Source organism: Salvia hispanica, chromosome 1 (genome assembly GCF_023119035.1).
Source record: "Salvia hispanica cultivar TCC Black 2014 chromosome 1, UniMelb_Shisp_WGS_1.0, whole genome shotgun sequence".
NCBI lineage: Eukaryota > Viridiplantae > Streptophyta > Magnoliopsida > Lamiales > Lamiaceae > Salvia > Salvia hispanica.
In genome coordinates this window covers 47,563,121-47,634,064 of record NC_062965.1, presented here as the reverse complement: position 1 = coordinate 47,634,064, position 70,944 = coordinate 47,563,121, and the positions used below count along the sequence as shown (strand labels likewise).

The 70,944-nt window shown below is 34.9% G+C and overlaps 9 protein-coding genes and 1 long non-coding RNA gene across 11 annotated transcripts in view; 2 read left to right on the top strand and 8 right to left on the bottom strand.

Moving 5' to 3' along the window:
- Positions 1-1,742, bottom strand: part of LOC125219893 (carnosic acid synthase-like) — a 1,943-nt gene extending 201 nt beyond the window's left edge. The window contains exons 1-2 of the mRNA XM_048121988.1: positions 849-1,742; positions 1-535 (exon numbers count right to left, since the gene is read on the bottom strand). The exon at positions 1-535 is cut by the window's left edge and continues 201 nt beyond it. Of these exons, the coding sequence (XP_047977945.1) occupies positions 1-535; positions 849-1,742 (1,429 nt within the window). The remainder of the gene's footprint in view (positions 536-848) is intronic.
- Positions 1,743-13,623: 11,881 nt separating this feature from the next.
- LOC125202661 (carnosic acid synthase-like) lies at positions 13,624-15,513 on the bottom strand. Its single transcript, XM_048101106.1, has 3 exons — positions 15,106-15,513; positions 14,538-15,005; positions 13,624-14,364 (listed from the first exon to the last, which is right to left on the bottom strand). Exons 1-3 carry the CDS (start codon positions 15,511-15,513, stop codon positions 13,759-13,761), a joined length of 1,482 nt encoding a protein of 493 aa, XP_047957063.1. The 3' UTR covers positions 13,624-13,758.
- A 2,598-nt stretch (positions 15,514-18,111) lies between these two features.
- LOC125188718 (carnosic acid synthase-like) lies at positions 18,112-19,691 on the bottom strand. The gene is made up of 2 exons (XM_048085771.1): positions 18,816-19,691; positions 18,112-18,723 (listed from the first exon to the last, which is right to left on the bottom strand). The coding sequence occupies exons 1-2, from the start codon at positions 19,689-19,691 to the stop codon at positions 18,112-18,114; spliced, it is 1,488 nt and encodes a 495-aa protein (XP_047941728.1).
- A 2,916-nt stretch (positions 19,692-22,607) lies between these two features.
- LOC125205393 lies at positions 22,608-23,897 on the top strand. The gene is made up of 4 exons (XR_007173752.1): positions 22,608-22,716; positions 23,006-23,110; positions 23,302-23,389; positions 23,719-23,897. It is a non-coding gene; the product is annotated as an uncharacterized LOC125205393 (long non-coding RNA).
- A 4,090-nt stretch (positions 23,898-27,987) lies between these two features.
- Positions 27,988-29,983, bottom strand: LOC125199011 (carnosic acid synthase-like). Its single transcript, XM_048097209.1, has 3 exons — positions 29,567-29,983; positions 28,882-29,361; positions 27,988-28,725 (listed from the first exon to the last, which is right to left on the bottom strand). Exons 1-3 carry the CDS (start codon positions 29,981-29,983, stop codon positions 28,114-28,116), a joined length of 1,509 nt encoding a protein of 502 aa, XP_047953166.1. The 3' UTR covers positions 27,988-28,113.
- Positions 29,984-44,409: 14,426 nt separating this feature from the next.
- On the bottom strand, positions 44,410-45,105 carry LOC125198993 (secreted RxLR effector protein 161-like). The gene has a single exon (XM_048097193.1). The coding sequence runs from the start codon at positions 45,103-45,105 to the stop codon at positions 44,410-44,412; it is 696 nt and encodes a 231-aa protein (XP_047953150.1).
- A 7,897-nt stretch (positions 45,106-53,002) lies between these two features.
- LOC125201904 (tubulin-folding cofactor A) lies at positions 53,003-55,375 on the bottom strand. 2 transcript variants are annotated; one of them, XM_048100191.1, is made up of 4 exons: positions 55,229-55,375; positions 54,976-55,130; positions 53,924-54,010; positions 53,003-53,243 (listed from the first exon to the last, which is right to left on the bottom strand). In XM_048100191.1, exons 2-4 carry the CDS (start codon positions 55,126-55,128, stop codon positions 53,142-53,144), a joined length of 342 nt encoding a protein of 113 aa, XP_047956148.1. In that variant the 5' UTR covers positions 55,129-55,130; positions 55,229-55,375; the 3' UTR covers positions 53,003-53,141. The 2 variants fall into 2 exon arrangements, with proteins under 2 accessions (XP_047956148.1, XP_047956149.1); XM_048100192.1 differs by lacking the exon at positions 55,229-55,375 and having other exon boundaries at positions 54,976-55,222.
- A 1,845-nt stretch (positions 55,376-57,220) lies between these two features.
- On the bottom strand, positions 57,221-59,743 carry LOC125201903 (rac-like GTP-binding protein 5). The gene is made up of 7 exons (XM_048100190.1): positions 59,346-59,743; positions 59,122-59,209; positions 58,656-58,765; positions 58,480-58,543; positions 57,975-58,039; positions 57,742-57,807; positions 57,221-57,556 (listed from the first exon to the last, which is right to left on the bottom strand). The coding sequence occupies exons 1-7, from the start codon at positions 59,496-59,498 to the stop codon at positions 57,458-57,460; spliced, it is 645 nt and encodes a 214-aa protein (XP_047956147.1). The 5' UTR covers positions 59,499-59,743; the 3' UTR covers positions 57,221-57,457.
- A 1,604-nt stretch (positions 59,744-61,347) lies between these two features.
- On the top strand, positions 61,348-64,934 carry LOC125221173 (casein kinase II subunit beta-1-like). Its single transcript, XM_048123300.1, has 5 exons — positions 61,348-61,807; positions 62,911-63,132; positions 63,574-63,683; positions 63,771-63,936; positions 64,480-64,934. Exons 1-5 carry the CDS (start codon positions 61,573-61,575, stop codon positions 64,608-64,610), a joined length of 864 nt encoding a protein of 287 aa, XP_047979257.1. The 5' UTR covers positions 61,348-61,572; the 3' UTR covers positions 64,611-64,934.
- Positions 64,935-65,512: 578 nt separating this feature from the next.
- Positions 65,513-67,109, bottom strand: LOC125221181 (60S ribosomal protein L37a-1). The gene is made up of 5 exons (XM_048123310.1): positions 67,019-67,109; positions 66,457-66,496; positions 65,955-66,043; positions 65,790-65,872; positions 65,513-65,710 (listed from the first exon to the last, which is right to left on the bottom strand). Exons 1-5 carry the CDS (start codon positions 67,019-67,021, stop codon positions 65,647-65,649), a joined length of 279 nt encoding a protein of 92 aa, XP_047979267.1. The 5' UTR covers positions 67,022-67,109; the 3' UTR covers positions 65,513-65,646.
- Between the last annotated feature and the right edge of the window lie 3,835 nt (positions 67,110-70,944).

Sequence of the window (70,944 nt, the reverse complement as noted above, 5' to 3'; positions counted from 1 at the left end):
GGAGTTGTTTCGATTCGGCCCCCTTTTCAAGTTTCCAGTCGAAGTTATGACACATTGTTGCGATCATGCATGGAAGCATGCGACTAGCTAGCGGCATGCCAGGGCAATTTCTCCGCCCCGAACTGAAGGGGATCAACTCATAATGTTGCCCTCGAAAATCTATTTCACTATCCAAAAATCGCTCAGGCTCAAAACTATCTGGATTCTTCCATATGTTTGGATCTCTGGAAATTGCCCAAAAGTTGACAAATACCTTAGTGTCTTTAGGGATTGTATATCCACTCACTTGCATTTCCCATTCCACGACATGTGGAGATAATAGTGGCGCGACAGGGTGGTATCGGAGCAATTCTTTGATGGTGGCTTGTAAGTATGGAAGTCGCGAGATGTCGGTCTCTTCCACTATTTTCTTCCCTTCAAGAACTCTCTTGAGTTCTGCTTTCAGCTTCGCCATTTTTTCCGGGTGGAGTAGTAATTCCACCATTGCCCATTCCGATGTGGCTGCACTTGTGTCTGATCCAGCAATAATTAAATCCTGATGTGTATAGAAGATGAGTTAGAACTAACTCATCACTAAATATAGAAAAAACAAAGGCCAAAGTGTTGGACAAATCTTGGCACTAAATTTAGAATTTTTGTCAAATTCAGGCTCATCCCACGCATTTAAAAAACAACCTGAAAAATCATGAAATTCAGATTGTTCACAAATACCATGTCGCGAAAAAATCCGTGTGAACTAATTCAAACGTTACAATTTTTTTAGCCGATTTTCAAAGTTGCAGGTCATACCATAATTTTTCAACAATTTCCCAATAATATAACAAATTAAAAAGTAGTAAGTTACGTACCACCAACAGATGCTTAATCTCTCTAACACTTAAATCATACTCATTTCCTTGAGAGATGTCAAGTAAGGTTTCGAGGAAATCCGTCTTCTTCCGGTAAGACGACGCCGTTCGTGCCTGCAACCGCTCATCAATGAAACCCTGCACCAACTCGAGCAGACTACCGAGGTGATAAGTGAGCTTTCGCCTCAATCCTTGTGGATCCAAAGGAGCAAAGATGGGGAAGAAATCGGCGACATTCAGAACGCCTATGTACCTCGTGATAGCGTTAACATGCTCCCTGAATTCCGATTTAGGAGCAGCAGCATCGGTGGAGGCGTACTCGACGAGTTCGATGGAGAAAATGGTAGCAAACATGAGATTTGTCATGGTGGTGAAGGTGGCTTCTCCGACGTTCATTGCTCGGCCCTCTCCGCTGCACTTAGTGATGTATTCGACGAGCTTTCGCAGCCTCTCCTGCCGGATTTCTTGGCTGGCTTGGAGAGCTGGATTGGAGAAGAGCTTCTCTCTTGCTATTCTTCGCAGTTTCTTCCATTGATCGGAGCTGGCGGGGATCATGGGCATCGAGACCTCGTCGTGGCCGAGCACGCACACCGCGATCGGCGTGAAGGCCTTCGCGAACACGAGGCCTTGTTTATGGAGCACTTCTTTTGCTAGTTCGGGCGACGAGACGACTGTGGCGAGCTGGTTGCCGAGCTTGAGGGACATCAAGGGGCCGTAGGTTTTGGAGAGGCGGGCGAGGGACTTGTGGGGGTTTCGGCCGAGTTGGAGCATGTTTCCGATTATCGGAAGACGAGGGGGGCCCGGAGGGGACTTGCCGTTGCTACGCGGTTGCCACCTTAAGTAGACGAGGCATGCTGCTAGGAACCCAAGGGATAGAACAATCAAGAGTTGCATTTTTGGTTGGTTTGTTTTCTTTTTGGATGCCTCTTGTTTATTTATATATAGAAAGTCATGAGTTCATAGACTTGTTTGAATAGCATAGTTTCAATTTATTTTTCTTATATGATTTCAGTAATATTTTATTTTAGTTGACTTAGGGAATTGAATTGACTTGGTTTGTCCTGCTTAATACTTCTCTATTATTCTCTCTTTTACTTAACATTTTTCCATTAATAGAAGTCACATTTCTTTTTGGCACGGGTTTTAAGAAATGTTAAAAAAAGTTGGTGGAAGAATGTTTGAAATAGGGGTCTCACTTGTGTATATATTAGTTTTAAATGATATGTGAGTGGAATGTGAGATTTTTTACCGTTTATGATAATTATGAACCGGGACACCTATTCGTGGAAGGAACAAAATGGAAAAACGAGACTCCTATTCGCAAAAAGAGGGAATATCATTTTTATAAAACGAGCGCAGAAAAGTCAATGAAACTCCTAACGTGGGACGAAGAGAGTAGTCTAGGTTGTTTAATAGTGTTTTTTTGTGTTTATAATCTTAAAACATAAATTTATTAGCAGTTTGAAGGTTGGCAATGGATTAGAAAAACCCCTTAATTATGCTGCTAGCATTTCTGCATAGACTAACATAGTTTGACTAGCATTTTAAATTGTTTTATTACAACACAGTTTTGACGTGGTGAGATGCAAATGATAGATTATTATAACCCGCATAACCCAGCTGTAACAATTTTCGGGCTCAAAATATTATGTAGTTGTATAATCCAGTGAATTTACTATATATGTCTTATGTAAATCATATGTTTGAATATAGTATTTACTATGAGTGTATATATCTAATACTAATTGAATTATCACAGTTGGCTTTTCTATTCTGAGGAATTAACTATACTTTGGTGGGTTTGATTATTAACTAACAATGACATATTGCACTTTTTTAGCAATTCTTGACTAAGTGATAGATAACCGTGTACTAAACAATGTTGTTTTTAATTCGTGAAATTTAAAAACAAATAAAAAGAATCTTTCAACTCTATGTAAACATTTTCTCTATCTCCCTAGCCCTTGATCAGATCATATAAGGAGTAGGTGATAAAAGATTGATATATAAAATAATAATATTAGTAAACGGTAGATAGATTATCTGAATAATACTCCTTCCGTAAAAATAAATATCTCATTTTGCTATTTTGAGATGTTTGTGATTTAAAGTGTCATTTGTATTTTTCTATTTTAGGTGAGAGGACCCACCTTCATCTATATCATTATACTTACAGTTTATTATAAAATCAATATAAAAAAGTGAGATCCACTTTTCATTAACTTATTTTTTTTCATTTTTCTTCACAAAGTTAAACAATTTCTTAAAGCTAAGTGGCGAGTCAAGATATGACTATAATAAATGGCGGATGGATGGAGTACCAATCTCCAATGTGAATATTTATATTTTTTTAATTAGTCGACCAAATTTCACGTTCCTTTGCATATTTTCTATTTTTCCCGGATAGGAGTATTATTATATTTTTAGATTACCAAAATAATCATTATCTACTAGTCTACATGACTACATGTCTACTATACTATACTTAATATTATCTTAGTATTTTAATTGAATAAACAACCAAATCAAAGATAAAATTAGCCTCTGTTTTATCATAAAATTACCATGTTCTAGATAAATTAAAATTGCATATCATAATATAAACCATTAGGGCATGGAAAATGTGATAGAAATAGTGTTAGTGAATTGTGGAATTCATATTATTAGTAGTAAGTGTCTAATTTATTTTTTACGGACGAAGATAGTATAATATATCTAGAAATGATATGTTCATTTGAGAATGAACCTAAACTTGTAAGTCCCATAATATTAAAATAAAATCATTGTATAAAACTGAAAAATGAAAATAAAATATCGTAACATAGTACGTAGATCGTAAATATTTTTTTCGTTCCACTACAAGTGATGGATTTCTTTGAACAAGGAATTTAAGAAAATGATATGTATATTGAGTTCAAGTGGAGATGGTAAAGTATAAGAAAGGAAAAAGTAAGATATTATTTTTAAATGAATATATTCATTTTTAACGGAGACAGTATTATTTTTGACACGGCACATGTCATTTTAAATGTTAACATATTTATTGTTTATTCGCATAGTAGACCTATTAAGTAAATACTATAGAAAAATACTATCAACATATTCCCGAAAAATAAATTCTATTTTCTTTTTCTTTCACATTTTATTTATAAAAATATTTTAGCCATTTTTTCATATCATCTCTTTTATTTTATGAATTTTTCTCTTTGTTTTTCATACCTTATCAATTGCGCATTATCACGAGAATGAGACTATATTTCTCTTTTTCATCCACAAATGAGAATGTTTTTTTTGAATAATAGCCCTAAAAAATAACTAATCCTAAAGTCATAACGTACTTTGAACCTCATCCAGCCATGTGGCACGTATAACGCAAAATTATAAATGCTATAATGATAAAAAAAAATATTAGCGGACAATGTAGATAGACTTCCGCATATTACATTATAAAATATGGACGAATTGCATTATAGACATTATTTTTTACATTATAGACATAGAATGTTTAATTTGCATTATTGATATAGAAGGGTTGCGGTATTTATAAAGTATTAGTTTGCCATTATACTACATTTGCCCCTTAAAATAGAAACTATTTCTATTATGGTATGTCCATTAAAAAAAAAACTTTCTAAATTTTCTATCTTATAACACTATTTTTCCTATTTTTTCTCTTTCTCTCTCTCTTAGTTTATCAATTTTTCTCTTCATCTCTCTCATTTACCAATTGTGCATTAAAACTCATATTGCATTATACGTGTCACATGTCACGTCACATATAGTATAGAACCAAGATTGCACGGTGGATTCACATATCAACAAACCTATGATCCGTAAAAAAAATATTTCATTTTGCCATTTCGAGATGTTTGAGATTTAAAGTCTCATTTGCGCCTTTTCTTTTTGGTATTGGACCCAACCATTCAACTAGTATAGTGACTGAAATAGGTAGACTTGTAATTATCGAATGAAAAGCAATTTCTTTATTTTGTGACTCTTATTTAATACTTATAATAGTGACTTAATTATTTTTGAAATGGCTCTATTTGATAGACTAAGTGACTTAATTATTTATGAAATGGCTCTATTTGAAAAAAATACCCTCCATTGACTAAGAGCAAGCTCATCAAGTTAAAAAATTAATACATGAAAATGACACAACACGTGTGATAAGGTGGTTCACATTCAAACTTGACGTTCATTATTTAAAGTATGCGTCTGTAATACATAGTTGAAAAGAACCGGTTAGGTTGGTTAACACGCTATGTGCACAGAAAGAATATAACAGGTTTTCTTGGTCTAGTAAATCCACTAGATCACGCGGTCTAGGAACTCGTTGGTCGTCGGAAAATCCAGGTCGTCGGACACACAGAGCACTCTTTCAAAGAAAAATCCTCAACCACTTTACTAAATCTAGCATAGGGAAGTAGGGATCGATCCCACAGAGATGGATGCGTAACAATCATGTTCAAGGATTTGGGCTTGTTTTTGGGGTTGGCTGCTGCCACGCATTTTTTTGGGTTGAGGAAAATAAACTTAACTTGGGAATTTAAACTGCTACGCTAACAGCTAGACCTAGGCGAAACAGTAAAAGCACGCACGAAAATTAAACCGAACAATCACTGGATCTAAGAAACTGCTCTAATTACCTAGATTTGGGTAACAAACTGATCTGTGGGGACCATAACTGAAAAAGCAGAGTACGGATGAAAAGCTAGAAAAACAACTAACTCAATGGTACTAACTAACAGCGACATTATCTTCTTCAACCAAATTGCGTAAAAACTCAGAAGAAAAACAGCATGAGCGAAATCGGAACAGAGCAGACTGAATTAAAATCATTTTGATGAAGAACAATAAGAAAAACTAACAGATCTAAGGATGCTAGACGAGGTAAAACAGAAAGTAAGCGGAAAACTCAAAATCATGCACAACTCGACCTCCCCTGTTCAGATCCAACCTCGGACACTAAATCCACTCCGGATCCAAGCGTCCGACACAAACTCCAGCCAAAAGAAACATTTCATAACTTCAGATTTAAACAACAAACTCCAATCAATCAACAAACCACAGATCTATCACCAAATTCCCAGATCGAGCACCACAGCAACCAAAACAGAGATCGACATATAACTTGTGAAAATAAACTCTCAACAGCAGGATCTATGTAAATCAACTTGAAAAATCACAGATAAACGCAAACTAACAGAAGTGAATAGATAATCAGTAGCATCAACAACCAAATCGACTCCCAAAAGTGAAGTTCGACCGTAAAAGTGCAACACAAACTGAAATTTAAAGAGATTGTATCTTCGCCCTCACGCGGACGGTGTTACGACTGAAATTTCTGAAGAATAAACCCCTCGGAACCGAAACTACCCCAAATCTCCCATTCCCAAGTGTAATAAAATAATCTTTTTCTATGCAATAATTCGCGCTAATCAATTTTATTTGCCTATTTAGATTGTATTCCGCTGGAATAATGATAAACAAAACGGAAGCGAAATTTTTTTTTTTCAAAAAATGGGATTCCTGAAAAAACGGATTGATTCCAAAATCCGATTGAATCTAATGGTTTACGTTATGGAAGAAAGACATGTATATGTGATATTAGATATTGCTAGTTGTATATGAACTAAAGAAATATTTCATTTGCCCCACCACTGTGTGTGGGGTTCCAATAGAAGTCCTTTCATATCGTTCGGGCTGTAAATTGGTTGAAAAAAAGAGATGAAATCAAGAAAAGACGTAAGAATTGAAATAACAGTTCGGAACCAAGAAATGGAAGAACTAAAGGTCTATGGATTCACAAAAACTTTGTGAATAGAAATCAAAAAAGAGATATCGAAGTAGTTCTGATTTAATTCATTGGTTGATTGTATCATTAACAATTTATTTTTGTTAGTACGAGGAATTTATCATGAATCCACTGATTTTTGTTGCTTCCGTTATTGCTGCTGGATTGGCTGTAGGGCTTGCTTCTATTGGACCTGGGGTTGGTCAAGGGACTGCTGCGGGTCAAGCCGTAGAGAGTATCGCGAGACAGCCCGAGGCAGAGGGAAAAATACAAGGTACTCTATTGCTTAGTTTAGCTTTTATGGAAGCTTTAACTATTTATGGATTGGTTCTAGCACTAGCAATTGAGAAACCAATCCAATAAATCGATTATGATTTCGAGTTTTTTGGTGATTTAGGCAACACCCGGATTTGAACTGGGGAAAAAGGATTTGCAGCCCCCGCCTTACCGCTCGGCCATGCCGCCAAAATGATACAAAATAGGAGTAACAATATGGAGTTTTGCTTTTAATCAGAAAAAAATAGGAGTAACAATATTATCTTCATCAATAATTATAGAAATCGGTAGAAAGGGTGGTTCATTCTTATTCACTGAACGGTATAAGCATAGTTACATATTTATAGGCTAGCTATTTTCTATACAAGGTAAACCTAATTTACAATGTATTCTTGGTACGATATTCTCCAATCAGTTACACAATATTTCCCTTGATTCTATGTGATCTCATTCTGATTCTATGGGATTTTTTTTCAACACTCTCCCTCAAGCTAAGTGACTGAGTTCCCGATACTTAGCTTGCACAGTACTCCTCTGAAAGACTTTGAATCCACCGCCTTTGTCAAGATGTCGGCCAGTTGATCTTCATATTTAACATATGGCATTTCTACCACTTTCGCTTCAAGATTCTCTTTTATGAAGTGCCGATCTACTTCCACATGCTTCGTTCTATCGTGTTGAACTGGATTTTCAGAGATACTTATGGCTGCCTTGTTATTACAGAACAATTTGCAAGTAAGGACTGACCGAAGGTCCAATTCCGTCATAAGTCGCCAAAGCCATAAAATCTTCGTTAGTCCTTTCTTGATTCCTCTGAACTCTGCTTCTGCACTCGAAAGCGCTACTACCTTCTGCTTTTTGCTTCTCCATGTCACAAGGTTACCTCCTACAAAGGTAAAATACCCGGCAGTAGACTTCCTATCATTCGGATTCCCTGCCCAATCTGCATCAGTGGAGAACAGTATAGCTTCAAAAGCACCGGTCATTTTAGTCAGATTTACTTGCACAAAGTTTGCCACGCCATAGCGACTTTTCTTTCCAATCTTTTCAGGAGAATATCGCTTCGGGGAAATTCCTCATGTACTTCGGTAGGGAAGTGCATATCTTCCGGTGTCTCCATCCACAGTGTTATCTTCTCCTTGGAGTTCTGTATCCACCGGATTAGTAATAATTGAATCTTCATCAGTATTTGGTTCGGGAGTTACCTCGGATATCGTCGGAGAAGGATTGCTAGGGGGCGGATTAGATGACTCTGGTGGCGAGACAGCTGGCCAACAGTGACTATCACTAGATCTGTTGGACCCTCGATCGAGGAGCTTGGCAGTGGCACAACCCAACTTAGATAGTCCTTGGTATTATCTGGACCTTTCTCCCCCTGACTACTAAGGTGGGTGTCATAGAAAAATTCGGTTTCAAGGAAATTGCAGTTCATAGTGGTGGTAATTTTTCGAGTGTGGGGATCGAAGCATCTGTACCCGTTTTGATTTACCCCATAGCGCACGAAGACACATTTGGTTGAACACGGTGACAATTTGGTTCTCTCATGTTTTGGAATATGGGTGTAAACAGAACAACCAAAAACTTTGGACTAGAGGTTCAAGTGTTCAGGTATCTTGGCTTGTTTGGATAGTGTATCACGAGGGGTTTTCATGTTTAAGGTCTTGGTGGGTAGGCGATTTATGAGGTAAATGGATGTAGCAATAGCTTCCGGCCAGAAATATTTGGGAACTTTGGAATCGATCATTATAGCTCGGGTCATTTCTAGGATTGTCCTATTTTTCCATTCTGCTACCCCATTTTGTTCAGGTGTATAAACACAAGAGGTTTGGTGGATTACACCTTTTTCTTTACAAAAACGAGTCATTTCACTGTTGACAAACTCCCTCCCATTATCTGACCTAAGGGTTTTGATAGTGGTGTGGAATTGTGTTTGGATCATCTTAAAGAAGGAAATAAATCTATCAAACACGCCAGATTTGTTTTTCAAAAAATATATACACGTCATTCCAGTGCAATCATCAACAAAAATCACATAATATCGAAAACCATTCCCACCAATAATCGGGGCATGACCCCAAACATCAGAATGTACTAACGAAAACATGGATTTCATACGAGTGTTTGTAGGTTTAAATGACTGTCTATGGCTCTTGGCCAAAACACAAGTTTCACATGAAAAATCAAAAGGAATTGAAAGGTTCGGATAAAGCAATTTAAAGTAACCAGGAGAAGGGTGTCCTAGTCTTCGGTGCCAGAGCCAAGTTTCCTGTTTCGTGGATCCGTGAGCCAACATTACACTGCTAGTTTGAGCTATCTCGTCCACATAATAGAGTCCTTGTTTCTCAGTGTCACGCCCAAGAATCCTCCTCGTCAGAATATCCTGCAGAATACAAAAGTCGGGATACATCAGAAGTGTGCAATTCAGCTCTTTAGTCACATGACTAATAGACATTAATCTCTGGGGTAAAGTGGGAACATATTAAAAATTCGTGAGCCGGAAAGTGGGTGATATTTTAATTGTACCCGACCCCACAACAGTGATAAACTCCCCATTCGCAGTCTTAATATATGATCTAGTAATATCATCATGTAAATCAATAAAATCATTCCTATAGGGTGTCATTGTTAGAGTTTGTATACTAGAAATCACCTTTCGAGTGATTGAATACGTTAAAACTCTTATTTTATTTTCCAAAGGAATAAACAGATTATTTTTTTCATAATGTTGTTATGTTTTACATTTAATGGATGTTTATTACATGTTTAAATGTATAAGTAACTTAACAAAATCTAAGTCTTTGTTTTAGTAGACCGGTTGTGGGCGTCGTTCACTTTAAGGTAACACGGTCAGTTCTAAACAAAGAAAAAGAAGAATTTCACAACCTAGATAGGCTTAGACTACCTATCGTGAAAGGTTGCAATGCCAGTCCGATTATTTATAAGCCTTACTGAAATAAAGATGACGTTGGTGTGGTATAGCACTGAATGGATCTAACAGCGACACAGTCTTTATGCTATCTACTAGAAGACGAGGTCTTGTAAATTGTTATTTCTTAATCAATGTACGTTAGCATTGAGCATACGGTATTGATTATGCACTACTTTGACTTACCAAATGGTGCGGGTTTTTTCGCAACCCAATAATCCTGGTATATTGGGTAGTGGTGATTAATATCTAGCGGTGCTAGGATTGCTATTATGTTGAATCGTGCGCGAGGTGAGTCTCGTTTGATAACATCCTCAAGAGGAGCTTGAAATAAGGTTTTATTATTCGGAACCTAGCTAGTTGGAGTTTGATTACTCTATGAATAATAAATGAGATTTTCTTGTTGAGTCCTCTCTTGGAATAAATAAGATATTAATTAATTAAGTCCATAGCAGACAATAATTAAATAATGGATGTTTCTATCTTAAGCGCGGAAAATAAATATCAAATAATGGAAACCCGAAGTACTTATAATTTCGGATTTGGATGGGGAGTGCAATATTACTTCTGTAGTGGCTGCTCGTAATATTCCAATTATAAGCTTATATTAAATTGGGTTTAATTTAATTAGTAAAAAGCAAATTGGAAGAGCTCATATCCAAAGCCTTCCATAGATCCCTGTCTGGGCCCAATATGTGACTTATTATAAATAGGAGAATAAAGGAGACAGAAAATATAACTTATTTTTCTCTAAAATTTTCGCCCCCCTCTCTACATAGACAAGGGGCGATTTTCTCTCCTCCGAGGGAAAGGATTTTCGTATTCTTTATTTAAGTCCTAGTATACTGGTGAGATCAGCCCATTCGATATCAGTTTATAGTCCGGGAACCAGACAGAAGATCGTGGTTTTGTACTAAAGATCTTCACGTGGAGAAGGCGCTAGCTATCTTCGATTCTTTGGAGAATCATCAAGGTATGATGGCTAAACCGTAGAAAAGCATGTTTTAGGTTTCAATTAAATTTAAAGCATGTTTTATTTGAGTTATGAGCATGATACATGTGATTATTACGCGAATAGAATTTGTCTAAATAATCAGCTAAATAGATCAAAATTATTATGTAATTGATTTATATGAGCGCTTCCGCTGCCAGTTCCTTCAGTCATGGTATCAGTCGCCCCACAATCAAATATACATCCTTTAGTGTTTTCATTACTAGAAACATGAAACGCAGCGGAAATCTCACGTAAGGGTGTAAATCAGTTAACAGACACAAAATTGGGGCAGTTATGCAATTTATGGACACATGGGGGTCTATTCTTCGTTTTTAGGAAGTCAGGGGGGTCGAATTTAATAGAGTGGGGTTCTCTTTTATAATTTTCATTTTCTGGGGATCTAATGTCAAAGTAATAAGAAGATAAGCACTTAGGGTTTTGTTGAGCACCAAACCCTTTACCGCCGCCTCCAGTCGGCTCCGTTCGCACTGCATAATTTTCGGCGCCCCGCACGTTGCCGCCGGTCGGCTGACTCTCCGATAGGACTCCGGTCCCCTGCCCAGTGGTTTCCTCATCGTTCTTCCGCGAATTCCCTTCACCGCCTGCCCCGATGGCTAATTTTGCCTGGGCCGGCGCCGATCGTGCCCTTTGGCGTTCCTCCCACCACTCTGGGTAGCCTAATCGCTTGAAGCACGTTTCCCATGTGTGTTTCTGCTTCCCACAGTGAGAGCACCAAAGTTTGGAGGTGTCCGGCCGATTTCCCGATCGGCCGATGGCGGCAGGGCATGGCGGTGTGCGGTTTTATGGGCATTGACTTTGAGCAGCGAGTCTGTGTCCGATCTCCCCCCCAAGTGATGAATCGGTTATTCCAAGAGCTCCTCCAGTTGATGTAGAAGATGCCGGTGGCATGATATTGAGTCGAGCCGCCTCCTTCTTCACCATTCCGTAGGCAGCCTCAACTGATGGGGTGGGCTCCTCCTTCATCTCTCGCTGAATTGAATCATATTCCTGATTCAATCCCGTCAGGAACTTAATCAGCCTTTTCTCACTGGAGTGTACTCGGAATTGGTCGATTCCTTTGTCACAACAGCTGGTTGGCTGTTTTTGGCATCGATCGATGTTGAACCACAGCCCATGGATCTTTCGGTAGTACGTTTCTAGGTCCGCATTCCCCTGTTAGATATATATTGTTTGTTCTTCCAGGTTGTAGATGAGATATCGGTCTGTCTTGTTCTCGAACGTCACCGCCAGGCTGTCCCACAGCGCTTTGGATGTTTGGTGATGTGCAAAATCGGCGATAATGTCGTCTTCGATGTTGTCGACGATCCATGAGAATACCACTAGTCATTTTCCTCCCATTCGTCGAACCCCTTGCTCCCTGGGTTCGGTGGTTCATTCTTGATGTATGAGTAGGCTCATCAGCCTCCAATCTTCACTTTGATCAGCCGTGACCAAAGGGGATAGTTCTTGCCATTCAGTTTAAAGGCAACGGTAATGCTCTTGCTATTCCTCAAGCTTATCGTTTTATCTGGGTTGATTTTGGTATCTTCTTCTGTGTCTGACATTTTTTGGTTGTAGGGTTCTATTTATCTGGATTTGGTTTTGGTTAAAAAAGGTTGAGAATTGGTATTGGCTATGATGAGATTTCTCTGAGCCTAGGATCGTTTTTCTGCTCCGATACCATGTAGAAATCGGTAGAAAGGGTTCATTCTTATTCACTGAACGGTATAAACATAGTTACATATTTATAGGCTAGCTATTTTCTATACAAGGTAAACCTAATTTACAATGTATTCTTGGTATGATATTCTCCAATCAATTACACAATATTTCTCGTGATTCTATGCGATCTCATTCTGATTCTATGGGATTTTCTTCCAACAATAATGATTTGTAACAAATTGAAAATAATGTTACCATTCATGACAATATTATATTGCCATCACAGTAAATATTATTTTTCATTATTAATAAAAAAATTCGCCTGTGAAAATTATACTATAAATCTAGATATAATCTGGAATCTGGATCCTCCATTTCACGAATAATGGTTACTACGCTAAAATTATTATTGACGAAGATCAACATTTTTTTTCAAAGTATCTAAGTTAATCGGGAGTACTTGTTATCATTATATATGTGGTAGGGTGTATTCTACTTGATAGGTCCAGGTTTAAGATGCGCGCTAGTGCAAATATATAAGTTGTGTGTGTAGTGCTTCAACTTGGCCAGGAGGATATTTAGATCTAGTTTTGTCGTTGGTCTATGCCTAAACCTTGTATAAAAAACATCAACTCACTTCTACTAGCTATTATAGAGGAGTAAGGATCGATCTCATAGAGATGGAGGAGACGTGTGTAATTGCAATGACATCTTGACTGGGTTGGTTTGCTATCATGTTTTATGGGCTTGAGACTAACATAGGTTGACTGAAATATAAACAATAAACTGACTGAGAGATTGGGTGTGACTCAAATTGAACAATACTGGAAATGATGTGCGAAAATATGCAAACATTAACTACTTGTGCACCTGGAATGAAAAACAGCAGACTGAAACTTACTAAATTTGGACTAGACCAAAGGGAAAAGCAACAAAGGACCACTAATCCTAACCAACTACCTAGCGCGGAAAAGCTAAAAAACGACAAATTAAAAAGGAAAGTGTGTTATCTTAAGTGGGACGGAGGGAGTATATTTTTTGTGGCAAATTTCTTGGTTCGAACACATACAATTGAGATTTATCCTCATAAAGTTACCTTTCATGAGGAGCAATTTGAGAATTTATGATAAACATGTTTAATTTGCTAAATTTAATAAGGTTCGGAAACCCTTATTACAATGGTATTTTACGTTATATTTTTATATTTATTAAGCAGCACATAGAAAACTAATTGAGACAATTCTTAAAAAAACCATCAAACATTGATAGGTTTGGCTCTAAGGGGGAATCTTTTTTGCAGTACTAGTCCAAACACATCTTCTCTTTGTCGTAGTTTGGATTCAACTCCTCCTTCAAGTTCCCAAGTAAAGTTATGACACAACGTTGCCACCATGCAGAATAGCATGCGACTAGCCAGTGGCATGCCGGGGCAAATCCTTCTCCCTGATCCAAATGGAATCAACTCGAAATATTGGCCCTCGAAATTTGTATCTTTACCCAGAAACCTTTCCGGCTCAAATGATTCAGGATTCTTCCATATGTTTGGATCTCTAGTAATTGCCCAAAAATTGACAATTACCTTTGCATTCTTGGGTATTGTGTAGCCATTTACAAGCGTGTCCTCCCCGGCCTCACGGGGACCTAATAGGGGCGCAACCGGATGACAACGGAACACTTCATTGATTGTGGCTTGCAAATATGGGAGTTTCGAGATGTCGGATCCTTCCACAGAGTTTTTATCTCCAAGAACACTCTTAAGTTCAGCTTTGAGCTTTGCCATTTTATCAGGGTGGAGTAGTAATTCCGCCATTGCCCATTCTGTTGTGGCTGCACTTGTGTCAGCCCCAGCAATAATTAGGTCCTAATATAAAGTAAATGAGTTAGAATGACATGACACCAAAATTATGATAACGATCTGAGCATGACTAAAAGACGTTGTTTTACATACGAACGAGCAATTAAGTAAATAAATTGAAGTGTGTGATTTTATATTCCAATTAACCATAATTTGACCAAACTTGGCCGGATACTCACCACACAAAAATGCCTGATTTCTTTGATAGTCAAATCATACTCTGTTCCTTCCGCAATGTCCAAGAGTGTATCAAGAAAATCATTCTTGTTTTGGTAATCAGATTCCTTTCGTTCACGGATTCGCTTCTCGATTATGCCATCCACAAAATCCAGCAAGCTTCCAAGATGATACCCGATCTTCCGTCGGATCCCTTGCAGATCCAACGGTGCAAGGACCGGAAAGAAATCCGAAGCATTCGGAACCCCAGCATACCTCGTGAAGGAATTAATATGCTCCCTGAACTCCTTTTTCGCGTCGCCGTAGTCAGTGAGATCGATAGAGAAGAGAGTCGAGAACACCAGATCCATCATGGTGGTGAACGTCGCCTCCCCGACGTTCATCACCTGGCCCCGCTCGCTGAACCCACGCACGTGTTCAGCGAGCTTCCGCAGCCTCTCTTGACGCTGCCCCTCAGTTTGTTGAAGCGCCTGATCATAAATATAATTTTATATTTTCAATATTTATAATACGCGGGGATACAAATATTTATTAGTTCAATTTAAACATAAAATAAACAAATATTATAACCTGATGAGAGAAGAGCTTCTCTCTTCCCAATTTCCGTATTCTTTTCCACCCGGCCGAGTCCGCGGGCATCACGTTCCACGAGACCTTCTCGTGGCCGTGGTTGTTGGCTGCGTCCGGGATGGATCGGTTCGCGAAGGATTGGCCGTGCTTCTGAAGTACCTCCATTGCAATCTCGGGGGATGAGATGACGACGGCGTTTTGTGTCCCGAGGCGGAGGGACATCAAAGGGCCGTAGGTTTTGGCCAGCTCCGCGAAGGACTTGTGTGGGTCCCCGCGGATTTGGAAGGCGTTTCCGAATATCGGCAGGGGAACGGGCCCCGGAGGGAACTTGCCTCGCCTCCGCCGTGAGAGTACAACTACGGCCCATGCTGCTATCAAGGCAGCGATGTAAAGAAGAAAAGTCCCCATTTTTTGGTTTCTTATGTTTGGTGAATTATGCGTTTCTTCGGTATTTATTGTATGAAAAAAAATTAGAAAACGTTAATATAATTCAACTTAATTATTTATTTGGAGTGCCGGGTTTTTTAATTCTTCTCATGCTTAAAGATTTACTACTTTAGAAATTCTGTGTTACAAATCGTTTTTATCTCATCGCATTAGCGTTTCAAAGTCCAGACTTTCTTCCTTTTTCGGCGGACTTTAATTATTTGCGAAATGATAATTAACTCTTACAAAATTGATCGTATGAAAATGACAACCAACAGATCGCAGCACATTTTGATCTTGTTTAGAGATTCGCTATTCGGCTATTGTCTTTCACTGAATTGCAAAGCCAGTCAACTTACTTGAAATGTTCCACTTCATTACATGGACTCTGCCATTATTTAAAGTAAAATAGGGGGAGACAAGAAAAAGGATGATTAGATTTAGACACGTAAACATATTGTTTATATTAAACAATTATTAAGAAAAATCTTTTCGAGAATGAATGGAAAACATAATTTCTTTCTTTGGTAAATTAAAGGAAAACTGGCACTGAAACTAACATAACTAAAGCATGTAAGAAATCTATTTTATCATTGATCAACTAATTAATAGTTAACCTCAAAGGTGTAACCTCTGAAATATAAACTCATCTAGAAAAGCTATAAGCCCCGATCTTTTGACACCCAACAAAATTACCTCAACAAAACTCTTTACCTGTAGCATTCAAAAGCCCTGAGCCTCGGCCAACTCTAACTCATAGAAATTTCCACCATCAAGATGGAGCAGCTCCCAATGTTAACAACAAACTCATTATTCCACCCTCCTAGAGCATCTGAAAAAAGCCTCTGCCAAAAGCACATTCCGAGCCTCCTTAAATGGAAGTGTGCATGTGTAACTTGTAGGGATGTCAATGTAGCCCGCAATTCGTGGGCCGGCCCGAATAGCCCGCCAAATTTACATGGTTAGAGCTGAAAATTTATAGTCCGATAAAATTACGGCCCGATTAGCCCGCAACCCGTTAGGCCAGACCCGAAAACTCGATCGGCTGATCCGATTGACATCCCTAGTAACTTGATTGTATCCACCAGTGGAGGTTGTCGTCCAATCGGCATAGACGTACATGTAGCTCCTATGCAAATACCATTAGTCAAGCTGAGATCCCAAATAGTCTTGGCCATGTTGTTAATTTGGGTCATAATTCCTTCCGGACTCACCCTTTCCCCTTTAAAAATAAACTGTCCTCCTCTTCCAAATGAACCAACAAATTACCCCAAAAATCGTGCTCCATCTAAAGTCACACAACCCAACAAACTCTAGGGATGATGTTCTGGATCAGTCAAATTCAAAGAGCAATAAAAAAATAATTTTGTGGCACAGAGTAAATATAATTAAAATATAAGGTAAATGGTAGTGGACATTATCATGGGCTCGCTTGGATATCATGGGTTTAAAATAGACTTAATTGGAGACTGTTTAAATCCATGTGCCCATTCAAGCCTGGTTCCATTTTCGGGTGAGCCAGCCCCAATTTGACTTGACAAATCTAGTCTTTATGTGGAATATGGAGTACTAAATTTGTAAAGATGATGATGCCAAAGAATTTCTTTTCAAAATTGCCAAAACCCAAATTAAGAACTGGAATAATCTCCAAATGTAAAATACACTCTAGTATTGATAATAAAAAGTATTCATATTTTTATGGAAGGGAAGGAGTACTCCAAATTCCATGATCATTGTCTAACTTTTACTTTTTTAGTTAGTCGAGAATTGAGTTTATATTTTATGCCTACTACCTAGTCACGAAATGCATCACTTGCATGCACACAGATTATATTTTAAAACTTGCAACGTCCATTATCAATTTAATAAGCTAGGGTATCATTCGGTTATCATGACTTATTATTAAATGATTATTCATTTAGAATTGAGTTGTGTGATTATTACTAATTATTACTACTATAAAATTATCCATTTAAAATAAGATTATAAGATTAAATCTTATGAATCAAATAAAACACATATTCAATCGAGATATAATATGGAGCTGTAAATGTCAAAGATTTTAATTAACAATCCACCAGTCAGTTTTGGCGACCGTAATACTCAATAATGCTCTTATAAATAGGTAGTAGGTACTTTGTGAAAGGGAGTAGAAAATAAAATAATTATCTGCCAATCGGAAGAAAATTTTAAAAAATGTGAATAGTTGAGACCATCAATTCATTTCAATACTTGTAATAATTAGAAATACCAATTAATAGTCATTAGATTTATTGATCTAATAGTCTTTAATAATGTAATGTGAGATTTCTTTAAAAATATTGAATGATAAAAGTAATAGTTGATCATGAAATGTTGAAAAATTAGGTTAGTGTTACTTTCACAAATGTCAGGAACTAATAGTATATTTCACTCTAATATAAATACAGAGCTATAATAAGAACTTGATCCATTAAAAAGAAAATAGATTTGATTGATTATATTTTTGTTTAGAATACATATTAAAGATGTTTCTCTTTCTATTCTCATATTTATTCACCACACAACGAGAATTGAACTCATTCAAATATTACAAAACCATCAAACCTTGATGGGTTTTGCCCTAAGTGGGAATTTCTTTTGTAACGGTAGTCCAAATACATCTTCTCTTTGATGTAGTTTGGCTTTAGTATCGGTCCCTCCCTCGAATTCCCAATCAAAGTTATGACACAACGTTGCCACCATGCAGAACAACATGCGACTACCTAGTGGCATGCCAGGGCAAATTCTTCTTCCCGAACTAAATGGAATCAACTCGAAATGTTGGCCCTCAAAATTTATATCCTTCCCGAGAAACCTTTCAGGCTCAAATGACTCGGGATTCTCCCATATGTTTGGATCTCTAGTAATTGCCCAAAAGTTCACAATTATCCTTACATCCTTGGGTATTGTGTAGCCATTCACTTGCGTGTCCTCCCCAGCCTCACGTGGACCCAACATAGGTGCAACCGGATGAAACCGGAACACTTCATTGATTGTGGCTTGCAAGTACGGGAGTTTGGAGATGTCGGATCCTTCCATGATGCTTTTATCTCCAAGAACACTCTTGAGTTCTGCTTTAAGCTTCGCCATTTTGTCAGGATTGAGCAGTAATTCTACTATTACCCATTCTGTCGTGGCTGCACCTGTATCTGCTCCAGCAATAGTTATATCCTAGGGTAGAAGTAGATAAGGTAGTAATTAGAAGTGAATATAAATATATTAACGTGAAAGAGAACTTTCGTATTATAAATATATATGCTCACCACACACAGATTTATCATTTCTTTGATGGTGAACTCATAGTGAGTTTGTTCAAGAAGCGTATCAAGAAAATCATTCATTTTCTTGTAATCCGAGTCCATCCTTTGACGCATTCGCTTCTCGATCAAGCCATTCACTAACCCCATCAAGCTCCCAAGATGATACCCGATCTTCCTTCGGATCCCTTGCAGATCCAACGGCGCTAAAATCGGGTAAAAATCCGAAATATTCGGAGTCCCAATATACCTCGTGATACCATTAACATGCTCCTTGAGCTCCTTATTCCCGATGGAATCGGTGGAGAGGTTGATCGAGAAGAGAGTCGAAAACACCAGGTCCGTCATGGTGGTGAACGTCGCCTCCCCGACGTTCATCACATGGCCCCTCTCACTGAACCCGCGCACGTGTTCAGTGAGCTTCCTTAGCGTCTCGTGGCGCTGCCCCTCGGTTTTCTGAAGCGCCTGATGGGAGAAGAGCTGCTCTCGCCCGACCCGGCGGAATTTTTTCCACCCGGCCGAGTCGGTGGGCATGGTGTTCCACGAGGCCTTGTCGAAGTTGTGGATGCGGACGGCGTCCGGGATGGACCGGTTCGAGAAGGCGTGGCCGCGCTTGTGGAGTATCTCGGCCGCGATCTCCGGGGACGAGGCGACGACGGCGAGCTGGGTGCCGAGGCGGAGGGACATGAGCGGGCCGTGGGTTTTGGCGAGCTCGGTCAGGGACTTGTGGGGCTCGCCGCTGAGTTGGAAGATGTTGCCGACTATCGGAAGGGGGCGAGGCCCCGGGGGAAGGTTTGCACCGGGGCCTCGTCGCCGCCGGGAGAGAACAACGCTAGCCCATGCTGCTATCAAGGCAACGATGAGGAGAACAAAATCGTTCATATTTGTTTTTTTTTTTTTTTAAATGTCGTTGTTTATCTTCGCTATTTATTGTTACAATTCACAATTTGGTCATGTTGATAGTAAAATACAACATTCCCAACTAGCTACGCTGCTTGGGAACGAAGTCTTTTCACATAAAAAAGTAAATTTTGTATAAATTGTCCTAGTTAAAATGGTGTTTCAAATTCAGATTTTTTTTTTTTATAAAAATTCAGATTTTTTTTAATTGTTTATGTATATGTCATTTTTGGTATTCGCAGTACAAACATTTTACATGGATATCATAAAAGTATCCTTGCATCAACAAAAAATAATCATTCATGATGAGATAGTATTATGAAAAGGAGCTAAAAAGAAATGGTAGTGGAATTGGTCAGTGACGGAATTAGAATTTATGTTAAGTCGGGCTGATTTATTTTTTTCAAAAAGCTATTAAAATATTTAATTTTACATGTAATATCTGAACACTATTTACTATAGATGATAGGAGTAATTGTTTTTAACAAGTAGGTAGCTATGTTTTGAAGTCGCCAAAAAATAGTCTTGTTTACAATTTTTTTTTAAATTTCTCTCAGTGTATACAAATAAGATAGTACTGTCATTTATCCATTATCTCTAATAGTATATTATTTTGCAACAAATCTATTTTAATGAAGTTTCATTAAAAAAATTATTCTCTCAACATAGCAAGGTGAAGACACGTAGTGTCTAATGAAAGCTTAATCAATTTTGGAACTCCAGGCGTGATTATTCGTTTGGGAATTGGGCTTATGAAGCCAACGGCATCATTATTTAATTTAGTTTATTATAACTCAAAATACTAAATATAAATAGTAGTTTAATGATAAGTCGTATTCTATGTCTTGGTTATTGGTCAGTATGATGAGATTAACGTGCATTATTTACAAGAAATGATGTTTAAGTGTGTAGGAAAGTGTATAAGTCAGCAGGAAATTGATCGGGAGACTCAAGTGAAAGGACGCCAGAAGGGTGCAATACTGACCAAGATGCATGCTAAAAGGCTCGAGATGGAGAAGGAAGGATTGCTAGGAAACGACCAACTACTTAATGGAGGTAAAAGCGACAGTGCACAAGGAGAAACAACTCTAATTTTTAGGGCAAGCCACCCTATAAATGGAAGGTCACATGAAGGAGGAAACACACACGAAGTCACACCAACTCACACTTAGAAATCGCACTCATTGCGTAGACTAGCTCCTGACACTTCTTGTTCCTCGCCGTCAGTTATGATCACTTGAAGACCTCGGTATTCCGCCGAGGAAAGCTCACCACCACCTCATCCAGTTGTTGAAATTCGCTAGAACATTGTTTCATCGCCCGTGGGGCAAAACAATCTTTACTTGTTTTCGTAGTTTAACTTCGTATTTTGTTATTTCCGTTGGATCTACCGTTTAATTTGCATTTCTACTATGTTTCCGAATTGTGTTTTGATATCTAGTTCGTATAAAATGAAGTATGCTTTTGTTTATCTTTCGGCTGCAATCGTGTTTCCTTCTGCCTAGATTAGTTAGATCCAGTAGTTAGTGTAAATTTCCAAGTGTTTGGCGCATGAATGCATTAATTTGCATTCCAAGTGTTTGATCGTTTAATTTGAAGTTTACCGCATGAGATTTGTTATTACGTAGCTTTCGTCACCTTGCATGTTAGTCAGTATGTTTAGATTTGGATTATCGGCTTTAATCTGCTTGGTTTAGTTTTTTTAATTCTGAATATTATTGCTATGGAAGATGGTTTTTGAGCTGTTGTTAATGGAGTCTGGTTTATTTTGATGGTAATAACAGGACGCAAAGCCTACTGTTCTTCCAAATTAATATTCGCTTGATTGTCTCGATTTTTTAAAAAAAATTTGAATGTTTAAACATTTTGATTGTGTTTAATTTGTGAAGGCTGCAAGGAAATTAGATTCGACCACCAGAAAAGTGAAGAAGCCCCTTCGCTACAGCCCCAGAACTGTTGCTTTTAGGTTCCACAAATTGGAACTACTTCTAAGAAGGTATTCCCTCACTTGTATATATGTTCCTGTATTTCTTCTTTGTAAATGTTCCTTATGACTATTAGTTGATGTGACTTATTGTGACTAATTTATGTTTATTGACTTAGAGGATTTTTCCTTGAGCGCTCCATATATGATAATGTAATGCTCTTTCAAAACATATTGGGTTGCTTGAAGTTGCCTTTTAAGTTAATAGAATGTTGATTCAAAGTAGTATATTTTACTATCATTGACCAATATTGGAGATATGGTCATTCTCTATTAGATTTATCTACTTATTTCATAGTTGATTGATCAAGTTATGAACTTATATTTATCACATCACCAACAGTTTCTCTTGGACCCTTTCTCTGATGATTAGCTTAGCAGATTCTTCATGCTGCCAAATGCAAATGAATTCATTGCAGGAAACAACTCAAAGATTGTATAAGGCCTTTTCTAATTTGTTCAATATGCAGAATGCGTAGACAATCCCCCTTCACTAATAATGTTGATTCAAAATTTTCACTCAATTTTGAGCTAATGTTGATTCTTCTTTTAACTATGCAGAAGCTGCTAGATGAAATAATGGAGCATTTCCTCTAAGTTGTGGGCAAAACCATGACAACTAGTGAATGTAAAATAGAATTGGATGTCTTTGCTATGCATTGTTTATTTGATTGTATATTATTAGAATGCAATTATAAAGTATGTTGGAGATAGCTAAGCTGATTTCAAATATGAAAATATTAGTTAGAATAAAAAAGGTAACTAATATCTTAATCTTAATATATTATTTGTATGATCAATCTTGGTTTATGCTTTTCTATTGATTTTCGAGTTCCTATATAAATTATCTATGGATATGATGATTCTCCTTTATTTGATATATAAAGAATCTCTATCAAGCAGCAGATGCAGGCTTAGCTCCTCCGACCTTAGAGGATCTGATTCGCTTGTGGCTAAGCTTCCGGGGATTGAGAAGGTACTCTAGCCCATCTTCATGAACAGATTCATACTCTTTTATTTAAGGTAAGGGCCTCTTCATTTTATGTTAGATGTTAGAAATTTTGTAATGCTCAGAAGGAATCTTATCAAAAATAGAACAGGGTAAAAAATCCAAGGCCATAAATCAGCAAAAGATGCTTGTATTTATTTTGTAGAATTGCTAAAGTTTAGTACTTACAGTGACTGCACTTTTTGGAATCATTTTATTAGATTTCTATGTGCTTTAGTATTTAAGGGTCTAAATGCTTTTTGCTTCATATTAGAACCGAACTTAATAGTGAGACTTGATGTATATTTTGTATCCTATTGCAAGAGCCTTGCTCCTGTAAGTGCAGTACTGCCTAGATAATTGCACTTCATGACTCATTGGCTCTAGAAGAGTATGAAGGTACTTGGCTGCAGAATGCAGAAACATGAGGTACATAATGACACTCATCTTATGTGTGTGAAAGCAGCTTCTTTGTTGGTCTTGTTTCTTTGCTTGTTTATGCATGCATCATGTACTACAACTCCATCTTTTGCTCCTCCCACTCAAAAGGTCTCATCACTTTTCCTACTTCATCCAATTTTTCAGTTATTTTAGGCTGATGTCTGTGTTCATTAGTGCAGGTTGAGGAAACATTTCAAAAGTGGAGAGATTACATGAGGAAAGTTGCTGAGAGAGGACATCTGCAAGAAAAATAGAGCCATAAAGGAGGTATGGAAGAATAACATATTGATAATTTCTCGATTACATTCAGATGCCAAATACTCTAAATTTAATTTTTATGACCAGTCTTGCTTTATGCTTTTTATTACGTTACTTCTATGAGGGATTAATTTTGATTTTTACTTTTCTTCCCATATTCTACTTTGACTATTGTTTTTGTTAGGATATTATGGAAATGAGGACCATAAATCCAATGTCGTGTGTATTGCATTATGCCACTGTACCCTTTCATACCCTTTCATACGTATTTCATATATGACTTAGAATATCTATAATTTGGAGTGCTAATATTATTATTTGTTTTGTTCTTTTGACAGGTAGAGGAGGATAACATATTTAGGGAAACAAACAATATACCTACAAATGTTATGTTCTTTTGGAGAGATTAGGATTTAAATTTATGTACTAGCTAGTTTTGTTCGTGTGTAGTTTAAGAAAAAGATGACTAATACGTCATATTGATTGGGATGCTTGTTCAAAGCACGTAACATTGTGATGTGAGACCTTTATACTTATTTATATTCCAATTATATGTCATTTTATTAGTATGACTTTTTGTTGGATGATTAATAATATGAATTTTGTATGTTTGAAGTGAATATGGATTATATGCATTTTAAAGATTGTAGATTTTAATTATTTAAAGGATAAAATCGAATTTATAAATATTTGAAGGGTAAAAGTATAGATTATAGAAATTTGTAGGTGGAAAATATAAATTACAGACAATTGTAGGGGAAATTGCAATTATAAATATTTATAGGATGCATTTTGTAAATTTTAAGCTGTGAAATTAGTGTACTTTTAAACAACACGTTACTACTCTTTCCAATGTCATTACACAAGGATTTTCCTGACATTTTAAAGTGAAGTAATAGTGGTTCTTTCCTTACGTGTAGTATATCATTACACCCATTCTGTGTGGCATTGGTATTAAGTGCCACTAAAGATGAAGTGCCATGTGAATACGATTTTCCTCACATTTCCAGGTGCCATGAAAGGCAATTTTTCTACTAGCCAGTAGAAGTGGGTTAAGAAAATTATTGATATATACCAGGGTTTTAGGTCATCGTGCCAATGACGCGACTAGATTAGGAGTCTCCTCCTGATCAGTTGATTACACGACCATATAAACTTCCTGCTCTTTCACCCAACAATAATATAAATGGCCCAAAACAAATAAGCCCTATTCTTTATCGTCTCATTCCTAATTCAATTTTCGATTTCAGTGAACAACGACTGCGGCGGCAACTCTGGAGTCTGGAGACTACGGTTGGAGTTGAATGTGTCATTAAGAGGCTCGTTCTGGGGCAGAGACTAGTCGGAGTTGGTAGTATAAGGAGGGGTCGGGGTTTTGTGCCAGTCAAGCCCCTGCTGGTGCGGGGGCTTGTCCCCGTGTGGTTCCCTTGGTGGAATTAGTGTTAATGGATTGTGGGTCTATTTTTCAAAATGAAGAGTTTCAATTTTTAGGAAATAGACCAAAAGCAAATAATTTCTATTTTTAGGAAACAGATGGAGTATAGTTTTGTTTTGTGAATTGAAATAGAGAAACTGTCAAATTTTACTTTTTAGATAATACTCTAAATGACACATTTCTTAAACTAAAAACATAATTCTCTCTATTTTACTATATCTCTTATTTTATTTTCTCCCAACATAACTCACAAAATAACACTGCATAAAATCTTATTTTGATTAAGAAATAGTATTACATTTAGAATGGGACAAAGAGAGTAATAATATTTGTGTAAGTTTTACTCCATCGTCCTTGGGAGTTTGTCACATATTTCTATTTCTATCTATATCACAAAATTTGTCACAATTCACTTTCTATCAATTTTAGTAGTGGATCTCACATTTCACTAATACATTTTCACTCACATTTCATTATAAAATTACCATTCAAAAATATAACTCATATTCTACTAACTTTTTTAGCTCACTTTTCACTATATTTTTTAAAACTATAAATAACAAAATTTAAATCACAGAGGAAATTTAGAAAGAAGATATTATTCAAAGACAAGAATCAAGGAATGATTTAAGAAAACCAAATCAAGATAAAATTAAGCAACACCTATGTTCACTACTGTTTGGCACAACTTGCGATACATGGTAGTGACTAGTCGGCTTTATATAGTGATTTTTATTAAATTAAAAACTAAAAAGAATAAAATATGAAAAATGGTAAAATAAAAAGTAGTTTATTTTGGAACATATTTTATGTCTTTATTGCTAATGTTCTAAGAATTTTTCTGTGTCCACGTTGAATCATAGATTAAGACAAAAAGATCCCAACAGAAATACGTTCAGGCTATTACCTAACGAAAACCAATTTCTTTATTTTTGTTATTCTTTACTGTACTTAATTTTTTTAATCCGGCCATAGACTAAGGGACAAGCTATTCAATTTACAATAGGAAAATGATTCGGCCCTTGTTATAATAAGGTGGTTTAATTTACATTCAACCTTTAGAAATATACTATGGCGTTCCTAATTCAATGTATTAATCTGTAGGGAAGCATTAGGGTGTCACTATAATTAGAGTGACAACGTACCATCAAACTAACGGTATAAAAAAGCAATCTGTTTATATATATACTGCAACTGAAACATTTTATGCTTATACAGCAATACTCAACAATCTACACAGCAATCCACTTATTATTATCATGCAATCTGTAAACGCATACTATATGAATATTGTTAGATATGTCTCTAATATTGCAGGATAACGTGCCACATGGCAGCGCGAGATTAGTGGTACGTTGTCACTTTAAAAAGGATTGTCATCTTAACATAATCCTTAATCTGTATTATCATCTATTCATTAATATTTTACGTGGATATCACTGAAGATAAAACTTGATAAATGATTGTTCAATATGATAATTGTATAATTTCTACTCGACTAATTAGTCATGACTAGAGTTTATACACAAATTATTCTTGCAACTTGCATTATTTATTTAAACTCACAGGTCAATTTAGAGTTTTAGACGACTGTAATAGTACTAATACAGTTTATAAATTGTGAGACCCTCGACTCATTCAAATCTACTATCCTTAAAATTCAGCACTAGAAAGATCCAGATTTAATATCGATTTATATTATTTTTTATTAAAAGTCTATATCATTTGTTAAAAGTTTGAGCTAATTAACCTCTTTCTCTCCTAAAATTTCAATTTCATATAACTCTTTCTCATCTTAAATTATTACCACATATTATAGAGGGAGATAAAAAGTTTTTTCTGTGCAAATAATGACAAAATATCACATTATCGATAAAGATATATTACTTTAATTAAGTCGTATCACCTAAAGACCTTGAAAGGGAGGTATCAGCCAATTTGGTGATTGCCAAAAATGCCTTTAAGGGGGCTAAGGGTGTTTTAGACCCAGAAACCCTCATTCGTCATTAAGCTGGACACCAGGGGTTAAATGTGCATTAGTTCTTCTTCTTTTTTTATTTTCTCTTACATGGAACCTACAAGAGTAAAATTAAAAATTATATTTCATTTGTCCAATTTTACATAACACATTTTCATTTTAGAATGTTCACTCTAAATAAACCATTTCTTAAAATAAAAATTATTATTCTCTCAATTTTATTTTATTTTTACTTTATTTTCTTTCCATTTATCTCACAAATTTTATAATAAAATGCTACTTAGAGTGGAACAGAGAATATTAATTTGATGCAAACAATAATATAGGATACATATAAATAAACAATCTCCCCAAAACCTAACCCCACAAAATATGTACATCCGAGAAAATACCAAGAAAACGACCAACACATATAAAATTTGTCTCTGTATTACAAGTTATTTTAATAAAAGAAAAGTGGAAGTATTAATCCTAACTAGATTATTACGATATAGAGTTGTGATCCATTCAAAAACTTAATCTTAATACTCCCTCTGTCCCATTAGAAATGAAACGTTTGCTTTTTCACATATGTTTTGAAAAAATAATAGAAAAAATATTAAGTAAAAATAAGAATAATATAAAGGGGACTCTCTTCTACATTATTCTCTCTCTTACTTTATTTTTTCACCACTTTAGTTATTTATTATAATTTTTCCAAAACAAGTGCGCAAAAGCAAATGTTGCATTTTTAGTGGGACGGAGGGAGTACAAAATTCAGAACGGAGGCCATTTTTAGGTTATTGTTAATTTATTTTTCGGTCATTTAAGTAATGATGACCTAAAATAATCTAAAAATACCTCAAACCTGAATCTGTAAAATGACATAAAAATGGTTAATAATGGCATTCCGTATTTTTGGTTAACTATTGACCATCAGATTGGCAAATCTCATGGTCAGAATTTGTTTTCATCACTTACCTTGCGTTATTACAACAAGTGCTTCCCATCACACAAGATTATTTTAACAAATACCGTATATATTAATAACAGTAATAATAGAGTAATAATTCTAATTGAAATGGAAAATATCTTATACTCCCTACATCCCACTCTTGATGTCACATTTTTTTTTTTGGAGTGTTTAAGGAAAACCAAACCAAGATAAAATTAAGCAAAACTTATTTTCAATGATGTTTAGCACAACTTGCAATCTTCATATAATGATAGTGATTTATATAATGACATGGAAAACTTGTTACAATAGTGTTTAACTTTTTATTCGTACATTTATTCAGCAACACAAGAACAAGCAAATTCTAATAAGTCTAATAAAATCCATCAAACCTTGATGGGTTTGGGTTTGGCCCTAAGGGAGACTTTCTTTTGCAGTGACAATCCAAACACATCTTCTCTTTCGATTACTTTGGATTCAACCCCTCCTGGAAGCTCCCAGTCAAAGTTATGACACAATGTCGCCACCATGCAGAACAACATACGACTAGCTAGTGGCAAGCCAGGGCAAATTCTTATCCCCGATCCAAATGGAATCAGCTGGAAATGTTGGCCCTCGAAATCTATATCTGTACCCAAAAACCTCTCAGGCTCAAACACCTCGGGATTCTTCCATATCCTGGGATCTTTAGTAATTGCCCAAAAGTTCACAAGTACCCTTGTTTTTTTTGGTATTGTGTAACCATTTACCTTTGTTACCTCTCTCGCTTCACGTGGACCTACTAGGGGCGAGGGAGGGTGGTACCGGAACGCTTCATTGACCGTGGCTTGCAAGTATGGGAGTTTGGCGATGTCTGATGCTTCCGCGATGCTTTTATCTCTAAGAACGCTCTTAAGTTCTGCTTTCACCTTTGCCATTTTGTCGGGATGGAGTAGTAGCTCTACCATTGTCCATTCCGCCATGGCTCCACTTGTTTCTGTTCCTGCAATAATTAGGTCCTAAGGTAAGGTAAAGTAAATTTGTTAGAAGTCGGCATATTCAAATGTTATAAAATAATACTTCCTTCGTACCACTCTAAAGTAAAATAATAATACATAAAATTTTATGTCGAATAAAAAATGTTCCACTTAGAGTAGGGAAGAGGAAATACTGACCGCCAAGAGAAGACTGATTTCTTCTTTGGTCAATTCATACTCAGCTCCATCCGCAAGGTCAAGAAGCGTGTCTAGAAAATCATTCTTTTTACGGTAATCGGAGTCCATCCGTTCAACCTTTCGCTTGTCGACTTTGTCATCCACAAAATCTAGCAACTTCTTAAGATGATACCCGATCTTCCGTCGGATCCCTTGCAGATCCAACGGCGCTAAGACCGGGAAGAAATCAGAGACATTCGGAATCCCAATGTACCTCGAGAAGGCATTAACATTCGCCTTGAAGTCCTTGGTCATGGCGGAATCCGGGGAGGTGTAGTCGGTGAGATGGATCGAGAAGAGAGTCGACAACACGAGGTCGGTCATGGTGGTGAACGTCGCCGCCCCTACGTTCATCACCTCGCCCCGCTCGCTGAACCCACGCACATGCTTGGCGAGCCTTTGCAACGTCTCTTGACGTTGCCATTCCGTTTGATGAAGCGCCTGGCGTTATGAAAAGAAATACATCAAGTAACATGTAACAGATGGAATATTATGAAATACTACATAAATCTAATCATGAAAAACAGTTTTTATTTATATTTTTACCAAACATTATCTATATTTATTTATTTTAAGTTTCTTTCAATTTTTTAATTTTTTTTTCTTTATCAATTATGTATTAAAATTTATATCATATCTGTATCACCTCGTTAGAAAAGAGCTTCTCTTTGCCCATTTTCCGGAATCGTTTCCACGGGGCGGAGTCGGCCGGCATCATGGTCCACAAAGCCTTGTTGAAGCCGTAGATGTTGACAGCGGCGGGGAGGGAGCGGCTGGAGAAGGTATGGCCCTGCTTGTGTAGCACCTCCATCGCCACCTCGGGCGAGGAGACGATGACGACAAGCTGAGTCCCGAAGCGGAGGGACATCAAGGGGCCGTAGGTTTTGGCGAGATCGGCTAAAGACTTAAGTGGATTTCCGCGGAGTTGGAAGATGTTTCCAACTATCGGAAGGGGACGAGGCCCCGGAGGCAAATTGCCTCCGTGGCCTCGCCGCGAGAGTAAACCTAAAGCCCATGCTGCTATGAAGGCTAAGGAAAAAACTAGGAACAAAGAAGCAACCATTTTTGGTTAACTTTCTTTGTGTTGTGATGTGTTGTGTGACACATGTATTTGGTCTCTATTTATTGAAAACAATTTACAAATGGGTCAAACATGGATTAATTTTTTTAAATAGCGACAATGGATGAATACTTCTCAGTCTATATAAATATGACTATATTAATTGATTAGGCTTACTCTCTAAATCTGAATATATTGGTGTGTGATCAAATACTAACTAAGTTACAGTAATAGTAACAAATAACTAACATTAATTTTATATGTTAAAAATATCAATACAAAGCCATAAATTTATCAATCTTCTTATGTTGATAAACTTATGTTTTTGTGTTGATATTTAAATTTACATGTTGTATTGATATAATTATATCTTTGTGTTGATATTTTTAATACACAGAATTGTAAGTTATTAGTTATTACTGTAAATTAGTTAGCACACTAACGCAACTATATATTTATATGTTATATTCATTATCAATGAACACATCATCATATATATTGCTGAAAGTGAAAGGGTGAAATTTCCATATATTATCAAATCCTGACCAAGTGACCTATATTGAAAGCTTATGCTCAGACTTAAGGAAAAAAAACACTTGAGCTAATAATTTCTTGATTACTTACTTCATATATCATATAGTAGAATTTGATTGGTGTGGACACTTCTGGATATGCTACATACAAATAGAGTATCCAAGACAAAAAATCAAACACTATTGGATATGATTCGATTCATGATTACTTTCATCATTCTCTCTCTTTAATACTTTGATGTCATAGAAACTAAAAGTGAAAAATGGTATTTTGTGGATATCCTAATAATAGTAATATTTAGGGACATTTCTTTAAAGATAATTACGTCTTCTTTGAACAAGGTCACAATACGACACATCTTTAAAAATTTGAGAACACAAAATAACATAGATAATTAGTGATTAATTGTTAAATGGACAGAGCAAGAACTATAGAGAGTGTTTTATGATGTAGTACTATATAAATTGAGAGGGAAACTAACTCCTAGAGTGACTTTTTAGAAAGTTGCACCAAAACAATGATGCACAAAATATAATAATATGCTTTAGTAGTTGCCTAGTCTGGTCATAAAATTCATGAGAATATTTAAGTCTCTAAACATTTAGTGAAAAAAAAAAGAGTAATCTATGTGGTCACAATGTGGCTGGCCACACAGAGGCATTTTTATAAATAGTTGTACACAATAATATAATAAAATAATAATTTTAGATAATGCTCAAGTACTTTTATATAAGAGTGATGCTAAATGGCCACATTATGGCCAGCCATAATTAGATTTTTCAGTTAAATTTAATGCACTTAGAAAGAATCAAAATTCTCAAAGACTATTCTACCCCTGGCCTTAATTATTCCATCAATAATTTCCTCAACTTTCGATCCCTTTATACTTATCACTCTTATTTACTCATATTTTTATTTATAATAAAAATTAACAATATTAAGTAAATGTAGACATGTAGTATAATACTCCGTAAGTGTGTGTCACTTTTTGCACTAATAATTAAATAATAGGAGTATTATAATTAAATATTTAAATTACAGGTCTAAAGTGTGTGTCACGTTTTGCACTAATAATTAAATAATAGGAGTATTCCGTAATACTAATAGTATATGATAAATTAATATAAATTTAGTGATATAAAGTAAAATACAAATTTTAACATTTGAAATTGATGATAATTTAAAAAATACTAATGCATTATAATAAACTCAACGCCGATAGCAAATACATTAATAAATATTAATAATAATAGTGATAATAATAATTACTAGTATATCACATTTCATTATTTAAAATTATTTTATTATTTTACAAATTACATATGACTAGTACTTTTGATGTTATCAATTACTTGAAAAATATAAAATAATTTTATAGAATATACTATGGTAATTATTAATTTGTGTACTAGGTATACATATAATTGGAAATGACACACCCTCCGTTCCACAAGAGTATGCACTTTTGATTGGGTGCGAATTTTAATGCACAATAGACAAAGTAAGAGAGAGATAGAAAGAAAAAGTAAATAGAGTATGAATTCCACCTTATTATAAATAAAAAAAATATCCAAACTTAAAAAGTGCATACTCTTGTTGGACATACTAAAAGAGTATCCAATCGTTTATTTTTCCCAATTGATCTAATGAATCCCCAACTAATCAATTTGAATCAATCAATTTTATTTCTAATTGATTTTTCAGTTTAAAATAAATTGATAAATCTAAGCTTAGATCAACCACATCTCCAATTAATTGATTGAATCTTCAATTTCCCCCACTAATGTGGCCTAATCTAGCAAGTTCTCGCACTACACTAATAATAAGTAGTACAACTATTAGATTATCATATTATAAAATTCATAATATTTCAATAGGTAAAACTATGATAATTCATAGTATTAATTATAATAACATCATATATGGTATAGTACATGAAACATTAATAATCCATAATATTTTTAATCCATAATAATAATTGTATAAAACATTAATACAAATACATAGTATTAATTAAGATACTATATCATATTATAATATTGATTAATAAGAATAAATAAGGAAAGTAGTCATTTTCGATTGTGCGGATGAGTACGTGATAGTATTAATGTGTATAACAAACTACTCGCTTCGTCTCTTTCTAATGGAGCATTTATAATTTGACACAGATTTTATGTAGTGTTGTTTGTGAGTAAACTAGAGTAAAATAAATTAAGAAAAAGGAAAAATATAGAGAGAGGTGTTTCTATATTTAGAAATGTGTCATTTAGAGTGGAGCGTCCTAAAAAAATGTGTAATTTAGAGTGAGACGAAGAGCGTATATACGTTGTTCTATAAATTTATAATTAAATATACTAAGTAATTACATAATACTACACGATATCAAACTATAGCCATTGTTAACTTAATATGAACTCGTGATGCTATACAGTCCATAATTTTGATAATCATAACACTAAATGATGTTAGAAATTTATATTACTCATATGATTTAGTATACTTATATATTTACTAATTATTCTTAATATTATTTTTTAGAATCGCAATTATTTTATAATATAATTATAATTATATGGTTAGACTAGATCCATTTTGGAGTGTTACGTTTACTCGCTCTGTTTTTTCATAGCTGAGGCATTTTTTTTGGCATAAAGCTTAAGAAATGGATGTTTAATGCGTTTAGGATAGATAATAAAGTTCGAAAATTAGAAAAATAAATCAAATAAAGAGTAAAGTAAGAGAAAAAATAAATTAAGAGTGAAATTTTATTAATTATAATAATATAAAAATGATTTTACTATAATGAAACTTTTCTAAATTTAAATATGACTTAAAGAGAAAAAATTTGATATATGCAATAAACTTACATACTCCTACTTTATTAGTTGAGGATTAATTGGTCATTGCTTTTAAGGCTCCGATAATAACTATGTTTGGGAAATGGAGTCGTAATTAGTATAGAGGGTGAGATTGATTATTAATTTTAATTTGAAATTAAATGTATATTCTCTCTTCAAAATTGGAAGGATAAGGATAATTATGTAAAAATATTTGAGCACTATCTAACACTATTATTTTATAATATTATTTGTTTCAACTATTTACAAAACTGCCATCGTGTGGCTAGCCACATTGTGGCCACATAGCATTATTGTTTATATAATCACCCTTTTCCTTTCAATTTAGGAGAGGATGCATTTAATTAATTCTGAAATCAATCTCTCTCTGTAATAATTACAACTCTATTTCCCAAAACTAATTATTATCGGATCCTTAAACTTAAAGCCATGCACAATTCATCTTCAACTAATTAAGTATGCACGTTTATTGTACTCCTATTATATCTAACTATATCCGAATAAGATTAAGTCTAACCATATGATTATAATGTACTCCCATCATAATTATCAAAATTACCGACTGCTACACAGTATCACGAGTTCATATTAAGAACTATAGTTTGATATGGTGTAGCAAAATGTCATTACTTAATATATTTAATTATTAATATTGCATATACTATAGCATATAATGTTATTATAAGATACATTAACAAAAATTGTATATATAAAACGCCCTTAAATTTCAAATCGATTTTTTAAATTTATAAAGTTAATCAATATCAAATTAAATAGTTTATATATGGAAATATGAAAATAAAAAATATGCAAGATCAATGAAAAAAAAACGGTGCCATTCATTTAAGGGAAATCTCATAAATTGAAAGAAATTGGATAATAACACTATTATTTGCCTTAAAAATTAAGAATTAATAGTAAAATAATTGAATACAAACTAATAGGAGTATTATTTCGTTTGATAACAATACCAAGAAATTAAGTATATTGCATATAATCGTTTCTATAACTTATAATTTTAAGAATTAAGAGTAATAAATAATTAGATGCAAAATAATGATATTATTTCGTAAGATGATAATTTTCTAAGAAATTAAATACATATGAAGTAGTCATTTTTCATAATAAGATATTAGAAAATTATTTAATAATAAATTAATTGGATGAAAAGGACTATGATTATTCTGTTTAATGATCATTACTCTAAGAAAATGGGCATATATTCATGTAGTCGTTTATATAACTTAGCATTTTAAAATTTATCTAATAATTGGATGTGAATTACTATGATTATTTCGTTTGATAGTAACACTAAGAAAATAATTATATATGCATGTAGTCATTTTATAATTTTAAATTTTTAAAATTATTTAATAATAAAGCAATTGGACGTGAATGCCTATAGTTAAATTGTTGATGATAACGCAAATAAATAAAGTATATATGCATGTAACTCAACACCAAAAAAAGAGTATATATTGCATGTAGTCGTTTTTACAACTTATACTTTAAGAATTATTTAATAAGAAAATATTTCTAGTCAAGTTTATAGTTGGAATTTTAATTGATTTCCATTGATTTAGGATTATATAGTATACAAATTAGAATTTTAATTGAATTCCATTGATTTATGATTATAGTATACAAATTATAGTTTTAATTGAATTTAAGTTCAAATGACCACTTAGATACTATAGTATATAGTTGAGAATTAAATTGTTATTTCAATTGATTTGAACAATTGAAAATTCTTATTGATTTTAGATTCAATTGATCTGTGATAATTTGAGATTTAATTAGTCACTGGTTCAACTAATAATTGGAAATATCAGTTGAACAATTAAATTATTAATTTTAAACTCTAAGTAACCAATAAAATAAAATAATAATAATAATAATAATTATTATTATTATTATTATTATTATTATTATTATTATTATTATTATTATTATTATTTTCATCGCAAGTAACTTTGATTTTCTTTTTCAACGGTTTATCAATTTGACAGTTGTAGTACTCCATATTACCAACTTATTTTATAGAGTTCTATTTTATAGAGTACTATCATAGTCCATAGATTGTTGAATAAAATAGCACTGCTATAATATTTTAGTGTTATGAAGAGATTTATAATTCAATTAATAACATATAATAATTATATACTCCAACTGCACATAAAATCAATATATAGATAAAAAAAAATCAAAATTAATTATCGTATCCAACTGCACATCCCTGCTTTCTAGCGAATTCATCTTCCCAGTAAATCTGCAACTCACCGCTACCGTTCCTTCAACACCATCTTCCATTAACTATTGGCCACCACCACGATTATCAATCATCTTATTTCCTTTTCTTTCATCAAATTTTATTTGTTTTTTAAGGTTCAGTGTTTGGATTTAACATTCACAAACTACAACAAAAATTTAAATTTCATTATTATTGATTAGGTATTAGGGGTCGGCTATTCAATCGTGGGATAAAGCCACGTGTTTGATTTTTAATTCTTTAATTTTGAACTGTTTTCTGTCCGAGAAAAATGGAGGAGAGAGGAGAGTGACCAGAGAAGAAGGATGGGGTAGAGTCATCGGAGATTAAAATAGAGAGTGGGCAGGGTAGGGAATCGAGCTCGATCTGGAAGAAGTTTTCATTTGGTGAAGCCGACTGAAGAGAGGAGGCAAGACAATTTACTCTTTCAAAGTAAGTGAGCAGTTTATGTCAGTAAACAAATATCGATTACTGGAGTATAGTAAATAAGGGTAGAATTGTCATACAAAATTATTAACTTTGAGGTGAATCGATTTACTCAAAACTGTTTGAATTTTTAATAGAAAAACTGAATTATGGCTGGCCATGATGTGGCCATTTAGCATCACTAAAAAGAAACATTCTCACGTGAAGATAGAAAAGTGGTTATAAGCCTTAATAAGTTAATACTCCCTATTTTTACCCAAAGTAGTGGTTTCAATTGAATAATCTAATCATATCACAAGAAGATAGAAAATCATTTACACAAGCAGTAATTTCCTACATACACTACAACAACAACAACAACAAAAACAGTTAAAGGACATTTTTTAATGCAGTTTAGGATCTAATTTGTGCTTTTAAATATACTACCAACGCTTAAAAAACGTTTTTATTGTGAGTGTCCCAACTAAAATTAGAGAATGTAAATGAAAGTATCTTAAAAGGCAAAAGATTAAGTTAATTTATCTTTTAATTTAGGAACTCTTTCTTTTGCACTAAATTGTTGTTTTTTTAAAAAAAATCAAAATAATTGCGTGAACAAATTTAGTGGATGTTTCTTCAAGTTGTATGATCCGCTGCATATTTCCATGCACGATAACAAAAAAGACCCAACAAAAATAGCAGGGAGTTATAACATTATTTTATTTTGTTGTGAGTGTTAGAGTAGAAATGGAGTGGGAGTGTTGGAGTAGGAGCTCCTCTCTAAAAAAAATAGGTGGATATGTTATTATAATAAGTAATAAAAAAAGCAAATTTATAATTTTGTAGTACTTACTTTAATTACTTTTGAAATGACTCATTTTGTTTTTTTCATTTAAGAGAAAGCTAATAAAGGTTACGACCGTTGTATTGGCCGTTGTATTGGACTAGAGACTTTTCATGAGACTTTTCATAATTTTACTGATAAGTCAACTCTTGTTATATGGTGTTTCGTATTCAACTTTTCTTTAATCATTCTGTAGGGATATCAGTCCCTAAATCACGAATTTTAGCTTGATTATGATATCTTGTACAAACTTTAAGAATGATCTAAAATACATAAACTTTACAAATCATCCTAAATTTTCCCAACCTGGCCCAGCTAGACTCTTTTCCACGCCGAATTTTAGCTATAAGACAACACCGATTTTTAATAATCCATCTGTCCCATAAAAATGTCTCATTTTTCTTTTTAATTTATCCCACTAAAGATATCACTTTTCATTTTTAGAAAAAGTTCTATCTCAAATTAATATGAATATTATATTTTCTCTCTTCATTAAACACACAAAATAAAACTACCTAAAATCTTGTGCTGTCCCACAAGTGTGACATCTTTTATGGGACGGTTTTTAAAGTAAAAAAAGAAAGAGATCCACAACATTAATTCTTCACTTCATCTCTCACATTCATTGTCTTCTTCACCCCATCTCCGCTTCATAGTCGACGTCATTTTATGTCTGCAACTTCTTTCTGCCAGTCCTTCACACCGATGACAAAAGACGTCAGTTTCTGACTGGAAATGTCGCGTTGGTGGCCATTGCCGATGGGTGACGCAAATCATGCTTCATCGAGAAAAGAAGCATATTTAGATTTTTTTAATTATGTATGTCAAAATAAATGCACGATGACTTGTGCCAAATAGGATAAAAAAATCCACATCGCCAGCCAGGTCAGATGATTTACTAGCCATAAAAAATTAGCACGATTAATAAAATTTGTGATATTTAAAATTCTGAAAAATGCTAGAATCAGACCAAAATTTATGATTTTCTTATCCCTTTATCAAATGTAGCCGTCCATAATTCTATACATTCATCATTTTACATATTTACTTAATTGTATTATCGCCGTTCTCGTTATAACATTTTACGTAAAGATTAAATTTATAAATAATGAGTGGTCAATATGATTGAACAGATTTGTGATCAATGTCGAACCCTTCTTAAATACCGAACTAGAGACTAAATTTGGGCCATCCATTTTCTTAATCTTATGGATAGGATTAATTTAATATTTTATTTAATAAATACTTTTTTATTTTCATTTTTTTTATTTTTTAAATATTTTTTAAATTTTTTTAAATTTTTTTTAATTTTCATTTTTTTTATTCAATAAAAATTTGTTGGAGTAAATAATGAACTATATTCACTACATAATGAACTAAACGAACGTATGTTATGAAGTAAATTTTTCCATTCATTACATACCTAATTTACTTCAACTGAAAGATAATAAACTAATGGAATGAAGTAATAGCATGACTGAATGAAGTAATAAATTAACACTAAAATTTGTTGTAGCATTAATGTATTTCAATAATAGGTCAAAATTACTTCATTACATACTTCATTTAGTTCATTATTTACTGAATATAATTCATTATTTACTCCGAAAAATTTTTATTGAAGAAAAAAAAATAAAAAGAATTAAATAAAATTAAAAAAATAAAATAAAATAAAATAACAAAAATTAAAATAAAAATTAAAATTAAAAAAATAAAAATAAAAATAAAAATAAAAAGTTTTATTGAATAAAATAATTAATTAATTGTAAATTAATCCTAACTACAAGCTTAAGAAAATGGATGACTCTAATTTGATCTCTAGTTCGGTCTTTAAGAGTAGATTTATGGATAATAGGACTTTAATTGAATACATATATATACTTGTAAAGTAGTATTGATAAAAAAATAATATCGCAAAAGAATGGTCACATTTTTATTTTATTAATTGGTGTGACAATTGTAATTTATAATCTATGTGCACAATTTGGACACGAATTATTTTTTAACTTCCAACATTCATTATAAATAAATTTAATAAGCTGAGAGAGTGAGAGTGAACCTGTTAAAAAAAGGTGGTAGGTACCGTAGGTTTTTTATTCAAAGGAGGATAATTGAAAATTAATAAATGCCGAGAAGTGAGACATCCGAGTCAAATCAAATATACCGCTGCTATTAGGCCCGTCAAAATGGATATCGGGTAATTGGATACCCAAAGTCAGGTAATTAGATACTGAAACCCGATTTTTCGGATATCAGATCGGGATCGGGTAGTGGGAATTTTGGATGATCGGATATCGGATTACCCGATACCCGATCGGGTATACCCAAATTATACGATTTATTTTTAAAATTAATAAATTATATTTTTTTTATCATAATTAAATGTAATTTAATTTCTTAATTATAAGTGGATGGATGAAAGATATTAATATGTAATTTAATTTCTTATTATGGATGAATGAAAGATGTAATTTAATTTATTTTTTTAATTTAATTCTTATTTTGGAGGGATGAAAGATGAAAAATGTAATTTAATTTTTTAATTACGTGTGGATGGATGAAAGATGTAAATATATAATTTAATTTCTTATTGTGGATGGATAAAAAAATGTCAATATGTTATAACTTATGAATTTTGTATTTCTTAAAGTTTAGAGTTATTATTTTAAAAATTCGATCTATTACAAGAATTTGTATTTCTAAAAATTTTTAGTTATTTTCTCTTAAATTTGAACTACTACAAAAATTTTGTATTTCTAAAAGTTTGTAGTTATTTTCCCTTGAATACTACTTCAACTTTGTATTAAATTTGAACCAAATAGTATATTAAATAAACTCTTAAAGTTGTAGTTAATTTTCTAAAAAGATTAAAAAAAAAAAAATCAAAATCACAATCTGGACTGGATACCTGGTTTTTCGGGACTGGATACTCGAGTCGGGTATCCGGATACCCGAAATCAAATTCGGGCCGGGTATCAGGTATTGAATTTTGGGAATTTTGGGAATTTTGGATAGGGTATCCGCGGGTATCCGATTTGACAGGTCTAGCCTGCTATCCTAATAACAAACACCAATTAGTATTTGATTTATTAATTAATCTAATAATTTTCAACTATCTACTGTAAAATTTCTTTTTAGCTGATTTTATCATAAAATAATATGAATCTCAATCATATTTACGGTAGTTATATTATGCTCTAAAATTACTTCATATTTTCTTAATACTCCCCAAGTCCCCGCTTGAAGTGAAATATTTCTTATTTGACAGGGAATTTTGTAGTATAATCTTTGTTTTGTAAGTTAAAGTGTAGAATGAAAAAATGGAAAAATTGATGTTTGCATTTTAGACATAGGTCCAGATTTTTAAAAAAAAATTTATATAAGAGAAAAAGGCTTAAACCACTTTAAGATCGGTGAGCAAAGGAACCAAAGTCCAGAACATATAAAATAGTCCAAGAAAAATAAGAAAAAACACCAAAAAACAAGCAAGCTAAACAAAGGATAACCAAGAGAGGACTAAGAAAAGCATCCAAGCAAAACAAAGGAAACCAAAAACTAAACAAACATCATTCAAAGCCACCAAGCAAAAACTGACCAGGAAGTAGGGCGAGCTACATTGCACCTTTATGTTTACCAAAGTTGCTTCTGTGATTATGTTCCGTCCATCTTCTAGCTTTAAGTAAGTTCTCACACATTTGGCTTGGTGAAAAAGGAAACTACGGGGCACCACCCTTTAGTCCATGCTCGAAGCCTCCAAAGAATAAGTCTCTTCTCAGTTTTCCAGTTCAGTTCCATTTTTTGAAAGATAACTTTATTTCTGAGCCACCAAATAGACCATGAGATCAGATAGAATAAGGAACTTCAAATTTTCAAGTCAAATCTCGTTAATGATGCATCCATCCATGTAATGAAGCAAGTCATGGAATCTTTTGGGGTCAAATTTTCCAGTATTTTTATAATATTATATTGCTATAATATGATAGATATGTTGATACACATATGAGTGATACTCTGTGATTGCAAATTGATCACGTAAATTGATACTTTTTCTGTGTATTATGTACTATTACACTACATACGCAAGTTTAATTTTCTGTGTAACTACATGATTGCAAATTGATCACGTATATTGATATATACTTTTTAAAGTCGTACGTTCAGTCGTATATCACAGACGAAGACGAAAAAAATTTCAAGAGAATTCTTTATTTGTGATTCTCACGTACTATTTTTAATAGTGACTTGATTATTTTTGAAATGGTTCTATTTGAAACTAAAATAGATACCGTCGATAGCCGCCGACTATGAGCAAGCTAATCAAGGTACAAAATACGTAGTATATGAAAATGACACAACCCTTTCAATTCAACATTTAAAATAGCAGTAATACATTATTATGTGGTGTTCATAATCATGCATCTGAATTATCATCGTTTTAATTATTAACAATTTCGTGGATCGATCGGAACAGTGGAAGCTTGAAAATTGAAATTAACTATACTCATAAGTCAGTTTAGACGACTTTCATAGTATACCATCTACCTAGGAGATAACAAAAGAAATCTAAAAATGAGGAGAAGTGAGACCCTCAACTCATAAGTGTTACTAACTTATATTATTAGATTCAAAGATAAATTATCTAAGTTTATTCTCGATTTATGTCACTTTTATTAAAACTGGAGTACCATTTTGAGATTATTTTTGTCCATACAAAAATTTATTACGCATTTATGTATTAAATTAAAGTAATCACTTTCTCCATTATAAATTAAATATTATCTCAAAACTTTAAATTTTACAGAATTCGGTAAAATTAAATTATTTTTCACGATATATTTATATTAAATTAAAGATAATTTTATAAAGATTTTAAGTAGTATTATAACCTAACTACATAGGTTCACATGAAAAAAATAATAATTGTTGCAAAAACAACAATATAAGTGTCATTTATCCTCTAAGATAGTACTAGCGTGCAAAACAATGTGATTTTCTAACTCTACACAATATCATTATTCTAGAAAAGCATCATTCCATCAAAAAACAATACTATAAATTTTAATCTAACAAAATATCATTATTGTTGAAGATCAACATCATTTTTCTTTCGATCGGAATATCATTTTATTAAAATATATCATTCCATCATTTTATTGTTAAAGTCTAACATCTTGGTCTTCATCAATAATAATTTTATATCAAATTTAAAAAATGAACTACATAAATAGTCCCTCCAATTTGATATTCGACTACTGGCAGTCCATAAAAAATAGTATTATGAAAAAATCCTAGATTTTGACGTGTTTACGTATAAAGTGTTTTATCATCTTTCCAAACTTTTTTAAGACAAAAAAGGCACCAATCCATTCAAAATTTCCACAAACTAATACACCTCATCAATGCACATTTTCCTCGATCTTTTGGCGTACTATGGAAAATCCCTAGATTTTGATGTATTTACATATAAAGTGATTTTTCATTTTTTCCAAATTAATTTGTCAGTCTCCCAAGTGCCAATTTCAGAAAATTTTAATCAATCGAAATTTGACATTTTGTACAGGGAACACGACTGATTATCACATCAATAGAAAAAATGGCCGGCACTTTATTACGCACTAAAGTCGGTCAAAATTAATTCCTCAAAATTTTCGAAATTTCCAAATGTGCAGGCGGTTCTACTTCTTCCTCAAAATTAATACACTTCTGCCTTTTCATATATATACGGCCGTGAATTGGTCAAGAAAAAATAATGCGAAAAATGTTCATGTCAATAAACTGCTTAAATCTAAGACCGTATTAGGCCATCCACAGTGGGAAGGACGATGCATCGTCCATCGCATCGTCCACTACTGCAGCATCGCGGACTCGTCGTCCGTGCCCGATCGATCGTCCGCGGACGATGCTCATCGTCCTTCACATCGTCTGCCACTGTGGCGTCGCGGACGGTGTGATGGACGAGGCGACGCATTTTTTATTTTCAATTTAGTTTTATTTAATTTTCTAAACCTATATATATTCTCACTCTTTTCACTCATTTTTCACTTCTTTCACTCTCAAATTCACACTACATATTCTTGTTGGGTTTTCTTGTATTCATCTAATGAGCGCAGCGGAAATTGCATACAAGAATAACAGATCTAGATTCATAATCATATTGCAAGTTGAGCATGTGAAACACAACGGAACTAAATCTTACTTGTTGTGTTGTTTTCTTCTGCGATTGAATCCTGCAAGTTGAATCCACTACTATCGAGGTCCACGTGCAATCCAATCTGATGCAGGAACTATCCCGGTACAATTGCTCCATAGAAGAATGCTAGGAATTTTCTCAACAAAGCTTTACGTATTTTCTCTCTAATGTTACACTATTTCTCATACCCCACAATGGAGAATAAATAACCATTATATAGATGAAGAGTCACTAGGGTTCCACGATTGTTGGGCTTATGGACTAATATAATTGTAGCCCAACTATAATTAATTAATCCATATTAATCTAATTCTAGCCCATTTCCTTTCAATCTCCCACTTGGACTAGCATTAGATATAATACGCAGTTCCAACTTTGTACCCTTGAACGGATCAAAATACACATATAGTGTGACCCTTTAGGCCCTCATTATCGACGACGATCTAATCGAAGTCTGCACAAAACTCCTAGACTGCGTTGGCAGCGTAGCTCGATATATGAAGGACGTTTACGTGAATTCGGTAAACAAGCCTTTACATAAAGTTTATAATAATATCCTTTCATTCACAAACCACCCGATTGAGCCTAAGATTTGCTATGTGTCATCCAAATAGCTCAATCACTTTATTTCATCTTTATTAAATGACTCATTCGATCATATTCAATTACTTTAATCGAATATATCTTTGCATTGGTCAATGACTTAATGGTCAAGTAATATAGAGAATTTGAGTGTTCTCTCGAAATTTTAATTGAGGAATGAATCTCATTCTTGGCTCAACTACTATTTTCATTTATCTTATCATATACCCAACACAGGTCCATGTCTCAATCCTCCTTTGGGAGGCAAAGCGTTGGACAAGATCAAAGCACACCACTCAACAAATAAAATGTGTAATGACCTCAGATCCAAGGACTATTACATACTTCATGCACTAATAAACTGTAGACACTTGACAAAACAATTTAATAGTAGGGTATACCAATACTCTCCAAAGTATACCATGGGTCCATCACGAAGAACAACTACATTCTCGAAGAATGTGATGCAAACCCCATGCTAACCTATAACATATCATCAATATCCCATTTTGATGATCATTGGTTAGGGCTATTTTAGAATTATACTATATCTTTAATGTCTCACACCATTAACGACAGTCATAATTCAAGGGAACAAATATTTAGAATAAAGACAAACATTTAAAACTATTATTCCAATAAGTGCACAAAACCCATAGAAAATTAAATTTTCATAGAATGTGATCAAGTAATATTGTCTCAATACAAAATGTTTCTAAGACATATAAAACTTTAACTCCCACTGATTCAAAGCCATCTACCAACATGCTTAACACCTAAGCTCTCAAAGTGCTTGTTGTGTTTTGCTATACATAACGGTTTAGTGAAAGGATCAGCTAAATTATCATCAGTGGGTACTCTTTCTAATTTTATGTCGCCTCTTTCAATTATTTCTCTGATCAGATGATATCTTCTAGGAACATGCTTGTTCCTGTTCGTAGCTCTGGGTTCTTTTGCTTGCGCAACAGCACCAGTGTTGTCACAGTACAAAGGTATTGCACTACTGGCACTCGGAACGACACCCAGTTCCTTAACGAACTCTAACAAAGCAACAGCTTCTTTGGCAGCTTCAGATGCAGCAATATACTCGGCTTCGGTGGTGGAATCGGCAGTTGTACCTTGTTTGGAACTATTCCAACTCACTGCTCCACCATTGAGGATAAAAACATATCCAGACTGAGACTTATAGTCGTCATGGTCTGTTTGGAAACTAGCATCAGTATACCCAGTAACTGATAACTCTGGTTGTCCACCATAGACTAAGAAATATTCTTTAGTCCTTCTAAGGTACTTAAGAATAGTCTTAACAGTTTTCCAATGTTCCTCACCGGGATTTTGCTGAAATCTGTCTGTCATGCTAAGCGCATAGGCCACATCTGGCCTAGTAGATATCATGGCATACATAATAGATCCTATAGCCGAAGCATATGGGATCTTCTTCATGTTGTCTCTTTCTTTGTCATTAGAAGGACAATCCTTCTTTGACAATACAATGCCATGTCCCATAGGAAGAAAACCTTTCTTATAATTCTCCATTGAGAAGCGCCTTAACAACTTGTCTATGTAAGTGGATTGTGATAATCCTAACATCCTATTTGGTCTATCTCGATAGATCTTAATTCCAAGGATATAGGAAGCATCACCCAGATCCTTCATCATAAAGGATCTAGACAACCACTCTTTCACGGATTGCATCATGGAACGATCGCTTCCCATAATCAAGATGTCATCAACATATATGATAAGGTATACGACGTTTCCATTTTCGCGTTTACTATAAACACATGGATCCTCTTTGCTTCTGACAAAACCATTGTTCTGTCAAAACAAATATTCCAACTCCTCGAAGCTTGCTTAAGTCCATAAATGGACTTCTTCAGCTTGCACACTGCATTCGGCCTTTCTTTCGATACAAAACCTTCAGGTTGTGTCATATAGACATCGCCTTCTAATTCTCCATTGAGAAATGCGGTTTTGACATCCATTTGCCAAATATCAAAATTGTAGTATGCAGCAATTGCAAGTAATATCCTAATGGACTTGATCTTAGCAACTGGCGAAAAGGTTTCATCATAGTCAATGCCTTCGCGCTGACTATAACCCTTTGCCACTAACCTAGCCTTGTAGGTTTGTACTTTGCCATCTGCATCTCTCTTCTTTTTGAAGATCCATTTGCAGCCTATGGGGTAAACCCCATCTGGCAAGTCAACTAGTTCCCAGACTAAGTTGAAGTACATCGAGTCCATTTCAGATATCAAGGCTTCTAGCCACTTCTCTCGATCGGTGTCTGACACCGCCTCGGCATAGGTCTTAGGCTCATCGTCATCTAAATCAACTTCATCATCTTGGTTCTCAACCATTAGATTCAGTCTCTCAGGTGGACGACGAGTCCTTCTAGGCCTATTGAGTTGGTTTTGCTCTGGTTCAAGCTGTTCATTCTGTATGTGAGAAGGTTCAGGAATATCCCCATGATCTTCTTGAGGTGGAGGTGATGCAACTATTGCATCATCTTGTCTTTGATGCATCTCATTGTCTTGAGGTGGTCCTTCGAGAGTCTCTCTAAGGTCCTCTCTAAGAGTAATTTCCCCTCCCAATAGATCATCAAAAACTCCCACTGAGTTATTGTTCAAACCATTTGACAATACCTCATCCTCAGTGTTATCTTGTGGTTCTTGAATTTCTTCAAGATCTACAATGTTGTGACCTTGTTCCTTTAAGACATAATTGTCTTCAAGAAACGTCACATTCCTAGAGATTATCACCTTGTGATCTCCAGGGTAGTAGAATTCATATCCTTTAGTTTCTTTAGGATATCCCACAAAATAACATTTCTCACTTTTAGTTTCCAATTTATCAGTCATCATTTTCTTAACAAAAGCTGGACAACCCCAGGTCCGGATATGGTTAAGACTTGCTTTCTTGCCACACCATAACTCATATGGTGTTTTCTCGACTGATTTAGAAGGAACCCTATTTAGAATGTAAATAGCCGTTAGTAAGGCATGACCCCATAGGAATAAAGGGAGACTGGCGAAGCTCATCATGGATCGAACCATATCTAATAATGTTCGATTTCTCCTTTCAGATACTCCATTCATTTGAGGTGTACCAGGAGGTGTCCAGTCTGACTGGATTCCATGTGACTTCAAGTAATCAAGAAATTCCCGGCTCAAGTATTCCCCTCCTCGATCTGATCGAAGAGTCTTGATACTTTTCCCAAGTTGTTTCTCAACTTCACACTTAAACTCTTTAAATTTCTCGAAGGCCTCGGATTTATGTTTCATAAGATACACATATCCATACCTTGATAAATCATCAGTAAAAGTTATGAAGTACGAATAACCACCTCTTGCTTGAGTTGGAAACGGTCCACACACATCTGTGTGAATTAACTCTAGCAAATCCTTAGCACGCACCCCTTTCCCAGAAAATGGTTTACTTGTCATTTTTCCTTTGAGACAGAATTCACAAGCTCCATATGATTCTAAATCAAATGAAGTGAGATAGTCTAACTTTCTCAATCTTGCTATTCTTTTCTCATTAATATGACCAAGTCTGCAATGCCAAAGATAAGTTGCATTATTCGTATTACATAGCTTAGGTCTTTTGTTTTGCACATTGAGAATATTTCGTTTGTATTCAAGCATATATAATCCATTTTCAAGAGTGGCATTTCCATAAAACAATCCATTAAAAGAAAACGAGCATCTGCTGTTTGCAAAATGGAAGGAAAAACCTTCAATGTCTAACATCGGAATGGAAATAATATTCTTAGAAATAACTGGAACGAAATAACAATTGAACAATTCTAGTCTATGTCCTGAGGGAAGATCCAATCTGTAAGTCCCCACGCATTCGGCAGCAACTCTTGCTCCATTCCCAACACGCAAATCAACTTCCCCAGGCCTCACTTTCCTGCAATCACTTAGACCCTGCACATTATTACAAATGTGTGAGCCACAAGCTGTATCTAATACCCAAGATTGTGAATTATTCATAGACATATTTATCTCAATGACAAACATACCTGAGCTCCCACTTTCTGCACCAAGTGCCTTGAATTTTGGGCAGTCTCTCTTCCAATGTCCCTTCTCATGACAGAAAAGACACTCATCCTTTGATGATTTCGACTTCTTCTTAGCCCCTCCACTCTTAGGCTTTAGAACAACATCCTTAGATGCTTTCTTCTTCTGTTGCTGCTTATTCTTCCCTTTGGAAGACTTCGCAGAAGAGCTCACCATGAGCACAGATTTGACCTTAGCAGTGGAAGACTCATAAGTCTTAAGCATGTTGTGCAACTCTGGCAGCCCAACCTTCGTGTTGTTCATGTTGAAATTCACAATGAAATTCTCAAAACTACTAGGAAGAGACTGCAGAATTAGGTTTGTTGAGACATTTGCGGGGAGCACCGTTCCAATCGATGTTAACCTCTCAATCAAACCAATCATTTTCAGCACATGCTCAGAAACCTTGCCTCCATCATGAAGCTTGCACTTGAAGAGATCGCGAAGTATCTCATACTCCATAGTTTGAGCTTGTGAAGCATACAAACTCTCCAAGTGTTTAAGCATCTCATATGGAAGCATGTGCTCATGTTGTCTTTGAAGTTCCAAACTCATGGATGACAGCATGATGCACTGAGCATCATTTGCATTTTCAACATGTTTCTCATGAGCAGCAGCGTCAAACGTAGCAAACTCAGAGGATTCCTTACTGGGAACGACACCAATTGGTTTGTCCAAGACATAATCAATTTTGTCATGCCTTAGCACCAAGCGCAAACAACGGAGCCAATCCGTGAAATTTGACCCAGTCAACTTATGTGTTTCCATCAAACACTTGTAAGTCAAGTTTGACATTTTATCTGAACAAAAAAATACAATGAAAAGTAAATTAGAAAAGCATACAAAGATCACATTCGTATCACTAACCAAACAAGGGTTTATTGTATTGATTAGCTCCCACTAATTTTAACATATATTATGTCTCCCAAACATAAAATACGAATTTATATCAAATGTAAATTTTAGTGGTCCAAGATCCAAGTCCATATTAATGCAGCCCCTGCTTTGGCTGATGACTACAATAATATCACAAGGTAGGCCTCCAAGCCAATTGCAACAACTATTTTGCAACTCTTAGTTTATTAATCCATTTAATATGCATCCATAAACTATTTAGGTCGCTTTGGCTTCACTAAACAATTTAAGCAAGTCAACCCCATCACACGATGCCAACCATGCATCTATGAATGAGCCTAGGCCTTGTGGATTTAGAGTAAACGCTTTGGCGTAAAACTCGTGGTCGAAAAGGCTAGGAACATCAAACAATTATGATGGACGATGCATTTGTTTCAAAAACAAGACTTATATTTTATGGGGGGAAAGTGCGATATTAGTTATGTGAACATAATATCCAATATTAAATTTCAAACAATTACTGAGCGCCGCCTACCCAGACATAGTATAACACGGACTACAAATACTGGGCGCCGCCTACCCAGACATAGTATAACACGGACTACACATACTGGGCGCCGCCTACCAAGACAATAAAACGGTCTCTAACTACTATAGTTAAAATAAATAAGCATAAATCAAATAGCATGTTTATCACCTAGGATATCAAATAATGCTTAATAAATAAAATCAAATTTTATTCTCTAATTAAATGTGGATTTAATAAATTATACTGATTCTAAATTAATATAATATATATTTAGTATTAAATCAAGACTAATATTAAATGCTTATGTACTGTTATTATTACCAAGGTGATAAACACAGTACAGACTTACTAATCAAATTAACAAGCTCATTTATGTAATTGGGATTTTATTACTATTAGTTCTAAACTAATAAAATATTAAAACTTACAGCCCATCGAAATAGGCACAATATTTAAAATTGGGTTATTAGAAAATTGAAATCGTGGCCAAGCCACTTTCGTTATCTTCTTCTACGCGTTACCCAGTAACGTCCAGAGCCTCCCTACACTGTCTCACCATCGTCGTTACTGCCTAGCAGCAGCGTGCCAAAGGGTTTTTCCCTCCCATGTCTCCCAGTAACATCTCCGGGATGCTACTCACGCCGTCATGGTGTTATGCCAAGCAAAATCAGTGTCGGCGCATTGCGTAGCTAATGAGAATAACCCAACGCCCAGCCATTGAGCGCCGATAAGACGTGTAGAGGAAGATGAAGTTTGAATTTTGGATTTTTAAACATAAATTTTCGAGAACACTGAGAAGAGATTTCGGTATCTAAAACTCCCAACAGATTTATGATTTTGAAAAACATTGACAAATCATGGTTTGAAAGGATTTAACATTGAAATCTATTTAGATTTTCTTTTCCAAAAAATTCGAAAAATTTGAAATCAAACTCCAAAATCAGTTTGCAATTTTCGGTAATTTTCACAAAATACTTTTGAAGGAATTGAAATCTAATTTCAATTTCCAAACAATTTCGGAACCAGTTTCTTAAAATTTTGAAATCAAATTTCAAAACAGATCAATCACATAATTCGGATTTCTAAAATTATTCCACGATTAATTAGATTACAAAATTGATTAAGAATCGAGCTCTAGGCTCTGATACCACTGTTGGGTTTTCTTGTATTCATCTAATGAGCGCAGCGGAAATTGCATACAAGAATAACAGATCTAGATTCATAATCATATTGCAAGTTGAGCATGTAAAACACAACGGAACTAAATCTTACTTGTTGTGTTGTTTTCTTCTGCGATTGAATCCTGCAAGTTGAATCCACTACTATCGAGGTCCACGTGCAATCCAATCCGATGTAGGAACTATCCCGGTACAATTGCTCCGTAGAAGAATGCTAGGAATTCTCTCTACAAAGCTTTACGTACTTTCTCTCTAATGTTACGCTATTTCTCATGCCCCACAATGGAGAGTAAATAACCATTATATAGATGAAGAGTCACTAGGGTTCCACGATTGTTGGGCTTATGGACTAATATAATTGTAGCGAACTATAATTAATTAATCCATATTAATCTAATTCTAGCTCATTTCCTTTCAATTCTATACTTCAAACAAAATGAATCCCTGAGATTACCCAAGTCCGAATAGTCTGATGTTCGGTGGTGCACGATGGTCGGGTACAGAACCCGACGAATACCGGCCATTTGACACCAACGCCCAGTACGATCCCGAGTTCAGCACGGACTCGTACGGGCTGTCAGACATGGAGCCTTCTCCGAACCGCACACCCGCCGCCGCCGCTGCTGCTCCTCACGGCGGATCCGCCGTCGCCGCCGCCGCGTCGGGCTCCGCCACCAAGAAGAGGCGGCCCAAGGCACGAGCCCAGAAGTTGCCGCAAACGGCGGTGTGTAAATACAAAATTGAAGTAAAATGCTTAGGGTGTGGCTTAGAGCACTCCCAATGCTCTCCCTAAAAACTCCCTTATTTCTCCCTAACTCCTGCCACATCAACGCCACATCAGCACCAAAATTTATCCCCAGTTTTTAGCCAACTTTTAGCCAACTGCTCCAATGGTTTCTCCCTTATTTCTCCCTTATTTCTCCCTAACTCAACATTTCATTTTTACATCATTACTAATTTAATTGTTTTATTTTTGTATATAATAAAGCTAGCTAATTTATAAGACAAGACAAATAATAGTAATAAAGTTCGTTGTATTAAACACGAGTAAAAAATTACAACGACGAAAATTAAAAAAAAAATAGGGGGGAAATTATTTTAAATTAATTATTAAATTTTAAATTTATAGGGGGGGAAATTAAAAAAAAAAAAAAAAAACTATTTTTATCGCCGGATTATCGCCCACAGTGGTCGGCGATAATCCGGCGAATTTTCGGGATTCGGCGTTAATTCTACCGAATTAACGCCGGATTATCGCCGATTCCTCCCCATTGCCGGCGAATTTTCGGCGATAAAACGCCGGATTTAACGCCGAGTGCATTGGGAGTGCTCTTAGCCCCATTGCAGGTGGAAGTGGCGGAGGATAAACTGCTGACGTGGCGGTGTCTAGGGCATTGCTTAGGGCGGACTATAGTCCATCCCGTGAATGCCCTTAGTTGTATTACATTAGAGATATGGAATTAGAATTTGATTGGAGTCTTTAATTTTTATTCAAATATTTAATATTATAAAATATTTGGAATGCTAAGTAGTTAATATTAGTTAGGTACATCAAATGCATACATCAATAACACACATACTCACATACTATATACACAAAACTATATAAACTACACAAAATACAAAAACTACACACATTACACACAAATGAAGAATTAGAAAAAATATATAAAATGGATATAAGAAAAAAATACTCCATCCGTCTCATTCAAGATGAGCCCATTTTTTAGTGGCATGAGATTTTAGGAAGTGTTATTGGATGGAATAAAATAAAGAAAAAAAAAAGATAGTTGAATATTTTAATGAGGATGGAGGAGAGAAGAGGTTATTTTCAAAATTGGAAAGTGATCATCTTGATTGGGGCAAACAAAAAAGGAAAGATGGTCATTTTGAATGGGACGGAGGGAGTATCAAATTCGTAAGAAAACAAAGTAGTAATATAATTAATTTTAAGCTTTTATACATATAGAAATTTCGTATTTGACATTTTTATAGTTTTGGAACAATTATAAACTTCCGACCTCTTTTATTCAAGGACATATCTTTGCATAGAAAAAAAAGATGAATGGTTTGGATAAAAGAGTGTGACACATAAAATATGAAAATAAGTATAAAAAAAATTCATCCATTCCAATTGAGTAAAGTTGGATGTTCGACTAAGTCATTTCCTTTTTGGAAAAAAAAACAAAACATTTAATCATTTTTACTTCATTCCATTATCTACTCTACTCTTTCTTATTTCTCCTACTTTATTACTCTTGCTTATTTTATTTTATTTTATTTTAATTCATTCAATACAATTTATTAATCATCGCTTCCAAAAGCTTTGCTCCTACTTAGTTGGGATGGAGGGAGTATTATTTTTGTTCAGGAGCGGGTCAAGCCCACCAATCCGCTGGGCTGACCCGATTAGCCCAATTTCTAATTGGGTTGTAGTTTTTCAGCCATAATCCTTTAATTTTAGCAGGCTAATCGGGTCAGTCCATCAGGTTCGGATTGAACTAACATCACTACACATACACTATACACAAACTGCACACATTGCACACATTATACATACACCACACAAACTATACATAAAATACACATACTACACACACATTATACACAAAATATACGCACACATACAAGACACATTCCACACACTGCACACATTCCACATACAAAATACACACACTCCAATATCTCGTATACAGATGATACATTATCACAGATTATCAGATAAAGCCTGTTTTCATATTAAAACATGATCACACTGCATATGTCAAAACAGATGAGATCTTGAGCACTCATTATCCATCACAGCAGAGCTAATACATAAACAAACCAGTTTGAGTAAACCCAACTCTTCAACTAAGCGTCTGAAGATTGAAATATTTGTTCAACATCTGTAATGGTGCTCCGAGCATCATCAATTTCTGAACCTTCCTTTTGCCCAGACTCTTCCAGTTCGACCTACAGCAGTTAGCTCGAATATTAAGTTTTGCTAAGCAACTTCAAGAAACAGGCATTTCGATATATATCATCCAGTCATGGGTTTATAGAGATCATTATCAGCTATTTCTCTTTCAATCCTTTTGGGAGAGCACGTGGACATCAGTTACTAGCTTAGTGAATTCATCGCAACCTACCAGTAATATGAAACTGTACCGTGTAGCATGGATACTAATACATGTAAAATAAGCTCTTAAGGCATTCACAATTTGAATTACATACACTACTTGTTAAACTAAGCCTCAGATCAGGAGCATTTTTCACATTCTTCATCGTCCTGAACCATTACTTTTGAACTACTACAATACTGAATGTCTGAAAACAAAAATCTAAGATTGATTTAACCTCTGCAATTACTACAGAGAGACAGCAGCTCATGAAGGGCTCAGATGCTCAATCACATGCTTTTCAATGTCAAATAGAACAAAGACTCCCATTTATCATTCACGGGTTATAGAACTTATATTGGAGAGGGACCTGAAACCAAGATGTTCACATATCGCAGAAATGCAAGTGTATCAGCAATTATAAATAAAGATCATAATTATATCCCTAGCCAGACAGGCTAAAAGATTTATCAGCACCAACATCAAATTTCATCGGCAGATAAGTTATGTTATCACTCAAACATGATTGCTTACCAAAGTGCCTTTAAGATCACTCAGAGCAGCCTCTAGACGCTTTCGGCAGTCAGGAACCATCATCCTAGATTCAGCCAGCACATTTTCCTGATAGACATGTATAAAAATGGAAGATATGGATAAGCAAGAATGAAACAGCAGAAAAAGGGCATACTTGGAGAACCAAAAACCAAAAGTTGACTTAGAGAACTCTAAGCAGTCTAATAATAAGATGATTGAACCAGAAATCACACTGCACAAAACATATAGGTCCATGTTAAATGAAGTTTTTCCTCAGTACATATCACTTTGCATGCATCATTGTCAATCATTTTATATTATCTATGAATACTCAATAATCACAAATCAGCACAAATTCCATCTTTATATTCACTGTTTAGTATTTAAATGACCTCATTGTATACATTTTTTTATTATCAATCAATGGTCACAAATCAGCACATATTCCATCTCTTAGTACTAAGAATAACAAAAGAAATGGAGCTAGACCACAATATGATTCCATCTCTTAGTACTAAGTATAACAAAAGAAATGGAGCTAGACCACAATATGATTCCACCTTGTCAAACAGCCAAAATCACTCGTTAGAACTATGATTTTGCTGCAATTCCTCTCGGATACTTTTCCATTTCAATTTCGAATGCGTTCGCTCCACGTGCAAAAAAAACTCCGAAACCACTCATTTTTAACAAAATCTACTAATTTAAGTGATAGTACATTCTCTTTATACTAATCATATGTTATGCAAATAACAAGTCAAAAATCAACACATGGAACAAAAACAATACAAGTGGAAAATTATCAACTAAAAGTTGAGTTGGGGAAACTACAACAACAAGCAAATCAAAGGCCACATCGATCAAAACAACCTGTGCACATAAATTTCTCAATCAGCAAAATTCAAACACGCAGAATCAAGCATTACATTTCGAGTTGTAACTGAATCAACATTTGAGTGAATCCAGCTTTACATTCCATTTGGAGAAAGAGTAAAACCCCTACCAAGCAATAATTAGTACTCCAATTGAGTGGGAAATAGGGCAGGGGTTACCTGCTGTTTGAGATCATATGGATCGGCGCCTTTAGCCTTCATATCGGCGGTTTTAGCAGACTCTGTTTGGACCTCTTTCTCATAAGAGTGAAGCTCCTTGGCTATTCTCTTGCAGGTCGACGTCTTTATCTTCAAGTTCCTCAATGTCGCCATTGCTGTACAATTGAAATCAGTTTCCGGAATTCCTTCTCAACAACAAAGTAAATACCAGAGATCGATCGAGAGAGAGAGGGAGAGGGAAAGATACAATCACCTTATTTCTGCGGGAGATCTACGCTTTCAGTAGCACTAGACTGAAATCGAGAAAAAAAATAGCGACAATATATTATTGAAAATAATTTTAAATTTTAAGAGAATTGAGACGAAAAATAGCGACAATATATTATTGAAAATAATTTTAAATTTTAAGAGAATTGAGACGATTTGTAACCATCCCTTGTTCTATAACATCCACGATGCTAAATAGGCTAGTCATAGGCTAGCCTGTTTCTCCTCCTGCCACATCATCCATTACTTAAATTCTTTCTGATGACGTCTTTCTGTCACGTCATCAGGACAAGCAATAGGCTAGTCACATCATCAACGCATTAAAATAAACAACTAATAAATTTACGGAATTAAACACAAAATGCGAAATTAAACATACGACACATATACAGAAAAATTCATTAATTTCATTAAAATAAAAAAAATTACATTAATTAAAAAAAATACCATAATAAAAAAAATACATTAAACCAAAAAAACTATCGCCGTGCGATCCTCCGCGCCCACAACTCTTCAATTAAATCCTTTTGGAGTTGTATATGTGCATCCACTTGGCGCATGTCGGCATGTGCCTGGAGGCGGCCGGCTTCATTGTGAGGTACCCCCTTCGTACGTTGGGGGTGGCCACGTCGTAGCTTGGACCGGCTTCATCGTCGTTGGCCCAATTAGTCAGTTGTACACCTTCATCTTCGACTATCATGTTGTGCATGATAATACAGGCGTACATTATAGAAGCAATGCAGTCGACATGCCACAAACGCGTTGGATCCTTAATTGCCGTCCATCGAGCCTGGAGCACACCAAATGCACGCTCCACGTCCTTGCGCACCGACTTCTGGCGTTCCGCAAAATAGGTATTCCTGTCCTCATTTGCGCAAAACAAGTGGTGCGAATGAAAATGACGTGAAAATTGCGTTTATATAGCGTTTCGAAATTTTTTAAAATAATAAAATAAAAAAAATTGCGTTGGCCTATCGCTCGCCGATCGTCAGCCTACAATGGCGGCGAGCGGATCAGTGAGCGCATCGGCCAGCGCTCGCCGAAATTCTCGCCTATTCCGCGCTCGCCGGTTGCAATTGTTCGGTGAGCGGCCCGGCTAGCCGGTCGCTCGCTGGTTACTGTGGATGCTCTTATAGTACTGTATTTTTCATGTAAATATAATTCAAATTGAAGAGATATTGTTGAACATTCTAGTTCTTTTTATTACACATCTCCTTCTTATTTTAAATAAAACATTTTTTTTAGATGTCATATTCTAATCGACATATTTTTTTAAAATAAAAATATTATTATTTATATTTTATTCTCTTTTTAATTTTATTTATGTCAGCCCAATATATTAAATAAAATTATATAAAATCTGATGGAGTGCCAAATAAAAAATTTCCAATTACACACGTTAGGATGAAGGAAGGGATTACTACATTTACATTTTTTAAATTGATATAAATTTTATCATATCTATAGTTTACTTATATTTTTCAGTCTATACGCATGAAGCACTCTATAAATCAAATATTTACAAGTCGTTAGATTTATATTCATTTTACCACTAAGTCATTGCCCAATATAAAAGATATATATTGTTAAATCAATTGAATCAAGTAATAAAGATGAGAAAAAAATGATTGAGTTATATAGATATACACATGGCAGATCTTAAGCTGAGTCGAATGGTATGTAATGAAGTAATGAACTGATATAACATAAAATTTGTGTACTGATTTCCCATAAACATTCTTGATATATCTAGTTTGCTGCACCCAGCAGTTTATGTGTTTTGTGTATATAATGATTGGATCATCGTTGATAATAGGACAATAAAATTTTAGGTGTATTGTATTATCTAATACTAGTAAAAGCGGATATTGAAAGATTTGTGCACTAAGTTAAAATATTAGGTTTTACTTAATTAATAGTTAAACTATAAATTAATTGAAGTTATATTTTTGTCTAAATATTTTCAGCTGCGTATCAATGAAGATAAAAACTAGTAACATGATATACACATAGATGTTAATGCATACATAGATATATAGGGGTGTAATTAAAAAAACCACACAAGCTCCTTAGAAAGAGAAATGAATACCAGCATGTGTAATAACAATGGAGCTAGAAAGCATTAGCAAACAATAGTAGAACATATCACATCCTTTGTGCTATGCCAAAAGCATAGATGGTTCTGAATTTGAGTTTCAGCAGTGCTTCTCCGTTGTCAAAGTAGGCGACACGATGGATACCTTCTCTTGTGTTTCTTGAGTTTAGGCGGCCGCAGAACTACTTTTATCGCTGCATCAAACACACCCTTCACATTCTGCATCACAAAAAAAAAAACAGACCTTTTTGTAATGACCATTTAAATTCATGTGTTGTGTGTGTGTGTAAATATAAGAGATTTGTTTCATTTCATAGCTAGTATCATTTATTAATCACTCATACAAAATGCAGCATCAAAATGTTATGACAAAGATATTCAAGACGTGTGCGGAGATAGCAAACCTGTTGCGTCTTGGCACTGCACTCGATATAGGCCACAGCTCCAATTTGCTTTCTGAGCTCTTCACCCTAAAAACAAGAGTGAAATGATAACTTAGTAGTGAAGCACTAATGTGGTTGATGTTTCTCATCATGCTTCGTGCATGTTCAGTCTTAAAATCTTCGAAAAAACTATCGTTGATCAGTGTAGGAACTCAACCAACTGAAGGTAAAGCGCGTTGAGTGAGACGATATACCTGTTCTGTCGAAATAGTGCTTGCCCCCGGATAATCCTTTTTGAATTGTTTGTCCTCTCTTAGATCTGTATGGTGATCAAATAGTCATATTTGAGGAACTCAAACTACAATGTCACACTTATTGCTATAGTTGAGCATAACACCATGACATTGAGTATTAATATGAAATTGCATTTTATTACATTTGCTACATCAATTGATGCTACTACACTTCTCTAATGTGTAAAGTTAGGTATACATTTGCCAATTTTTTTGGTTTCTTTTCAAAAGACATGTAAGCATAGAAAGGAAAGGAAGGAAAGACAGTGGGAATTCATAACAGGAAAAGGGAAAGGTTTAGAGGCTAATTGCTTTCCAATTCAACATTTCAAAAAAAACAATGTGGGAACCTACCCAAGATACAAAACAGAAAAAAGGAGAAGACTTTAAGGGAAAGCAAAGTAACACAATGAGCAACAAGTATTTTTGAAATGAAATGCAATCAAGTGAAATGAAGAACTCTCACCTAGCTTTGTCCCCACAAGAACAATGGGTACTGAGGGGGCATAGTGCCGCAACTCCGGGACCCACTTCACCAACAAGAAGCAGAAAGCAAAAAGAATCCATGGGAAAAAAAAAAGTTAGTAACTGTCAATGGATTGTGTTGTTGGGAGGTGAAGGAGGAGGTAAGAGATTTTTTACTTTCTTTGAAATGTTTTCAAAGCTTGGTCTACTTATGAGAGAGAAAGCCAGGAGGAACACATCTGCCCCTCTGTAACTGAGAGGCCTCAATCTGTTGTAGTCTTCTTGGCCTGATATATCAAGATAATTAGTTTACCAAACAAAAGAGAAAAAGGCCTCATTCTTGCACATGCCCTTTTCATGAATTCCTCCATCTTTTAGCAAAAGCAAAGATCCCTTCTTTTTTTCTTTTTTATGAATGAACTTTAAACATGGACAATGATGCTTGTGCTTCAAGATTTGGAAGGCAAATCAAACATTCAAGATCAGTTTTTTATGGGAGAAAGCATGTATGAAATCAAGTCTTGTATGTTCAAATCAAGCACACGTTAGTCAAGTGAATAATAATACATCAAACAATTATCAAGAATGCAAACACAACCAAACAATTATGTTAAGAATGGAATCAATTTGTATGTGATCATACCAGCAGTATCCCACAAGCCAAGATTCACAGTGTGCCCATCAACACTCACATTGGCACTGAAATTATCAAACACAGTAGGCACATAATCCTGAAACAAGAAAAGTACTTATGTGAGAGAGAAAGAGCCATTATCCATACTTCAAGAAAGCAGTCACAAACAAAAGTGAAACTGCAATCCCAAGTGAAATGAGAAAGGCCCCTTTGATTACTACTACTACACTTACAGTTGGGAATGTGTTGCTGGTGTAGGAGATGAGAAGGCATGTCTTCCCAACTGCACCATCACCAACAGTGACACATTTGATGAATTTGGTGGCTGTGGCATTTGCATTTGCAGCAGCGCCACCACTACTTGTACTATTATTATTAGCACTCATTCTCACTACATATCAAAAACCAGCAAATGGGATTTTCAAGAACCTGCTGTGGATTCAGAGAGTGGATGTGTTGGAGAATTTTGAAGTGATGAAATGAAAGATTCCCTTTTTCATTCTCACTATGTTTTGGGGTACTAATTAGGTGACGCCATGGGAGTATTTGAGAGAGGATGGAAGTGGAGGGGACATAAGGAGGGGGGGCCAAAAGCAAAGCTGTAGATTTTGTTGAGAATAAGCAAGAAAGTTATGATTTTTTTCACTTTATTTTGAGCTCTAGGAGAGGGAAAAATGAGTGTGGCTGTGAGTGGGTATATTCTTTTCTTTAACCACTTTTAATTAGAGTATGCAATTTGAGAAGCTTGAAGAAAACTTAGAGAAAAGAAAAGGGAAGAGAAATTTGTACAAGTAGATTTTTGAGAGTCTAGTGCATGCATTAGAGCAGGAGAGGAGCCGGACCGCGTCTCCTGCGGTGCAATACGGCCCGGAGTGTTATCCGGCCCAAACTTGTCTTCATGTGAGCAAAGTGCATGCACATAGTCATTGATTCTTTACAAATTGAATTTGACCAAACTTGCTGTTTTTTTATAGCAAATTGCCCTTTATTTTTTTAGTATTTGTTAATTTCTCTGATTTCTTTTTACTTTCTAGCTTTCATGCCTTGTAGATTGTATGGCAATCGCCAATCAGCATTCTTTTATGTAACTGTTTTAAAATTGAATAATTTTCTTTTTCTCTTAACATCATTTTCGCCCAACCACAAATTTCAACCACAGCTACCACTCATATAAACATTTGAAATTTCTGGCACAATACAATTATACAAACAACCGAGCCACAAAAGTTCAACCACAACTATTTTTTTTTTAATTTCATCATCTTTTTTATGAATCTCACTTTGCTTTGAAACTTTCATAGTGAGGTCTCAAGACTAGATCTCTTGATTAAACTCTCCACTCACATGCTCTCCACCAAATTATTGATCTTCTATTAGCACAGGAAAATATTATATCTGTACAAATAAATCAATGACTCTTCATATTGATAAATACTTAAGAAATAAAAGAAAAATTACTGCGTTTCTACAAAACAGGTCGAAGATTTATTTTCTTCGAACTCGAAACATGGAATATTTGCTTGCACAAATCTTTTTGGAATTTTGTATCATCTTGTAAATGCCATTGTGATGGCATGTGCATTAATTAGAAGAAAAAAAATACAAAAAATGCCACTTAGTAGATAAAGTGAGTATTTAAGGATGTTAAATTTTGTGTTAATATAATTACAAGTCATTATAGTGGCTCAATAAAAATAAAATTATTCGTCACTTTTTTGGCATCTAGATATTTTATTTGGCTACTTAAATGTAGAATCTAGTCAACACTCAGTCACTAATCGTAGTAATACTATCCATTGTTTTCTTGTTGTTGCTTTGTTGTTTCTTGTCATTAATAAAATGTCATTCTCTCACGCACCATCGATTTAATTCACTAATGAAATTTAATAAAAAGGATAATTATGACAATTAATGTCCCAAATTATGTCCACAGAGCACAGTCCAGTAGGGGTGAATAATGGCAAAATAAGTCTAATCCAATAAATTACAAATTAATATGCCAAAATTTCCGGACACAAAATGCGACAATTATTTTTAAACTCATGAAATAAGCAATAATAACTTTGATAGGTAATTATTTGCTACAAACTCATAAGTACTGCACATTATCTGCATTGAAAATGCATTAATCTTGTACAGAAAAAAAAAATAAGAAAAGAAAATTGAATACTCCATCAATTGTTTTATTAGAATAAATAAAAGACAAATAACACATTCAAAACCAAAATATCTGGAATGAAACAAATTGAAAAACATGAAAATAAACAGCAGCATCGAAGCTGCGGCTATCTTCTCTCCTCTTGATGTAGCGTAGAAAGAAACCCTAGTTTTCTCCGTCTCGCACACCCCATTACACTGTGCAAATCTCAGCCTTTTTCCCATCAATCATCGAATTCGGATTCCAAACCCAATACCCCTCTGTCAATTTTGGTCAATTCGATTTTTCCCCTGTTTCCTAACATGTACAGAGATCGTGGAGGTGTTGGCTCTTCCAAGGGCGGAGATATGTTGGATCGGAAGCGAATCAACGACGCCTTGGACAAACATTTGGAAAAGTCCTCGCCTTCCACCTCCAGAAACAAGGGTTCCGCCGTCGCCATGCCCTCCACCTCCGCCTCCGGAGGGAAGCATATCGACCCTAGGAACAATCGCTCTTCGTCCACCCTCACTACCGACAAGAACAAGTGCTCGGATGGTACGTTTTTCCTCGGATTTTATTTTTTATCATTTTCCCCCTTTTGGCTGTTGTGTTTGCATATTTCGGCTGTGCTGTAGGGCTCTGCTTGCCGCTCGTTGTGGGCACGCCGCCGCGCCACTGGGATAGGGGGGGTCGAATTTTAATATTTTTATTCTAAATTCAAAATTTTATGATTTCACTTTCATTTCATCAACTCTCTCCCACAAAAATTATCTCTTTACAAAAATGGATCCAATCCTGGACAAAAATGCCATCCTCGATGCACTTATTGAAATGTACATGGAGGCCATGCCATTAATCCAAAGGGAGATAGAAGATGCAAAGACTTAGTATTTTTAAAATTTTAATTTATATTGGGTAAATGTAGCATATGAGGTGCTTGGAGTCATGTATTGTCGTTGTAACCATAAACTTTGGTTGGGTGTGTTTGCATAAAGTGCTTTATAAGATTGCTAAGCGGTTTTGGGGATAATAACTGTATAATTGGGGGTTGTTTCTAGTTTTGTGATTTCTGCTATGCTCATTCCTTCTATTTTCCTTCTTGGTGGAGTGTTTGTGAGAATTTTAATGGTTTTCCAAGACTCAACATTTTTATTTGAAGCAAACTTTATGAGGATTTTTATGGTATGCCAGTCACTTGGATCGTTTTGAAAAACTATTGACAGAATGTCGGGCAGTAACTTCATAAATCCTCTGGTTATGTCCTTAAATTTCAGCTATCAGTCAAGAGCAAAAATAAAGACTTTCAGGATTTGTTTGTTTACAACGTTGAGTTATGTGTAGTATGCGGGGCATCATTTTGGGTCTTTAGATGTGTAGAATATGACTGATCTCCATAGAAAGGGCATGTGTATCTAGTTAAGGTTTCACTTGGTAGCTTGATTGAAAAGAGTAATATATGGAATTTTGTATGGAATTTTGATGTCATTAATATTGTTATTCATTATTATCTTTATTCACAAGATCCATTTTTTGAACTGGAGTAAGCCGATTCCTTAGAGATTTGAAGTTGGGGATCTATTTGCTCATTTTTTCACATACAGTATAGATATTTAATCTTTGAATAAAAAAGTATTTTTGCTTATATATCACTCTTGCAGATGAATCTGACACAGACAGTGAAGAGGAGTCTGATGTCAGTGGTTCTGATGGGGATGATACATCTTGGATTTCATGGTTTTGCAACTTGCGTGGAAATGAATTCTTCTGTGAAGTTGATGATGACTATATCCAAGACGATTTTAATCTTTGTGGGTTGAGCAGTCAAGTTCCATATTATGATTACGCACTCGACCTTATTCTGGATGTTGAATCCTCTCATGGTAGGCTTTTACATGTTTGCATACTTCAGTGGCATCGTTTGGTCTGTCGATCTTTGAGAATGTGGTTTTTGTGTTGTCCTTTGCAAGCCCGAGTTAATGATCAAATAGTAACCAATTGAAGAAATTTATTCATTCTAAATTGGTTCGGTTCATTTTTGTGTTCATTTCTTACTTCTAGTGGAATTTTGTTTTTGGTTGATGATGAAGTCATCATGTGTTTCCAGATAGCTGCATGAATGTGTGTAGTGTGTAGTGAGCTCTGTGTTTCCATGAATAGCTGCATCCTGCTATTGTTGCTCACTGTTGCCAAAGTTGGGTTTACTTTTTCTGTATTTCCTTGGTTTGGATTTTTTTCTGTGCTTGCATCTGGTGTCACATATGATACCTTTTGAAAGCGGAATAGTTTTATTGCTAACAATCTCCAATTTGGGACATATGTAGGTGATATGTTTACTGAGGAACAAAATGAACTGGTCGAGTCAGCTGCTGAAATGCTCTATGGCCTTATCCATGTCCGGTACATTTTGACCACCAAAGGAATGGCAGCAATGGTATACCCTTTACTTTCTTAGCTTTTGTCTTAACTTCCTTGTCCTTAAGTTATTGTATCCAACTTGTCGAGCTGCAACTTAAAACAGTTAGAGAAGTACAAGAACTATGACTTTGGAAGATGTCCAAGGGTTTACTGCTGTGGACAACCTTGTCTCCCTGTTGGACAATCAGACATTCCACGCTCTAGTACCGTGAAAATATACTGTCCCAAATGCGAAGATATTTTCTATCCCCGATCCAAGTATCAAGGCAGTATCCTTAATTTCTGATTCTTCCATGTTTTTTATTCTTAAGTTTTTCATATTCTAGTTTGGCGCATCCTCACTCTTCCTTACTACCCATGCACTTTAACATCCATTGATGGCATTGAGAAAATTCGTTAACCAGGGTCTAATAATATCTCTACAACTATTTCTTTCTTTCTTCTTTGACTCATGTGTCTTTATAAATTTCTGCATTCTTTATTCCACAGTTTTCAACTTATTCTGCTGAGCTAGGAGCAGTAAGTGAAACATCCGTGAACACCTCTTTGACTTATCTTGTTTCTTTCCCTCTGCATAACTAGTTTAGAGTTGATCTTTGTTTGCATTCTTCCTGTGATGGTCACTGCTTGAAAGTTTACTTTCAAAATGAAAAGGATAAACAAGTTCTGATTTTGCCTAGATCTGAGGCACCGGATGCTGATATAACTGTACAAGCCTTCATAGAGCAACCAATCAGACCTTAAATTTATGCAAGTACATTAATTGTGGGAAATCCATGTTTCATTTGCGATGATTTCCTTCACTAGCATAGATATTGATGGAGCGTATTTCGGCACCACATTCCCTCATCTGTTCTTGATGACCTATGGGCACCTCAAGCCACAGAAGCCTGTGCAGAGCTATGTCCCCAAAGTTTTTGGGTTCAAGATGCACAAGCCTTGATGAACAAGTCTCCATCACATTTTCAGAATTTATATCTATTGGGTAAATGTTTTGTATTCGGTGTACGTGGTGTACCAAATGGCTGCGGGACTGGGCAGGAGAGGGCTGAGATCAAGATTGAATGACAAATTTGTTTGATTGAAGGAACAAAGCCTCTGTGAAGCAAGTTGTCATTATGTAAGCTAATTTCTTTTCCAGGCTGAGAAATGCTTGAAGTACTTGTTGTAGTTCCTGTGTGCATACTTATCAGCACTATATTTTTTCTCATGTAGATGTAGTCTTATAAGACAAGTTAGTCTCAAAATGCACTATATTTTTTACTCATGTAGATGTAATTTAGTCTTCCTTTTAAGACAAATTTGCCCCAAAATGCACTATATTTTTTTACTCATGTAGATGTAATGTAGTCTTCTTTATGAGACACATTAACCCCAAAATGCATTATCTTTGTAGACTAGGGCTGACCAAGACATCATTCACATGTGATTTCTACAATGTCACTACAAAAGGTGCAACGAATGATAGTTTGTCTTTCATCTTTTACACTGGACAAGTGGAGTACTTAATATCGATAAAGACATTTAGTTGAAAATAGAACTGAAGAATGTCACCAATAATAGAAATAATGATCTATTTTTATAGGAATGACCAATATGGAGAAACTTTATTTTTTTATAGAATAGGCGAGTATAATTCATGGAAATGAATTTAATTATAAATATTTCAGAACAGTGCCCAACAGCATAGAAATCCAAGAAACTGTTGAAAAAAAGAAAACTACTTAGAAAAAGAAAAACGAAACAGAACAGTACTAGCAAGCAAAATAAAGATCATGAACACATTTGACAGGGAAACAAACACGCATGATTAATAAAATTCATCCAAAATCGAGTCAACTGCGATAGACAAAAAATCAACCTCGGTATTAAAGAAAAGTAAGGTTTCACACATGAGTCTAAACTTGCTTTGATTGAAAGAAAGGATAACAATTCAGAGCCAAAATTCACTACATATAAATCTTAGTCTTCACTAAAATCTAACTCTCGGTGGCCTCCCTCAACCTTCTGATGGTGCTCCTGACAGTCACGGCACTGGCAGTGCTGTTATGCAAAAGAACCATAGTCAGAATAAGAAAAATAAGCACAAAGAGAACCTTTAGCACAAGAAAAGGGAAATTACTTCATTGTGTAGGCACCACCAGCCTTCACTTTGCCACAGTCCTTGCAACCCCAGATGCCAACAGCCTGCCTCTTCACAGCGTACTGCACATATGATTTGCATTCACATAAGTAGGAAATACTAATACCATAAAGCTGTAACCATGTATTTACTTGAACTGCATACCTTGCCGCAAAACTCACAGAAGTACTTGCTGTGCTGGCTGACTTCCATCTTCTTGATTTGCTTCCTCAAACTAGCACCATATCGGGTGCCTGTAATTTTATGGAGCATTAGCCGGATTCGCACAATGTCGTATCAATAAATCAAGTAAAATCACAGAAAACAAAAACAAATTAAGTAATATAGAACATAATCTAATCTCCCCCTTTATCTCTCTTAGGCATACACTACGGTGGTGTTTCGTTTACTCGATAAAAGAGTAGCAACATATAATTTAGGATTAAGTTGTGAGATTATTTAGTAGGAGGAGTTGGCTATGAAATTATCACATGACTATCCATCTAGGATTAAGTTGTGATATTCAATCTCATGAACCAAACATAATAGAAATTTAGTCATGGATATAATCTTGCAAACCAAATACACCTAACTAAACTAATGCTCATCTTATATCAAAGATGGAAAATAATGAGTAACAGTGGTAAAGAATCAGAACTCAACATACCATATTTCCCAACAATACCGACCTTCTTGGTTCTCTTTGCCTGTACATTTGGATTAAAGTGAAGAAGCGTTAATAAATGGTCATATTTCGTGCAAAACAAAATCCATAGAAAGAAATTGTCAGCAACAATTGAATAGCCAATCAATGATGCAGTAAAGCAAGCAACTTTTTCAACTGAACTGAAAAGAACACACACTCGCAAGCCAAAATTACTTCATTCTGCCTCCAATTTTTAAAATTTTCTAGCTACATGACCAATAAATGAGCTAAAAACCCTTTTTGCCAGCAGAATTGAATTGACACACTCGCCATACCGGCCAAAATTAGTTTACTCTTGACTCCAATTTTCAAAATTTTCTAGCTACACAACCAAGAAATGTGCAACTCAGTTGTACAATGCAAATCAAGCAACAACAGCAACGCAAATCGATACACAATAAACGCATAATCACAAAGCGGGCAAATCAAATTACACATGGAAATCGACTGATCTGAATAACAACGAATCCATAAAGTAAATCACCAACTAGCTGCTTTCGACGACGAGAAAATAGAAGCGTACCATTGTAGAGCGAGAGAGGAGTCTGGTGGGGCGGAGAGAGCTTGATTTTGCCCTAAATGAAAATGCAGTGATTATAAAGAAAAATAAAACCTATTGAAGATTTGGGCTGTGGCCCAATTTATTTGGATCCATTTATTTTTGTGGCCTTTTATCATACTCCAATATGTTGATTAATTCTTTCCTCTAGTAGATTATAGTAGTAGTAATATTGTTTTGATCCAATGTTTTCCCAATATATTAGCTTCTTATATCTATATTAGTATTTTCCATTTTTTGCGTAATATATAATTCTGTAGTTTATTAGTAGTGAAATTTCAACAATGCATATGAACTAGAGAATCTATATTAAGGGTTCGTGTTGAGGATTTTTTATATATGCACTTTTAAAATTTTATAATAAGCAAATGGTGGATAAGAAAAATGAAACAAAATACTAACATATTTATAAACTCATGTTCCCTACGGCGCAAAAGAAAAAAAATATTATTATCACAAAAATCACATTTTAGTGGTGCCTATTTTTTTAAAAAACTCATGTACCCTATGGTGAAAATCTCAAAATCCACCAAATCAATTAACCATGTAAATCTCACTATGAATTTGAACGAAAATGGAGGGGAAAAAAACTTATTATGCTTGGTTAGGGGTGGGTCGATACGATACATCGTATTGAAAACGTTGTATCGTGTTTCGTATCGAAAATATCGATATGAATTCATATCGTTATCGTATCGAAAGTTTCGATATATTGAATTTCGATATATCGAACTTTCGATATGGATAATATCAATATCGTTATCATATCGATATTTCAATATATCGTAAGATCGATACGATATAACGAAATATCGTTATCGTATGAATACCTATATATCGAAAAATATAATTTCAAAATTGAAAAATAACACAAAAATTAATAAAACTTCAACACAATAAAATAAATAGTGTTCTTATTAGGGTTTCATATATATATTTTCTAAATATATGAATGAATTAAATGGATTTATATATATTTATAATTTTAAACTTAAATATGTATTGAATTTCAATATGTTTCGATATATTCGATATAAAACGATATATCGCGATATAAGGAAATTCATATCATTATCGTATCGGAAACTTACGATACGATACCCGTATTGTATCGAAAATTACGATATACCAAAAATTCGATAATTTTTCGATATTTTTCAATACGATACGAGCGATATATCATTTTTTCGGTATTTTTCCCCAGCCCTATGCTTGGTAGAGTACTTAGTTATTATCCTAAAATTATTAAAGTAAAGATATCGAACACCAGTGGGTTCTATAATATTGGGTATGTGTGGGCTTTGATCCCCGCGGTAGGCAAAACAGCAACGTGGATTGTTTTGCACAAAACAAACACTTTTCTTTGAAAACTCAAACCTTGAAACCTAAATCATAACACTTAACTTTAAAATATACTCATCATGATCAATGAGCCAAACATTAATAAAATTCTTCCTTCGTCCCAGTTCGATTTTACTTTGTTGATCACTTATTCTATTTTGAGGGGAAAAAATAATTTAATGTGAGATGGGATATGATGAAATGTAATGGAAGGCGGTTAATGGTATAGGGGTTAGTCCATAGATCCCACCTATTCAGAGGCCAGACAAACAGCTGATTACTATTTACGACAATTTAGCTAAAAAAAAATAGTTTTATGTAAATAATATTATCTAATTTAAAATGGCATTTCCATAAATACCCCAAAAACTAAATGCTAAACTTATACTCCATCATTTTGACTTCCCTTCACTCATGGCGTGATTTTATTGCAATTATATGACATTTATGATAATTTCCTTCAAAACTCTCATTCTATCTATGTATTGCTACATAATATCAAATTATAATCAGCAGAAAACAAAAAAAAACTATTTATTAAAATTAACACATAAATATTGATTAAAATATTTTGGATATCCAATACAAAATACAAAATATGTAATCACATTACACGAATAATTAAGCATATGAAAGTTCAAAAGTGATACACCATCAACAGAGAATGAAAAAACATAAATAAAATTCCGTATGAAAATTATAAAACATTAATTTATAAGTTTTGGAGGATATTTCACTTTTAGAGTTCCTCCGTGACAACGACAAATGCGATGTAGACGCTGAGCAGGATGACTCATCGTCTCTCTCTCCCATTCAGCAGGCGTGCTGAAGCCTCTCCACCCGTACTCCTCCGCTGACATCATGGATGTCTGATGCACTATTTTTTAGTACTAAATAAACCTGCAAGTATACAGAGTATATATAGTATAGATAAAGGTCAGTACCGGATATCGAATACGGGGAAGGCAAACACGGACTCTCCTACTAAAACTCAATTACTATTTGGAAAAACAAGAGAATTTTGAAAACTTTTGAAGACTAAAAGCAATAGAAAGCAAGTAACAATTGATTGCAAATAAATGCGGAGATAAAATATAGAGATAAAGGAATTCCAGGGATGTGCGTTCATAGTTATGGTTATACAATTTCCAAACTACAATCCCTAGCACAGTTATTATTTTGATATGACGAGTCACCTAGCTTATGCTCATGCGATGCAAACGTTGATTACAAAATTAGGGTTGTCAATCCTAACACGTAACTCCATAAAGCTCTTAAGACTCTTGAAAAGTCCTCACTCTCAATTAACAGTGTCGTTTTAAGGGAAGTTAACTGTAGCGTCTACTAAGTGGATCTAACTCGCTAGAACTCTCTCACAGTTATGAAGCAAGCTTTATTAAATCATACACAATTGTGTCACTCAATCATGAAGCATCAGGATTTACTTAGGGAAGAAACAAAGTAAAAACAAAACGGATATTAATTAGAAAAACGAATTGTATAACCAAAGTCGCTACTAACACATCCCTAAAATCCTATGAGTTTAGTTACACATAATGGAATAAGCTAAACACATAGATTGAAGGGAAGACAATTTGAACATAAAACTAAAGCTAATAAAACCCGTAGGTTGAATCCTTGTCGTTCTTGATGTTCTTTAAATCCTTCTTCAACTCTTTGCGCAATTGAAGTACTCTAGCTTTTTATCTCTGTGAATTATTTTGCAAAAAGAAGCTTTCTGGTTGATGAATCTTGAGGTCTTATTTATAGGGAAAAGCCAATCCTCATTGTAGAAGGAAAGGATCTTCAAAATATGGTAAATATTGGAGCAGATCTAGGGCTAATCGGATTCGCAGCCTTTCTCCGGCGGGCCACCGCACCTTGGCCGGCGGGCCGCCGCGTTGTAGTCCAGAGTCTCTGTTCCTTCGGCGGCGGACCGCCGCATGACTTCCGGCGGTCGCCGGGCGAGACTCTTTTCCAAGTGTAATTTTCCGAGGCGGACCGCCGCATTGCTCTGACCGCCAGGCGCGGGCGGTCGCCGTACAACTTCGCGGCGGTCGCCGGTCGCCGTTTGACTCCAGATTTCAAGACTTTGCGTTTTGACTCCCTTTTTCGGCTCAATTATGCACATTTCTCACAAAACACGTCAAAATACCAAAATAGATTAAATATGCAAATAATGGACGTGTAGAGTGACTTTGACATAAAAAAACAGACCAAATAAAACAGTGCAAAATCCGAGCGTATCAATGTCACAATCAGATTGAAATTTATAGATGATTTTGTAGCTTTTGGTATTCTCAAAATGACTTTTAGGGCATCCACAGTGGGACGGACTAAGCTACGCCCGATGCACCACCACGTCAGCATTTTATCCTCCGCCACTTCCACCTGCAATGGGACGGACTATAGCCCGCCTAAGCCACACTCTAAGCATTTTACTTCTATTTTGTATTTATACAATTTATGCAAATATATCAAGCAAAATAAATAAATAAAAACAACACAATTAAGGCAAAGCCTACATTTACTTAATTAAAAAAAAAGTT

Bases quoted from the DNA above. Each gene is read 5' to 3' on its own strand.
- LOC125202661 (XM_048101106.1), bottom strand. From the start codon at position 15,513: ATGGGGACTTTTCTTCTTTACATCGCTGCCTTGATAGCAGCATGGGCC. The intron at 15,006-15,105 runs GTTATAATATTT...ATTTATGATCAG, and splicing joins AGAAGCTCTTCTCTCATCAG to GCGCTTCAACAAACTGAGGG. The intron at 14,365-14,537 runs GTGAGTATCCGG...ACTTTATATTAG, and splicing joins AAATCAGGCATTTTTGTGTG to GACCTAATTATTGCTGGGGC.
- LOC125188718 (XM_048085771.1), bottom strand. From the start codon at position 19,691: ATGAACGATTTTGTTCTCCTCATCGTTGCCTTGATAGCAGCATGGGCT. The intron at 18,724-18,815 runs GTGAGCATATAT...CTTCTACCCTAG, and splicing joins AAATGATAAATCTGTGTGTG to GATATAACTATTGCTGGAGC.
- LOC125199011 (XM_048097209.1), bottom strand. From the start codon at position 29,983: ATGGTTGCTTCTTTGTTCCTAGTTTTTTCCTTAGCCTTCATAGCAGCA. The intron at 29,362-29,566 runs GTGATACAGATA...TCATAACGCCAG, and splicing joins AGAAGCTCTTTTCTAACGAG to GCGCTTCATCAAACGGAATG. The intron at 28,726-28,881 runs GTCAGTATTTCC...ACCTTACCTTAG, and splicing joins AAATCAGTCTTCTCTTGGCG to GACCTAATTATTGCAGGAAC.
- LOC125198993 (XM_048097193.1), bottom strand. From the start codon at position 45,105: ATGAAGAAGATCCCATATGCTTCGGCTATAGGATCTATTATGTATGCC.
- LOC125201904 (XM_048100191.1), bottom strand. From the start codon at position 55,128: ATGGCGACATTGAGGAACTTGAAGATAAAGACGTCGACCTGCAAGAGA. The intron at 54,011-54,975 runs GTAACCCCTGCC...CATGTCTATCAG, and splicing joins CATATGATCTCAAACAGCAG to GAAAATGTGCTGGCTGAATC. The intron at 53,244-53,923 runs GTAAGCAATCAT...TAACTGCTGTAG, and splicing joins GTGATCTTAAAGGCACTTTG to GTCGAACTGGAAGAGTCTGG.
- LOC125201903 (XM_048100190.1), bottom strand. From the start codon at position 59,498: ATGAGTGCTAATAATAATAGTACAAGTAGTGGTGGCGCTGCTGCAAAT. The intron at 58,040-58,479 runs GTGAGAGTTCTT...ATCACCATACAG, and splicing joins TCTTGTGGGGACAAAGCTAG to ATCTAAGAGAGGACAAACAA. The intron at 57,808-57,974 runs GTATATCGTCTC...TCTTGTTTTTAG, and splicing joins GCACTATTTCGACAGAACAG to GGTGAAGAGCTCAGAAAGCA.
- LOC125221173 (XM_048123300.1), top strand. From the start codon at position 61,573: ATGTACAGAGATCGTGGAGGTGTTGGCTCTTCCAAGGGCGGAGATATG. The intron at 63,133-63,573 runs GTAGGCTTTTAC...GGACATATGTAG, and splicing joins GGATGTTGAATCCTCTCATG to GTGATATGTTTACTGAGGAA. The intron at 63,937-64,479 runs GTATCCTTAATT...TCACTAGCATAG, and splicing joins CCGATCCAAGTATCAAGGCA to ATATTGATGGAGCGTATTTC.
- LOC125221181 (XM_048123310.1), bottom strand. The intron at 66,044-66,456 runs GTATGTTGAGTT...ATAAAATTACAG, and splicing joins CGGTATTGTTGGGAAATATG to GCACCCGATATGGTGCTAGT. The intron at 65,711-65,789 runs GTAATTTCCCTT...TTTGCATAACAG, and splicing joins GGTGGTGCCTACACAATGAA to CACTGCCAGTGCCGTGACTG.